The sequence below is a fragment of the Phoenix dactylifera genome, unplaced genomic scaffold (genome assembly GCF_009389715.1).
Source record: "Phoenix dactylifera cultivar Barhee BC4 unplaced genomic scaffold, palm_55x_up_171113_PBpolish2nd_filt_p 000469F, whole genome shotgun sequence".
NCBI classification, from domain to species: domain Eukaryota; kingdom Viridiplantae; phylum Streptophyta; class Magnoliopsida; order Arecales; family Arecaceae; genus Phoenix; species Phoenix dactylifera.
The window spans coordinates 251,752-323,840 of record NW_024067892.1 but is presented as its reverse complement, the minus strand read 5'-3'; the positions used below and the strand labels follow the sequence as shown (position 1 = coordinate 323,840).

Genomic DNA, 72,089 nt, shown 5'->3' with positions numbered 1-72,089 from the left:
GATTTTCGGCTTTTAGATCATTAAGTTCTTTAGTAAGATCCTTATCTAAGGTTTGTTTATATTTTTTAAGTTCTGAAAATTCCTTAGTTAGTTTTTCATTTTCTTTAGTTAAGGTGTTGGTCTTTTGAGTTAAAAGTTGGTTGCTTGTTTTAAGTTCTATATTTTCTTTGGTGATTAAATCCTTATCCTTAACTAATTTATCGTATTTATGTAGGTATGATTGATTAGTTATTTTCAGTTCTTTATTCTTAAGATTTATAGCCTTATATTCTACCATTAATTCATTAAATGCATCATAAAGTTCATCAAAAGAAAAATCAGGATGCGTGTCGGAAGTTACCTCGTTTTCGTTGGCCATGAAACAGAAATTGGCCTTCTCTTCTTGTTCATCATCTGATGAGGAGGATGATGAGTCGGAGTCCGATAGGGTAGTGACAAGTGCCTTTTTCTTCTTGTACTTACTCCCCTTCTTCAGTAAGGGGCACTCCGCTCTTATGTGACCCGGCTTCTTGCACTCGTAACAACCAATCCCCTCATTTTTCCTTTCCTTACCTTTGTCTTTGCGGTAGGAATTTGAGGGGCCTCTCCTTTGATGATAGGACTTCTTGTGGTTGATGAATTTCTTGAACTTGCGCACAAAAAGAGCCTCACTACCATCTTCCTCATCTTCTTCTTCTTCACTGCTGCTGCTGCAAGACAAGTCCTTGTTAGAAGAAGTAGATTTAAGGGCTATTACCTTTTTCTTATGGGAGGACTCTTCCTCGTTGTATTGTTTCATGGTGAGCTCGTGCGTCATGAGGGATCCAAGAAGCTCCTCAAGTGGTAGCTTGTTCAAGTCCTTGGCTTCTTGGATTGCTGTCACTTTAGCTTCCCACGACCTCGGTAGACACCGAAGGATTTTCCTGACAAGCTCACTGTTAGTATAGTTCTTGCCAAGGCTTTTTAGACCATTGACAATATCAGTAAACCTAGTGAACATGGATGTGATTGTTTCATTTGAATCCATTTTAAATAGTTCATATTTATGAACCAAGATGTTTATTTTGGATTCCTTGACTTGATTCGTGCCCTCATGGGTCACTTCAAGTCTGTCCCAAATTTCTTTTGCTGAATTACAAGTTGAAATCCTATTGAATTCATTACGGTCTAAGGCACAATAGAACACATTCATTGCTTTAGAGTTTAGTTGTGCCTTCCTCATGTCATGCTCATCCCAATCCATTTCTAGCTTAGGTACCTTAACACCATCTACATATATGGATGGGATGTATGGCCCATTTACTACAATGGACCACATCTCATAGTCTTGGGCTTGGATGAATATTCTCATCCTAGCCTTCCAGTATGAGTAGTCAGATCCATTGAAGAAAGGGGGTCTTTGGGTGGACTGACCCTCAATGTGAGAAGATCCAAATGGGGTTGTCATTTTGATCTTTTAACTCTTGAGTAGAAGAGTTTTTTTTTTTGGCTCTGATACCACTTGTTGCCCAGATAGACAACCCAAGAGGGGGGGTGAATTGGGTTTTTAAAATAATTTGGCTAATTAAACCTTTGTGGGTGGTTAATTAAAAACTACAACACGTTATTTAATTAAAGCTAAGTGCTGTGAGTAGTGTGCGGGGAAGAAGATGAGAGACAATGCAATACAAACACAAAGTTTTATAGTGGTTCGGAGCTAACCCTTGCTCCTACGTCCACTCCCCAAGTCTCACTTGGGAATTTCACTATAACCCCCTTGGATTACAGCCGGTTGTTTTGCAAGCTCACAACCAAACTTGTTGTTTTACGAGCTCACAACGAACTCGGTCGATTTTCCCAGGCTCACCGACTAGAACCAACCCCGATTGTTTTCCCGGGCTCACAATCAAACCCTTACACACGTTGGTTTTAACTTGGCTCACCAACCAACCTTAATCCCCTTGATTCAATCCCCCGATTGAACCAAGTAATACAAATGTGTAGAAAGAAAAACAGAAGAACAAGCTTCTCTTAAGCAGATTTAAAGCAATATAAACAAGAAGGAGTTTAGAAGCCCTCAAACGCTTTTAAGCTGGTGAAGAGGCAAGGCTTCTTGAACTCCGGTCTCCTCTTGAAAGAGTGGTCGACTTGAATGCAGGAGGAGGAAGCTTTTAATGCTGGAAAGATGTTGTTGGAGCAGTAAATGCAGATCTTCCCTTTTTCGTTGAAGAGCACTTGGAGAGCTTGAAAGCTTGAATGCTTGGAGTGGAATGTGTGTTCCTTGCCTTGCTACAGTCTTCTGTGGCTATTTAAGCCAACCCCCATGGAAACTAGCCGTTACACTGCTTTTTCTGCCCGTTCTGCACACTCTGCGCAGCCTGACAATATGACCGTTGGTGGGTTGGAGTCGACTCGCGCGATCAGGAGTCGACTCGGCTGTAGCGGGAGTCGACTCAAGCTTTTCCGGAGTCGACTCGGCAACTGTTCCAAATTTGAATTAAAGTTGCCGTCACGACTGGGAGTCGACTCGTCTTGACTCGGAGTCGACTCGCCAACTTCTGGAGCTGACCTGGCAATTTTGGAGTCGGCTCATCCACTGAAGTCCGTGGATCCAATTTTGAATTTTGTCCACTCGAGTCGACTCGACTGTCCTTGGAGTCGACTCGAATCTCAGAGCCCGAACTCCCGATTCTCTGTCTTTTGGCTCATCCAGTCTTGGAGTCGACTTGAACCTCCTTGGAGTCGACTCGGCTCTCAGTTTTCGAAAGTTGGTCTTCTGCCTTTTGACGTGAAGCTTGTCTCGGAGTCGACTCGAGCTGTCTGTGAGTCGACTCGAATCTCAGAGGCAGTAACATGGTTTTCTGTCTGTCGATGGTCGCTCAGTCTCGGAGTCGACTCGCGTATTGCGGGAGTCGACTCGAATCTCAGAGTCCGAAAATCGTTCTCTGACTTTTCTGCCTGTGACTGCTTGGAGTCGACTCTTACTTTTCTGGAGTCGACTCGGTGAACATTGGAGTCGACTCGCGCACTTCAGGAGTCGACTCGTTGACAGGTTCTGAGATGAAGCTTTCTGTCCTTCTGTCTGTTCTCAGTCGGAGTCGACTCGTACTGATCTGGAGTCGACTCGAGCTCGTGCCAGTGAACTTGATACGCTTGGAGTCGACTCGTGATACTCGGGAGTCGACTCGAGTCTCAGACTTTGGTTCAGCAGACTTCTTAACTTATCCAAAATACTATGAACCAAATCTAGATACACTTGGACAGGATTTTCACTGAAACACTCAATTGAATTCATTAGTAATCACAAGATATACTCAAATGCTTTGAGCTCATCAAAATCAAATGGGGTTTTAATCAATCACTCCACATATTGGAAAGCTAGGATGAGGATATTCATTCAAGCTTTAGACTATGAATTATGGTACATCATTACTAGAGGGCCTCACACACCCACACTTAATATAGAGGGCATTATCATACCCAAACCAGAAATGGATTGGAATGAAAGTGATAGAAGATTGGCACAGTTAAATGCAAAAGCTATAAATGTACTTTATTGCTCATTAGATGTAAGTGAATTTAATAGAATATCTACTTGCATCTCTGCTAAAGAAATTTGGGACAAACTTGAGGTCACTCATGAAGGGACCAATCAAGTTAAGGAGACAAAAGTAAACATATTAGTACACAAGTATGAATTGTTTAAAATGGAATCTACTGAGTCCATAACTGATATGTTTACTCGTTTTACTGAAATTACAAATGGGCTTAAGAGTTTAGGAAAGTCTTACACTAACTCTGAATTGGTGCAAAAAATTCTCAGGTCTCTACCAAGAATTTGGGAGGCCAAGGTAACCACAATTCAAGAAGCTAAGGACCTCAACACACTGCAATTAGAGGAGCTTTTAGAATCACTCATGATCCATGAGTTGACAATGAGGCAAAATTCGGAAGATGAGGTTAAGAGAAGAAAGCCCATTGCCCTAAAGACTACCACCCCTAAACAACAAACTGAATCGGAAGATTCAGATGATGATGATGAATTTGATGAAGAAGGGATGGCTATGCTTGGAAGAAAATTCAAAAAATTTATGAGAGGTAAGAATAGATTTTATAGAAAGAAACCCTTCCTCAAAGGTAGCTCAAGCAAAGAAAAGGGTAAGGACAAAGAAAAGGAAAAAGAAACTCCTATTTGCTATGAGTGTAACAAACCCGGGCATTATAAGATAGATTGCCCAGATTTGAAATGGATGGCAAGAAAACTGAAAAAGAAGAACTTCATGGCTGAATGGAGTGAAAGTGAGGGGTCAAGTTCGGAAGAGAAAGATCATCAAGAGACGGCCCAAATGTGTCATATGGCCAATGACGATGAGGTAGATTCTGAACTTGACTGTGATTTTACTGTTGATGAATTGCATGATGCATTCTTAGAACTCATGGAAGAACATAAGAAACTAATCAATAAAAATAAAATTCTAAAAGAAGAAAATCAATCTCTTATCCAAGATAAGTTAAAACTGTCTCATAACTATGAAACATTAAGTAGAAAACTTACAAATGAAACCAAGAATCTAATTGCTGAAAACATCAAGTTAAAAGAAGATGCTGAAAAATATAAATTCTTGGTAGATAAATTTACACTTAGCTCTACCAAATTAAATATGATTCTTGATAGTCAAAAAGCTATATATGATAAGGCTGGATTAGGATATAAGACAAATAGGAAATAAAAATTCTTAAAGAACATTTTTGTAAAAGCTAAAAGTGAAAATATTACTTGTCATTGCTGCAATAAATTAGGACATAGAGCATATGAATGTAACTATAGAAAATCCAGTCATAACAAATTAAGTAATAATCAAAAGATTAAATTCAAGAAAGTTTGGGTTCCAAAAGGAACATCAAGTACTAACCCTAAAGGACCCAACATAGTTTGGGTACCTAAAGCTCTTTCTTGATCTTGATTGCGGGGGTGTCTTGCAGCTGATAAAGTGGAAAAATGATGGTATCTAGATAGCGGCTGTTCAAGACACATGACCGGTGACGTAGATCAATTTGTCACCTTGGAATCAAAGAAGGGTGGAGTAGTAACCTATGGAGACAATGGTAAAGGGCATATCATTAGAAAGGGTAAAATTTTCATTACTCCATCTATTTTTATAGAAAATGTCTTATTAGTTAAGGGGTTGAAAAATAATCTGCTTAGCATAAGTCAATTTTGTGATAAAGGGTTTAAAGTCACATTTGAAGCATCTGTATGCATAATCACAAATCCTAAAGATAATAGCATTGTACTTGTAGACAAAGGCAAAGAAATATTTATTTGGTAGATCTTCATGATTTAGGCAAGAAAAATGGATTATGCTTAATTACTAATGAAGAAAAGAGAAATGAAACAAGTTGGCTTTGGCATCGTAGACTAGGACATGCTAGTATGAAATTAATCTCAAAACTAGTCAAGAAGGAATTAATAAAGGATGTGCCAAAATTGATTTTTGAAAAGGACAAAATCTGTGGACCATGTTCATTGGGAAAACAAACTAAATCATCTTTCAAATCAAAGAATATAGTATCAACAACTAGGCCTTTTGAACTCATACACATGGATTTATTTGGACCCACTAGAACTGCGAGTCTAGGAGGGAAGAAGTATGGACTAGTTATTGTTGATGATTTTTCAAGATATACATGGGTTTCATTTTTGGCACATAAGAATGAAGCATTTTCAGAATTCTTGAAACTATATAATAATATCATAAATAAAAAGAAACTCACCTTAGTAGCAATTCGAAGTGATCATGGTACTGAATTTGAAAATCAACACTTTGAAGAATTTTGTACTAAAAATGGTATTTCACATCAATTTTCAGCACCTAGAACGCCTCAACAAAATGGGGTTGTTGAAAGGAAAAAATAGGACATTGGCAGAAATGGCACGCACGATGTTGTGTGAGTCAAATCTTCCAAAGTACTTTTGGGCTGAAGCTATAAGCACTGCTTGCCATATTCTAAATCGAGTTTTAATACGACCAATAACCAAGAAAACTCCTTATGAACTTTGGAAGAATAAGAAACCAACTGCTAAATATCTTAAAGTATTTGGATGTAGATGTTTCATCTTAAACAATGGCAAGGAGGATCTAAGTAAATTTGATGCCAAGTCAGATGAAGGTATCTTCTTAGGATACTCCACATCTAGTAGGGCATACAGAGTATTCAATAAAAGAACTCTAGTAGTGGAAGAGTCAGTCAATATTATATTTGATGAGTCTGATAGTGAGTCTGCTAGAAAAGAAAATATTGTTGATGATGATACAGGAATTATCGACTTTGAAAAGTTGAATATTAATGACGTGCCAATTCAAGATAAGGGAGATGATTGCGTGCCACCACAATCCCAAAGCTTGCCAAAGGAATGGAGGTATGCATATGGACACCCTAAAGACTTGATCATTGGTGATCCATCTCAAGGGGTAAGAACTCGATCATCTCTTAGAAACTTAAATGATTATCTTGCTTTTGTTTCACAATTAGAACCTAAGACTTATGAAGAAGCTGAAAAAGATACTAATTGGATAAATGCCATGCAAGATGAATTAAATCAATTCAAAAGAAGTAATGTATGGACATTAACTGAAAAACCAAAGCATAACTCAGTAATTGGAACAAAATGGATATTTGAAATAAATTAGATGAAAATGGGTTAGTTATAAAAAATAAGGCTAGACTTGTAGCTAAGGGATACAATCAAGAAGAAGGAATAGATTTTGATGAAATATTTGCTCCTGTAGCTAGATTAGAGGCCATTAGACTACTTCTAGCATTTGCATGTTTTATGGATTTCAAATTATATCAAATGGATGTAAAAAGTGCATTCTTAAATGGTTTTATTGAGGAAGAAGTATATATAGAGCAACCTCCTGGTTTTGAGAATCATGAATTGCCAAATCATGTGTTTAGACTACATAAGGCATTATATGGATTAAAGCAAGCACCTAGGGCTTGGTATGATCGATTAAGCAAATTTCTGCTTAATAATGACTTTAGTAGAGGAAATATAGATAAAACACTATTTCTCAAAAGAAAGGACAAAAATCTATTAGTGGTACAAATATATGTAGATGACATAATCTGTGGTGCCACAAATGATACTCTTTGCAAAGAATTTGCTGATTTAATGCATAGAGAATTCGAAATGAGCTTGATGGGAGAACTAAGTTTCTTTCTAGGATTACAAATCAAACAAACTAAAGAAGGCATTTTCATTCATCAAACTAAGTATACAAAGAAAATACTAAAGAAGTTTGGGAATGAAAATCATAAGGGAGTAGGTACTCCAATGAATCCTACTAGTAAGCTAGACAAAGATGAAAAAGGAAAGAGTATTGATATTAAGCTTTATAGAGGACTAATTGGATCCTTGCTCTACCTTACTGCTAGTAGACCAGACATCGTATTTAGTGTAGGAATATGTGCTAGATACCAATCAGATCCTAAGGAGTCATATTTAAGTGCTGTTAAAAGAATCCTTAGATATTTAAGAGGAACTACAAATATTGGATTATGGTACTCTAGAGACTCTTGTCTAGATTTGCTTGCATATTCAGATGCTGATTTTGCCGGATGCAAATTAGATAGAAAGAGCACAAGTGGCACATGTCAATTCTTAGGAAACAACTTAGTATCATGGTTTAGCAAAAAGCAGAATTCAGTGGCACTGTCAACAGCTGAAGCTGAATATATAGCTGCTGGTAGCTGTTGTGCTCAAGTACTATGGCTTAAGCAACAACTAGAGGACTATGGAGTTAAGCTAGATAATATTCCTATTAAGTGTGATAATACTAGTGCCATCAATCTTACTAAAAATCCGGTTCAGCATTCTAAAGCCAAACACATAGAAATACGATATCATTTTATTAGGGATCATGTGCAAAATGGAAACATATGTATTGAGCATATATGTACTGAGAAACAATTAGCCAACATATTCACAAAACCATTGAGTGAAGATAGATTCTGCACGCTAAGGAGGGAATTAGGCATATGTGATCCTTTTTATTGAAGAAATATAAAAGGGAGCAAGTAGTCTCATGATACATTCCTCCAATTTCTAAAAATCCATGAAACATGAGTCAAACTTGTCATCTATAGATTCCTTACTCATGTATCATTGTCCCAGAAAGAATTTATAAGGATTGGAAGCAAGAAAAATTTTTAGAAGCAAAAAAAAAGAGAAAAGAAAAATTCTGCACTTGGGTCGACCCAACCCAGAATAGGGTCGACCCAACGTTGAGTCGACCCAAAAAATTTCTTGAGTCGACCCAACGTCGGGACCCACTGTTAAAAGGGGGACCCGAGAGCTCTATTAGGGCACTGTTTGCCCTTGTCCTCTTCTGAATACTCTATTCCCCACTCTCCAAACTCCTCCAAACATCTCCAAACAGTAGATTACCTTAAGATCTTGGAGAAATGGGACTCAAAAGAGCCGTAGCCAAGAGATCCGGAAGAGTCTCACGGATCCAACGTGAGGAAAGACAAGCTACGGAGCCATCTACAGTGTCTCCACAACGTGAGGCACGTGCCGAGCCACCTCCTCCTCCTTCCCCCTCAGTTATACTTGCAAGATTTGCGGGGAGACCGGTTACAATGGGGAGAAGGATCCATTCCGAGTTCTTTGATCAAGAAGGGTTTAGGTTGAGGGAATGGATCCAAAGGTAAGGTTGGGAGTATCTTTGCTCCCTAGATGTGATGATCTACCCCGAATTAGTTCGGGAGTTCTATGCCTTCCTTAAAACTGGAATGGGAGGGCTTGTTTCGGAAGTTCGAGGAGTTAGGGTTCGAGTTTCCGAGGAAAGTTTGAGTGAGCTACTTCATCTACCCTGCGAAGGAGCCACTCCGGAAAAACCAGAAAATAAGATGAGAGCTCTGCAGTTGATTATGGAAAATGAGGGCTTTGACTTCTCAGAAAAGGTAATAGCAAGCTCTTTATCTGCTGAAATGAGATTATTGCTTAGTATCATAAATAGAATTTTATTTCCAAAGAGCGGGAGATTCGATCGCATCACAGAGCGAGATTTAGTAGTGATGGAGTATATTATTCAGGGTATTCCCCTGAATCTCCCGGCCATGATACTGAAGCAGATGAGGAAAGTGATCTGCAACTCCAGAGTATCCCTACCTTATGGTATGATACTCACTTTGGTTTTTCGACAGCACGGCATATCTGTCGAGGGGGAGGTATCCAGGCATCTGCTACATACTGACACATACACTGCACGGACACTTATACGTATGGGTTATGAGAAAGTGAACGGGCAGTGGATTCATACTGGAGCAGGGATTCAGGGTGAGGCACCAGAGGGTGAGGCAGAGGATGATGCACCAGATATTGGAGACCCTATCCCTGAGGATGAGGAGCATATGGATCATCCTACTGTACCTTCCGAGGCTGGACCATCGTCATCTGCTCCTCCGAGAGATACAGATGAGTTCTGGAGTAGGATGACTGAGATTATGACAGCTCAGGCCAGGACCATCACTGACGGGCTGACGAGCAGATTGGATATTATGTCAGCTCAGGCGAGGACTGTCACTGATGGGTTGACGAGCCGACTGGACATCATGACTGCGGAGATCAGTGATCTGAGGCAGCAGGTAGGAGCACTCCGGAGAGAGAGAGAGACCCATGGACCTTCTGTGCCACAGGCTGCTGAGTCAGAGATATCGGCACAGAGTCATCCAGCTCGTCGTGCAACACGCCAGACACAGTCTCACCAGGCTCGACCTCCCCTCGCCACGTACACTAGGAGGATGAGGACTAGATCCCAGCCATTAGATACTCCCTAGGCTGATATTAGCATTTCTGGTTAGAGCCTAGGCTAGATATCTAGTTCTCATATGTATTTTGCTTTTATCATATATGTTTAAACTTTGATTAAGGAACATTGTATCTGTTTTTGTTTTTGGGCATGAATGTACTAAAATGTTCCTATTTTGATCAATGAAGTTTGAATACTTGTTATTTATTGTGTCTTTTCCCATGCATCTATTTGATGATAACAAAAAGGGGGAGAAGTAAAGAAAGAGTAATGTAATAGGGGGAGAAGTAAAGACAGAGTGATAAGAGAAGTAAAGAAAGAAGGAGAAATAACGAAATAACTTGTAAAACAACTTGAAAATCATATAGGAAAGCATATGCATCCAAGGGGGAGCAATTTGCAACAATGAAAATGATCAAGTCAAAAATTTCTATCAAATTTCAGAATTTGGCACATAGAATTTCAGAATTTGGCACGCACCTTTCACACCTCGATACATAACCTGAAACTCATGTTTTATCTCAAATTTTTGGAGTTTCATCTTTAATGAATTATAAATGAAAGGGGGAGCAATTCAAAAAGTCAAATTGGCAACATTTGAATGATATAGGGGGAGACTTCACTCTTATATATGAAAAGCTGAAATTCAGCAAGTTAAGCCCTTTCAAAAACTGATTTTAAAATAAGTATCAAAAGGTTCATACTCTTTATTTTGTAATCATCAAAAAGGGGAGATTGAGGATGATAGTGTTATTTTGATGATTAACAAGCAATTATCTAGAGTATGTTATAAGTTAAATCGATACTTCATTTATAAGTCTATTACTCTCAGTATATTTAGATAAATTGATATAGATACATTTCATTGTTTATTTGAATGAATCTAACCTTGAGATGCAGCAAAGTATGGATTGAGTCGACCCAAAGGATGATTGGGTCGACCCCGGCACATCAAGAAAGCATTTGGCACACTTCTGCAAAAATGGCACAAATGAACAGTGAGTTGGGTCGACCCAAGGAAAGCATGAGTCGACCCAAACATCAAGATCCTCAAACAGAAGACAGAAAATGGTTCTCTGGATTTACTGAGAGGGTCGACCCAAGACATAGTTGAGTCGACTCAAGCTTGAGTCGACCCAAACCCTGAGAGGGTCGACCCAAAGGCAAGACAGAACAGAAGACAGAAAAGGTTCTCTGGAAACCCTGTTAGGGTCGACCCAAGAAGAAGTCGAGTCGACCCAACTGAACCTTGAGTCGACCCAAAGAAAGGTTGGGTCGACCCAAGTGAAGGAAGGCTGAATTTCAAGTTTCTGTGGATTCTGAGAGGGTCGACCCAAGGAATGTTTGAGTCGACCCAAGTGAAGTTGGGTCGACCCAAGGACAGGTTGAGCCGACCCAAACACGGACAGAAGCATAACGGCTAGTTCTGCAGATGTACTTTTTGTCCTTCCAACAGTGAGTAACGGCTAGTTTTTGAATTCTAACCATTGGGGCTTGTCCAATGGAGGTAGGAAACTATTTAAAGGGGCACTATTCATCAGATAGGATATCCTTTCCAAAAGAATATCAAAGAGTACACAAGAAAGAGAAAGTGCCCTAATCTTCTTCATCCAAGTGCTTCATTCAGGAATCAAAGAAAGGGGTTGAGCAGATTCAAAGAGTCATCAAGAGCTCCATCCTCCCTTGAAGAGTGAAGCATCCTTGACAAAGAAGAGAGAAGTCACTACAAGCGATAAATACTTTCTAAACTCTTCTTTGTAGATTATATTGTTTTATTTGCTCATCTAGGAGTTTAAATCTTCTTTCTTTATTTGTTAAACTACTTGTAAAGGTTGGTTGGTTAGCCCGCAAAACCAACGGAATAGGTTGATTGGTGAACCCGGAAAACCAATTGTAAAGGTTCGTTGGTGAGCCCGTAAAACCAACAAAGGTTCGTTGGTGAGCCCGTAAAACCAACATAGGTTTTTGGTGAGCCCGGAAAACCAAAGTGTAAAGGTTTTTGGATTGTGAGCCCGGAAAACAATCCAACTGTAATCCGCGGGATTATAGTGAATTTCCAAGGGATCGCTTGGGGAGTGGACATAGGTGCTAAGGAGAGCACCGAACCACTATACTTCTTGTTGTTTGCATTGTGATTTGTTTAAGTTCACTAACACATCATTTAACACAAGTAAGATAGTTAAAATTAAAAAAAACCAATTCATCCCCCCCCCCCCTCTTGGCTTGTCACCTTGGGCAACACAGTGTGATGACCCAAAGATTGATTCATAGATTGATTTTGATGATCACAAAACCTTGAAGTATAGATACTAATGTTTATGTTGCAAGGAGAAAGATATTTATTTTGCAAGGAACATAGCAAGTTGGAAGAACACAAGAAGGCCTCCAAAGCTCTCAAGTTGGAAGAAAGCTACAATTTATTGGCCCAAGCTTAAAGTTCAAAGGATTCAATTTGGAAGAGTAAAATCAAAGGAAAAATTCAAAAGAATAGTCTTCGAGTCGACTCCTGAGGATTTCGAGTCGACTCCAATGTTTACCGAGTCGACTCCGGAGAAGTTTGAGTCGACTCCTAGGAGTTACAGGCAGAAAAGTCAGAGAGCAGTTTTCGGGTCTGAGATTCGAGTCGACTCCAGTGGAACGCGAGTCGACTCCGATGGTTGGTAGGTCGACTCCAAAGAAAGCAAGAGTCGACTCTCAGCGGAACACAAAGAAAAAGTCAGAGAGCATTTTTGGGACTCTGAGATTCGAGTCGACTCCCGCATTGCACGAGTCGACTCCGAGACTCCGCGACCATCAACAGACAGAAAACCAAGTTACTGCCTCTGAGATTCGAGTCGACTCCCAGACAGCTCGAGTCGACTCCAAGACAGCTTCACATCAAAAAGGCAGAAGACCAAGTTTCGCAAACTGAGAGCCGAGTCGACTCCAAGGAAGTTCGAGTCGACTCCAAGACTGGACGAGCCAAAAGACAGAGGATCGGGAGTTCGGGCTCTGAGATTCGAGTCGACTCCCAGGACAGTCGAGTCGACTCGAGAGGATAAAATTCAAAATTGGATCCACGGACTTCAGTGGATGAGCCGACTCCGAAATTGCCAAGTTAGCTCCAGAAGTTGGCGAGTCGACTCCGGGTTAAGACGAGTCGACTCCCAGTCGAGGATGCACCATAATTCAAATTTGGAACAGTGGCCGAGTCGTCTCCAGTAAAGCACGAGTCGACTCCTGCAACAGGCGAGTCGACTCCTGATCGCGCGAGTCGACTCCGATCCCAACGGTAATATTGTCAGGAAGTGCAGACTGTGTCCAACGGCTCTATTTTTGTCTCTAACGGCTATATTCTTGTTTCCACGCCATCTAAAGCTATAAAAACAAGAAGAGAGCTAGGGGAGAACTTATGGAAGTGGGAGAGATCATCTAGGAAAGAGATCTCAAAGAGATTGCAAAGGAAATCTCCCACAAGCACAAAAGGGCCATCCAAAACGAAATAGAGAGAAGAAGAGCATCCAAGTGAATCCGAAAGCTTCCTCTCCATCCGTGTGCTGCCTCGGGGATCCTCTACTTCATGCCAAATCAGAGGAGGATCAAGTAAAGAAGAAGCCGAGCTCCTCCATCTTCAAAACTCGTTTGAGGGCTTCTCTTTACTCTATTTGTTTATATTGTCATATCTGCTTGTTTAATAAGCTTTGATTTGTTTTTATTCTTTGTTTTAATATCTTGTAACTTGATTCAATCAAGAGATTGAATCAAGGGGTTAAAGGTTTGTTGGTGAGCCAAAGGGAAAACCAACGGGATTAAGGTTTGTTGGTGAGCCAAAGGGAAAACCAACGGGGTTTAGGTTTGTTGGTGAGCCGAGGGTAAAACCAACGTGTAAGGGTTTGATTGTGAGCCCGGGAAAACAATCGGAGTGGTTCTAGTCGGTGAGCCTGGGAAAACCGACCGAGTTCGTTGTGCGCTCGTAAAACAACAAGTTGGGTTGTGAGCTTGTAAAACAACCGGCTGTAATCGGTAGGATTATAGTGAAATTCCCAAGAGGTCTTGGGGAGTGGATGTAGGTGCTGGGGTGCACCGAACCACTATATGTCCTTTGTGTTTGTAATGCCTCTAGTTATTGTCTAACTAACACACTTACTTACTTAGATAAATTGCTTGCTTAATTCTTATCCGCACATCTTTTAGTTGCAAGCATATTTAATCAAGTCGAAGTCTATACATCAAAACCTTGCTAAGTTTAACTTTCACTGTGTATCTATACAACTTAGCATAGTTAATCAAAAAGTCTTAGAAGTAGCATAAAAGTTTTAAAAGACCCAATTCACCCCCCCTCTTGGGTTGTATCTACTGGGCAACACAGTGGAATCTCAAGGCCTCTCGAGAGGTATTATTGTCACTTGGGCTCAGAGCAAATGCAGAGTTGACAATTTCAATGTTTGTACTCAAGAGGTGATTATGGTAATCTCGGAGGGTAGCGGCAATCCATGGGTCCTTGCAGCTGTGTATGCTAGTACCGAGTTTAGGGAGAGGAGGATTTTGTGAGAGGAGGCTTCTCAACTGATCAGGCAGGGTCAACCTATATTGATGGCAGGTGATTTTGTTGCCCAGATAGACAACCCAAGAGGGGGGGTGAATTGGGTTTTAAAATAATTATTACAATTAAAATGTTTGTGAGTAACTAATTAATACTTTTTGCAAGTGGATTAATTAGGTGCTATGTGCAGTGAATGAAATGAAAGGGAGAGACAACAAAGCAATCACAAACACAAGAAAATTTATAGTGGTTCGGAGCTGACCCTTGCTCCTACATCCACTCCCCAAGCCTCACTTGGGAATTCACTATAACCCCTCGGATTACAGCCGGTTGTTTTACAAGCTCACAACCTAACTTGTTGTTTTACGAGATCACAATGAACTCGGTCGGTTTTCCCAGGCTCACCGACTAGAACCACCTGATTGTTTTCTCGGAATCATAATCAAACCCTTACACGTTGGTTTCAACCTAGGCTCACCAACAAACCTTTACACCCTTGATTCAATCCCCTGATTGAATCAAGTAAGGAACAAACGGTTTGAACAAAGACAAATAGAAAAATAAAGCTTCTTAACAAGCAGATATTCAGCGATATAAATAAGAGAGAAGTTAAGAGCCCTCTAACAAATTTATGAAGATGTAGAGGAGGGCTTCTCGAACTCGGGGTCTCCTCTTGAGTGTCTCGAAGACTTGATGACTGAAGGAGACTTCTTTTATGCTGGGAAGAGTTGGTTGGTTGGAGTTTAATGCCCCTCTTCCTTCTTTCACTTGTATTTGCTTGAAATCCTTTGGTAGGTGGAGATTACTTGTTTTCTTTGAATAGAATATCACTTCTCTACCTTGCTACAGTTCTCTGTGGCTATTTAAGCCATTTCCCACGGAAACTAGCCGTTAGACACAATCTCCTAGCCGTTCTGCACATTCTGCACATCCTGACAATATTTCCGTTGGGATCGGAGTCGACTCGCGCGATCTGGAGTCGACTCGACTGCTGCAAGAGTCGACTCGTGCTTTTCTGGAGACGGCTCGGCAACTGTTCCGGATTTGAATTAAAGTGCTGTCTCGACTGGGAGTCGACTCGACTTAACCCGGAGTCGACTTCCCAAAGTCTGGAGCTGACCTGGCACTTTTGGAGTCGACTCATTCCAAGGAATCCATAGATGTATTCTTCAACTTTGCTCACTCGAGTCAACTCAGAAATTCTGGGAGTCGACTCGGCGCTCAGAGTCCGAACTTCCGATCTTCTGTCTTTTGACTCGTGCCGTCCTGGAGTCGACTCGAACTGTTTCGGAGTCGACTCGGCTCTCAGTATCCGAAAAACAGTCTTCTGTCTTTTTGGGATAGCGCTGTCTTGGAGTCGACTCGGACTTTGCGGGAGTCGACTCGGCTCTCAGTGTTCGAAAGTTGCTCTCTGACTTTTGCCTTGTATCACACTGGGAGTTGACTCTCGCTTCCTTTGGAGTCGACCTCCCAACCATCGGAGTCGACTCGAGTTCCTCAAGAGTCGACTCGGTTCTCAGGGTCCAAAATAACTTCTCTGTCTTTCTGTCTGTAACTCCCTGGAGTCGACTCGTACTACCCTGAAGTCGACTCGGCAGTATCGGAGTCGACTCGCGCTCTTCAGGAGTCGACTCGTTGACAGGTTTTGAGTTGGATCTTTCTGTCTGTCTGTCTGTTCTCAGTCGGAGTCGACTCGTAATGTACAGGAGTCGACTCGAGCCTGTGCCAGTGCTTCTGATACGCTTGGAGTCGACTCGTAATCTCCCGGAGTCGACTCGAGTCTCAGACTTTGGTTCAAATTGACTTCTTAACTTATCCAAAATGTCTTGAACCAAATCTAGAGACACTTAACCATAAATTTACAAGAATTTCACTGAAACACTAGATTGAATTCATTAGTAAACATAAGATATACTCAAATGCTTTGAGCTCATCAAAATCAAATAGGGTTATAATCAATCACTCCACAATCTCCCCCTTTTTGATGATGACAAAACATTGAGTATATGTAAAGTGAATTGCTCAACCAAAAAGAAAATTTATAGTAAAATTTCAAAATGGATTCAAGTGTCTAGTTATTTAATTTATCCAAAACTGAAAGGTGTGAAACAGTAAATTTTGAAGTTAAAGCTCCCCCTTTCATTTGGAATTATATAAGCCTTCATGTCATGCAATCAATTGTTTGGCTTATATATATTTAATGAGTTTGCTTTCTTAAAATTTCAGATTTTTCCCCTCAACACATGCATTCAACTTTGTTTTGATTCTCTGAATTTTCTTTTAGTGTATTGAAGCTTTTGAACTTAAATTTTTGGTTTTTAGAGGAAAAATCTGCCAATTTATTCTTGAGTATGATTCAACTAATCTCCGAATATCCTTTGAATAGATTCTGGAGATTACTCCGTTAGGAGCCCCAACAGAGAGATAATGAGCCTCGAGGTATCGAATCCACTAAGAACAAATTATTGTGTGTTTTAAAAGTTTGCTTTTTATTGATTTTCATTGATTCCCTTTACATGTCTATTCAATATATTTTCTCCCCCTTTTTGTCGTCATTGCAAAAAGGAAGAAAGCACATCACACAAGCAATTAGAGATTAAATTTGCACAGTATTGAAGAAAATTGTCTACTCATTGTATTGATTGTATATGTAGGTACACTTGTAGATACAAAGAGTAAAGCATTAAGTACATGTCAACATGAAAAAGCAAGCTAGGGTTTCTTCGAGGAGGATGTGGCTTCCTTGCTCAGTCTTGATTGTTCCATAAGTAGACTGACCCCATCTGTGACGTTCCCTAGCTGCGTGATGATCGCCGAGGTGGCCCTACTGTGGATCGAGGAGAGCTCAGTCAGACTCTCCTGAAGGGTATCCAACTTGGAGATCAACACATTCGCCAGACGCTCGGCCCCCTGACTCTGGCTGCCCAAGTCGTGTCGGATGTCATCTCGCATCTTTCTTATGTTGCTTGTGACATCACTCATATTTGAGAACTGGGCTTGTATAAGGCTCCTGACGTTGTAAATCTCTTCCCTCAGATGAGCCGTCATCTCGGTCACGGCTGACAATGAGGGAACCAATGCAGAAGAGGGGGCAGTGGCTGGACCTCGGAGCTCCCTCAGTAGGTCGTCCCGAAGATCCCGTACGATCTCCTGCCGCAACTCTCGGAGCTGCTCAGGAGAGATCCGGACCTCTATCGGCTGAGTGGGTGGTGCTGAAGAGGAGGGTCCGGCTGAGGTGGATGGTGCTGAGGTGGAGGGATAGGTGGGAAGGTCAGAATCATGATCAGGACTGGGGGAGTGTCGAGTGGTAGGTGTGGAAGAGGATGATTTCCTGACCCATACTCCCTCTACCTTATCAAATCCCATCCTGTGAAGGGTTCCCTCACCCATGCGATCTGTGTATCGCAGTGCGCGAGAGGGTTCCCCCTCAGGAATGGGGACCTCTGACTCCCTAAAGATCAGGGTATATAACATCCCATAGGGAAGGGTGAGCCTAGGTTTGTCTAGTGGCTCACATAGGTATTTGTAGATCAGCTTAGGAAAGTTAATTGGGGTACCTTGGAGAATATAGTACATTAGGGCTAGGTCCCTCTCGGATACAAAGTCAAAGCGGCCGGTCTTAGGAAAGAGGGTCCTAGATATAATACTCAAGAGGAGCCGCATTTCAACCGATAGCTGACTAGCGGACACCTCATCTAGTGGGGACTGGGGTGGACTCCCTAATATGGCCGTAAGAGCCTCAGTCCTATCGATCGGGTGAGAGGGAACTACCCCTACTTGGGGAAGATGAAGGATTTGTGCAATAAAATCCTCTGAAATAAATAGAGGGACACCCGCTACGGTTCCCTGTATCCCACCGTGACACCTAGAAACTGTCCCGTAAAACTCTCTAACTAGCCCTGGGTAAGTAGGGAGATCTAGGGAGCAAAACAACTCTAATCCTTGGACCCTCAACCTATGCCCTATTGTGAAGCCTTCCCGGGAGAGATAGTCGAAGTTGACATATCTCCCGGTGGAGACCGCCTTCCCGGCATACGGACGCGAGGGAACCGGCCTCGGTGGGGAAGGAACCGGAGGTTGTGGCCTCACGGGATCATTCCGAGCCTTTGACCGTCGCTCGGTGCCGCTCGCGGATTGGGGCCTCTTCCGGCTTGGGACAACCATCTTACGAGGCATGCTTGACCTAGAGATGGGGAAAAACCCTAATGGTCCGAAGAAGCTCGACGGAAAAACCCTAATGGAGGTCGGAGACGAGGTCGGAGACGGCTCTAGGGTTTGTGAACAGTGGAGGCGGTGAATAGAAGTGTTGATTAAATGCTTCGATTAGGGTTAAAACATCGGATTCCCGACCGCGAGTCGACTCCAGTAAGTCGCGAGTCGACTCGACCTCGAGTCGACTCCAAAATATGCGCGAGTCGACTCTCCCTATGTTGCCATCGACCTCGAGTCGACTCCCATCTGTGTGCGAGTCGACTCCCCCTCATGAGCCGACTCTGAAACTTATCCGAGTCGACTCGAACTCTGGCATTCACCTAAAAATCATGTTATTGTCATGCCAAACAAGGGATAATCACTAAGTTTATGATCTGATTTGATGATCATAGATGATAAACTCTATCTTTAACACAAGCTAATCATCAAAATAAATGAACTAGAGGAGAACATCACTAGGATGGATCAATCACTCCTAATCCTCTCCTAAGCACATAAAATCGCTCTTCACTCAAGGGTTTTGTGAAGATGTCAGCTAGTTGATCATCAGTGCAAATAAATTGAAGTGTAACATCACCATTCAGTACATGATCTCTTATGAAGTGATGTCTTATTTCAATGTGTTTGGTTCTTGAGTGCTGAATTGGATTCTTAGTTAAGTTAATAGCACTAGTATTGTCACAATTAATGGGAATTTTATCTTGTTTAATTCCATAATCTTCAAGTTGTTGTTTGATCCACATGATTTGAGCACAACAACTTCCAGTAGCAACATATTCGGCTTCAGCAGTAGATAATGCAACCGAGTTTTGTTTCTTGCTAAACCATGAGATTAGATTTTCTCCTAAGAATTGACATGACCCGCTGGTGCTTTTTCTATCAAGTTTACAACCAGCAAAGTCTGAATCTGTGTATCCTATTAAGTTCAGGCTAGATTCTTTAAAATACCATAAACCTATATTTTTTGTTCCTATTAGATATTTAAAGATTCTCTTGACTGCAATTAGATGAGATTCCTTAGGATTAGACTGATATCTAGCACACATGCATACACTAAACATGATATCAGGTCTACTTGCAGTGAGATACAATAAAGATCCTATCATACCTCATACATCTTTTGATCTACAGATTTACCTGATTCATCTTGGTCTAGTTTGCATGATGAGCTCATGGGTGTGCTGATTGACTTGTTTCCCTCCATATCAAACTTCTTAAGCATCTCCTTGATGTATTTAGCTTGATTGATGAAGATTCCTTCTTCAGATTGTTTGATTTGAAGCCCGAGAAATAGTTCAGCTCTCCCATCATGCTCATTTCAAACTCACTCTGCATCAAGTCAGCAAATTCTTCGCAGGGGCGATTGTTAGTAGCACCGAAAATAATATCATCAACATAAATCTGCACTACTAACATTTCTTTGTTTTTCTTCTTTAAAAACAGTGTTGTATCTACATTTTCTCTAGAGAACTCATGATCTAGTAGAAATTTGCTAAGTCTTTCATACCATGCTCTGGGTACTTGTTTCAAACCATAAAGTGCTTTATTCAATTTATACACATGATTAGGGTATTGATGATTTTCAAAACCAGAAGATTGTTCTACATACACCTCCTCATTAATGTACCCATTCAAAAATGCACTATTTACATCCATTTGAAATAATTTGAAATCTTTAGAGCATGCAAATGCTAGTAACAATCTAATTGCCTCAAGTCTAGCTACAGGAGCAAAGGTTTCATCAAAGTCTATACCTTATTCTTGATTATAGCCCTTTGCTACTAGTCTAGCTTTGTTCCTTATTACAATTCCATTTTCATCAAGTTTATTTTTATATATCCATTTGGTACCTATTATTGAATATTCAGAGGGTCGTTCAACAAGGTTCCATACCTTGTTTCTAGTAAATTGGTTTAGTTTCTTCTTGCATTGCATTTATCCAATTTACATCCTTTTCAGCTTCTTCTATGTGTTTAGGTTCAAAATGTGAGATAAAAGCTAGATGATTATTCAAGTTTCTAAGAGATGCTCTAGTCCTAACAGGTTGAGATGGATCATCTAAAATTAATTCCTTAGGATGCCCATGAGCATACCTCCAAGCCTTAGTCAGCCCATGATCCACAATTGCCTCTTGGCTTGATGATGCATTTCTAATTAGTTTTTGTTCATCTTCTTGTAATGTCATCTCATCAATCTTTTCTTCAAGAATTTCAGCATCATCATCAAGATCAACTCTCTTGCTAGAAGAGATATCACTAGTATCATCAAAAACAACATGTATAGACTCTTCAATAACAAGGGTTCTTCTATTAAAAACTCTATAGGTTTTACTTGTTGTAGAATACCCCAAAAATATACCCTCATCAGATTTAGAATCAAATTTACCTAGGTTATCCTTCCCATTATTATGAACGAAACACCTACATCCAAAAACATGAAAATAGTTTACTTTGGGCTTTCTATTTTTCCAAAGTTCATAAGGTGTTTTCTTTATAACAGGTCTCAATAAAACTCTATTTAATATATGACATTAGGTATTAATGGCTTCTCCCCAAAAATACTTAGGGAGGTTACTTTCACATAACATGGTCCTAGCCATTTTCTCTAAGGTTCTATTCTTTCTTTCCACAACTTCATTTTGTTGTGGTGTCCTAGGTACAGAAAAATTATGAGTTATCCCTTTATACCACAAAATTCATCAAATAGATGATTTTCAAATTCCGTTCCATGTCACTTCTAATAGCTATGACTGCAGTATCTCTAGCATTTGTTACTTCCTTATGAAATTTTTTAAAAACTGAAAATGCTTGATCTTTATGAGCTAAGACATGACCCAAGTATATCTAGAAAAGTCATCTACAATAACTAGACCATATTTATTTCCTCCTAGACTTGTGGTTCTAGTTGGTCCGAATAGATCCATGTGTAGTAGTTCTAGAGGTCTAGAGGTAGAGACACAATTTATGGATTTAAAGGAGTTCCTTGATTGTTTGCCATATTGACAAGCTTCACATATTTTATTCTTTTCAAACTTTAGTTTTGGCAAACCTATCACGGAATCTCTTTTAACTAGTTTTGATATTGTGTCCATACTTGCATGACCTAACTTACAGTGCCATAACCAACTAGCATCATTATCCTTAGTTTCATTAACAACTAAACATGGGTTATGTTTGGCAAGATCCTCAAGGTCTACTACATACACATTCCCGACGTTTTATTCCTTTAAAAAACTAACTATTGTCATTTGAGTTGGTTATGATGCATAAGGATGGTTTGAACAAAACATCAAAACCTCTATCACACAATTAACTAATGCTAAGTAGATTATGCTTAAGACCATCAATATATCGAACATTATCAATAAAGATTGAAGGGGTGATTTGTACTTTACCTATACCAATGATGGGGACCTTGGTTATTGTCTCCAAATGTCATAGCACCTCCCTTCTTAGGCTCAAGGGTGAAGAATTGGTCTTTGTCACCCGTCATGTGTCTTGAGCAGCCACTATCCAAGTACCAACAATTTTTGTCGACCTTAGCTGCAAGACACTCCTACACAAGCAAATCATACAATTTTAGGTACCCCAAGTTTTTCTTGGATGCTTCATGGTTAGTAATGTTGGTTCCTTTTGGAACCCAAACCCTTTTAATTTTTTTCTTAGTTTTTTCTTTTCTATAATCACACACATTTGCTTTATGTCCTAATGTTCCACAGCAAAAACATGTTAATTTCTTAGTTTTGCTTTTTCCTGCTTTAACAAAGAAATTACTAAGGAGCTTTTGCTTATTTTTAGGTTTATACCCTAAACCAGCTCTATTGAACACAGCTCCGTTGACTATTAAGTATCATTTCTAATTTTTCTGAGCTATATGTAAATTTTTCTACAAAAGGCTTGTACTTTTCAAGTTCTAGTGCCAATTTTTGTTTTTCTGTTTTTAGTCCATTTAAATCTTTTGTGAGACTCTCTTTTAAGATTTGTTTATTGTTTTTAAGTTCTAATATTTCTTTGGTCAGCCTTTCGTTATCTTTAATTAAGGTATTAGTCTTTTTGAGTTAAGATTTGGTTGCTTGTCTTAAGTTCTGAATTTTCTTTAATGATAACATCTTATCCTTAACTAATGTATCATACCTACGGAGGTGAGTTTGGTTAGTTAGTTTCAATTCTTTGTTTTTAAGGTTTATTGTCTTATACTCGTCCATTAATTCATTGAAAGCATCATACAATTCATCAAAGGTAAAGTCTAAATGTGTTTCGGATGTTACCTCATTGTCGTTAGCCATAAAACATAGGTTGGCCTTTTCTCTTGTTCCTCATCCGATGATGATGATGATGTGTCGGAGTCCGATAGAGTGGAGACGAGGACTTTCTTTTCTTGTACTTGCTTTCCTTCTTCAGCAAAGGACACTCAGCTCTGAAGTGCCCCGGCTTCTTACACTCATAACATCCGATCCCCTCATTTTCCCTTTCGTTACCTTTATCCTTGTGATAGGAACTTGAGGGGCCTCTCCTTTGATGTGAGGACTTCTTCCGGTTAATGAATCTATGAAATTTTCTTACAAGGAGAGCCTCATCATCATCTCCCTCATTGTCTTCCTCTTCACTGCTACTGCTGCAAGACAAATCTTTGTTAGTAGAAACAGATTTAAGTGGCTAGTACGCTTTTTCTTGTGAGAGGACTCTTCTTCATTGTGTTGTTTCATCGTTAGCTTATGCGTCAATGAGGGATCCAAGTAGCTCCTCTAGTGGCAACTTGTTTAAATCCTTGGCTTCTTGGATGCCGTCACCCTTGGCTTCCCATGACCTTGGTAGACAACGAAGAATCTTCCTGACAAGCTCACTGTTAGTATAATTTTTGGCCAAGGCTTTTTAGGCCATTGACAATGTCAGGTAAATCTAGTGACATGCCAAGTGATTGTTTCATTAGAATCCATCTTAAATAATGTCATTACTTATGAACTAATATATTTATTTTGATTCTTTTACTTGATTTGTGCCCTCGTGGGTCACTTCAAGTCTATCCCAAATCTCTTTTGCAGAAATGCAAGTAGAGACTCTATTGAATTCATTTCCTATCTAATGCACAATAAAGCACATTCATTGCTTTGGCATTTAGTTGGCCTTCCTTATGTCATTGTCATCCCAATCCTTTTCAAGCTTGGGTATAGTGACACCCTCTACAAAAATGGATGGGATGTATGGTCCATTTAGAATGGTGGTCCACATCTCATAGTCTTGGGCTTGGATAAATATTCTCATCCTAGCCTTGCCAATATGAGTAGTCGGATCCATTAAAGAATGGAGGTCTATGTGTGGACTGGCCCTCAATGTGAGAAGATCCAAATGGGGTTGTCATTTTGATCTTTTACTCTTTGGGGTAATAGAGTTCCGGCTCTGATACCGGCTTGTTGCCCAGATAGACAATCCAAGAGGGGGTGAATTGGGTTTTTAAAATAATTATTACAATTAAAATGTTGTGAGTAACTAATTAATACTTTTTGCAAGTGGATTAATTAGGTGCTATGTGCAGTGAATGAAATGAAAGGGAGAGACAACAAAGCAATCACAAACACAAGGAAATTTATAGTGGTTCGGAGCTGACTCTTGCTCCAACGTCCACTCCCCAAGCCTCACTTGAGAATTCACTATAACCCCTCGGATTATAGCCGGTTGTTTTACAAGCTCACAACCTAACTTGTTGTTTTACGAGATCACAACGAACTCGGTCGGTTTTTCCAGGGCTCACCGACTAGAACCACCCGATTGTTTTTCGGGGATCACAATCAAACCCTTACACGTTGGTTTCAACCTAGGCTCACCAACAAACCTTTACACCCTTGATTCAATTCCCTGATTGAATCAAGTAAGGAACAAACGGTTTGAACAAAGACAAACAGAAAAATAAAGCTTCTTAACAAGCAGATATTCAGCGATATAAATAAGAGAGAAATTAAGAGCCCTTAACAAATTTATGAAGATGTAGAGGAGGGCTTCTCGAACTCGGGGGTCTCCTCTTGAGTGTCTCGAAGACTTGATGACTGAAGGAGACTTCTTTTATGCTGGAAAGAGTTGGTTGGTTGGTTGGAGTTTAATGCCCCTCTTCCTTCTTTCACTTGTATTTGCTTGAAATCCTTTGGTAGGTGGAGATTACTTGTTTTCTTTGAATGGAATATCACTTCTCTACCTTGCTACAGTTCTCTGTGGCTATTTAAGCCATTCCCCACGGAAACTAGCCGTTAGACACAATCTCCTAGCCGTTCTGCACATTCTGCACATCCTGACAATAATTCCGTTGGGATCGGAGTCGACTCGCGCGATCTGGAGTCAACTCGGCTGCTGCAAGAGTCGACTCGTGCTTTTCTGGAGACGGCTCGGCAACTATTCCGGATTTGAATTAAAGTGCTGTCTCGACTGGGAGTCGACTCGACTTAACCCGGAGTCGACTCCCCAAAGTCTGGAGCTGACCTGGCACTTTTGGAGTCGACTCATTCCAAGGAATCCATAGATGTATTCTTCAACTTTGCTCACTCGAGTCGACTCGGAAATTCTGGGAGTCGACTCGGCTCTCAGAGTCCGAACTCCCGATCTTCTGTCTTTTGACTCGTGCCGTCCTGGAGTCGACTCGAACTATTTCGGAGTCGACTCGGCTCTCAGTATCCGAAAAAATAGTCTTCTGTCTTTTTGGGTAGCGCTGTTTGGAGTCGACTCGGACTTTGCGGAGTCGACTCGGCTTTCAGTGTCCGAAAGTTGCTCTCTGACTTTTGCCTTGTATCACACTGGAGTTGACTCTCGTTCCTTTGGAGTCGACTCCCAACCATCGGAGTCGACTCGAGTTCCTCAGGAGTCGACTCGGCTCTCAGGGTCCAAAATAACTTCTCTGTCTTTCTGTCTGTAACTCCCTGGAGTCGACTCGTACTACCCTGGAGTCGACTCGGCAGTATCGAGTCGACTCGCGCTCTTCAGGAGTTGACTCGTTGATAGATTTTGAGTTGGATCTTTCTGTCTGTCTGTCTGTTCTCAATCGGGAGTCGACTCGTAATGTACAGGAGTCGCTCGAGCCCTGTGCCAGTGCTTCTGAGTACGCTTGGAGGTCGACGTCGTATCTCCCTGGAAGTCCGACTCGAGTCTCAGACTTGAGTTCAATATGCGAATTGATTCCTTAAACTCTATCCAAAATGTCTTGAACCAAATCTTAAGAGACACTCCTAAACGCCATAAATTTGATAAATTCACGTGAAACCTAGATTGAATTCATAGTAACATAGATATACTCAAATGCTTTGAGCTCATCAAATCAAATAGGGATATTTACTATCAATCACTCACAGATTTTACTGCCATTGGTCAGTGCCGCAGGATGAAGCATGGGAGGAATCCCTTCACTTACAAAGGAAAATAAGGATCTTCAAGATTTCTCTCGACTCGAATGGATTCGGGTTGATCTAGGCTTTTCGGAAGCCCCGCGGTTCACTTGGTGCAATAATTCAGGCAGGGATGTGCCGAGTATGGGGAAAGTGTATAGGATCAACTTCTAAAGACACGCAATAGCATGTATCTGGTAGGATAGTGATTACGGATATCCGATCCACAGGGATTGGGGTACAGTTATTTGTTAAAAAATATTTAAAAAAAATTGTGAAGACTATTAAACTAAGCAATTTACTAAGAAATGCAATTAAAATGATATCAGTTTGGGATAACCTAGGGCAAGGAAATTTACCACTAACATCGGAACAAGGGTTATTTATATTTTAATTTATTCTTGGATTAACATGCAAATTGGCTATAAGCCTAATAAACATTTAAATAGAAATTCACAAAAGTAATTTGGAAATAATACATCTTCAGTTGGCATGAATGTCTATCCTAAACTAATTGGCAGGACAACTGCATCTTCCTAAGCATGGACTACTTATATTTACTTAGTGATCATGAAGAATAGTTGTATAACTTTATATTTAAAATCACAGAAATTAAATATGAAAATAAAAGAAGATATTCATTAAAAACAATAAGTTTCATACAACTCCAAGAATATAAAAATAAATATAAAATCCGTGTCCCTTGTTAGGGCTGCATCCAGCCCTGAAGAAGAGATCAGCCTTGCATATAGTTGTGGACGATAGCAGTAGCGCAGAGATCCGACTCCCATCACGGCTACCTCCTTCTCCCGTCTTCTCCCCCCTTCTGACTTCCTTGAATATGTGAAGAAAGGAAATAATTTGATGAAGTGCAGTGTGGGTTTAAGCATCATTCCATTGGATTTGACCTGACCCTGCATACAAGGGTCAATCAATAAATAAATAAACTCGAATTACCTTTAATATTTATTAAAATGCAAGATGAAGGTAAACATTTTTTAGTTGAATTTACAAAATATGTGAATTAAAATAATGATAATGCTATGAATAAGATATTAATTTCTGCATTATTTAGCACTTATCAGAGAGACTGGACATAGTTGTGCAACTGGTGGGTGGGTTCAGTGCTTCCCAGAGCATCATGTAGACATTTGCCGAGGAATAGCATCGGACCACTGTCATTATTGGTGATACTGAGGCATTTATTCCTGTATGTTCTCCTTTAGATTTGAGAAGCTTTGCTTTGCTATCCGATTGGGAGATGGTCAGGGAGGCATGGAGTGTACGATCAGGGGGATGCTATGTACCGGATGTCCCGGAGACTGGAACTGACAAGAAGACAATTGAGGAGGTGGAACCGCGAGGAGGTGGGTAATATTTCAGGGGGATTGAGGATTCAAGAGGAGGCCATTACCAGACTTCAGTCCTAGGAGCCAGAGTGGAAGGTTTATCGGCAGGAGGAGATGGGGGAGCTCAGATCACATTTGCGTTGCATGACTCTCTTCTCAGACAGCAGGAGATACTCTGAAGACAAAAGTCGAGGTACAGTGGATTTTGGAGGAGGATCGGAATACCAGATTTCCATCAGGCGACATTGATCAGGAGGAATCAGAACAGGATTAGGGCCATCAGAGGTGAGGATGGGCAGTTGTCGGAGGATCCGGATATGATACCGAGGATTTTGGAGAGCTTCTTCAGGGCTAGGTGGACCGAGGAGACAGAGGGTGTGGGCCCAGTAGATATCTGATGCCTCTGGTAGGGGTGACGGTGTTGGGTTTTCCAGTGCCCTAGGGCGCAGCGGAAGATACGGAATATAAAATTTTCTTATAAAACCCATTATATGAACCCTATAGCCAAGATCACCTTATTAGTATAACCAATAATGTAGAAAATATAATCTTGGTATAGAAGAATACCTATCTCGCTATATCCAATATGTCTGAAGATGTCCTAAGGTGCCCAAATATTCACCTCCAATGTTGATCCACACAGAAATGGGTTCAAGACTCTAGCTCCACCAAAATTTGATTCTAGTTGTTCAAGCCTTCTAAAGGATTTAATTGGCTGATTTTCTTCACTTCCTTCTTCCTTTCTACCTCTAAAACATTCACTAGCCTTTTGTCCTAAAGAAGACCCTCTTGTCTTGGGATAGGACAAAAGAGAAAGGCTTGTAAGAAGAAGGGATAAGGAAGAGAGAAGGAGAGGCTTTTTCTTGGATGATCTTTAGAACCCCAGGGCACCTCCTTATTTATAGAGATGGGAGATGCATCATAAAGGGATGCATCCCAATCCACACACCTCATCATGATGAGGCATGTGCGAAGAGGGGCATCCCATCATGATGGGGTGCTAAGGAGAAGGGTGTATCAACTTCTTTCTCACGTCTCCCTCTTAAATCTTGATGATCCAAGGGCCCAATGCAGTGAACCAAAGCTAATGGTCCAGATCTAGGCGCCATCTAATGGTCCAGATCAAGGCATCATCATCCAGGATGCCATCCAATGGTCCAGAAGTAAGATGCCATCACCGATGGTCCAGATTCAGGCGCTGAGCAACAGTCCAGATCTTTCATCCAGAGAGCCATCCAGTGATTCAGATTCAGGCGCTGACCAATGGTCCAGATCTTTCATCCAGAGAGCCATCCAGTGGTCCAGATTTAGGCGTTGACCAATGGTCCGGATCTTTCATCTAGAGAGCCATCCAGTGGTCCAGATTCAGGCGCTGACCAATGGGTCCAGATCTTTCATCCAGAGAGCCATCCAGTGGTCCAGAATAAGGCGCCAACCAGTGGACCAGATCCTTCATCGAGGAAGCCATCCAATGGTCCAGATGAAGGCGCCAACCAGTGGACCAAATCCTTCATCCAGGGAGCGATCCAATGGTCCAGAAGTGAAGGCCCTATCAAACCCAATCCCAATTGGGTTTAACCAACTTAAAGAAAACATTAAACCTAATCAAATCATGTCTAATTAAAGTCAAATGGGTTCCAACTCTTGGCTAACCCATATTAGTCATGATCTAATCATATTAGATCAACCTAATCTAAGAATCAGATTCCGAGTTTAATTTGAATCAGGAGCTAGGGTTTGCAACACGTGGTAGCATGTTCATCTTGCAAACATGATCTAATCCAATTAGACCCTTGATCCAATTCCCTTGTGTGTGACCCATTGGATTCCTTCTCTACCAGCAGTAGGTGCAGGTGCAAATTGACCTAACCTGATTAGAATAACTCTAATCCAATTTAGGTTCAATTTAGTGCTAAACCTGACTTAGCAATCAGAACCTTTCTGATGCTTTGATCTAATCAAACTCTTTGATCCGATCAACCCACAAGACAAGATTGACGTCTAGCAACGTATCATGTCTATCCGAAAGATGAGAAATGTATTGGACAACTCCAAACATACCCTTCAGTGGTAAGTTACCATGTAATTCAATCCCTCAGTCATACTACATCCTGAATAAGTGCATGAGAATGGATCAATATCAAACTCAATCACTTATTCATGTCTCTCTCAATCTTTTATATGATAATTCAAACAATGAAACATTAGAAACTCTTTTTAATATTCATTTTGCTTTGATCAAAGGCTTCTTGAATCATCATAAGATTAGAGTAAGTAGGATGTTACCTTCTCTTACTAGAAGTGACTAATTTCTTATTGACCTACTCACAACCTTCGTACAAAATCTACCATATCCAGAATACCCCATACACAATGCAATGTCGTGAATGAGGGTGAACCAAAATATAGGTTCAAGTGCACAAGGTACTATGGTGATCTCAAGTCTAAGGATCACTTGCACAACTCCCACTATGAGAACCATCTTTTGACAATTAAGTAAGAATCCATAAGATGTTCTCATGGCTGGTCATTTCAGTGAACCCATTCCTCTAATGAGCACCCACATCTTTATATTAGTGTCTCACACAAGTGATTGTGAGATCAATCACCCTCTACATCGAGCATACATAAGATGTGCCAGTCTTTCCAGTAATATTGATCCCCGACTCAATATACCAATTGGACTGGAAATATTCCAAATTAGGATTTTAGAATTTTAGGTCTCACTGGTATGATCTCATCATAACCCTAAAACCAATGTCCTAATTTATGGGGTTCATCATCCAATAATAAAACAGATAAGCAGCAAATGATGAAACACAATGCCTTTATTGATATATATCAAGTGTCAAAGTACATGATTTGGAGGATTACAAAGAGAAACCTATCAAATGATTGGCTTATAGGGCATCTACTCTTTCAGACGGAGGAGGAGATTGCAGCATTGATCAGGCCAGTATCGGAGAAAGAGATTAGGGAGACGGTCTGGTCCCTTGAGGGGGACAAGGCTCCAGGGCCAGATGGCTTCCCTCCGTTGTTCTTTCGGAGATATTGGTTGATTGTGGGACAGGACATGACGGCAGCCATACAACAGTTTTTCAGCACAGCTACATTGTCTGCTGACTGGCAGAGGACGTTCATCACATTGATACCGAAGCGGCAGGATGCTACCGAGCCGGGGCACTTTCGCCCGATTAGCCTGTGCATGACCATGTACAAGGCTACATCGAAGATACTTGCCGTTAGGTTGAGGAACATTCTCCCGAGGCTGATTAGTCCAGAGCAGGGGGCTTTTGTGGGAGGGCGGAGTATCACTGACAACGTGCTTATTGCACAGGAGTTTATGTTTGATCTTCGTAGGGCCCCGAGGAGGAGGAGCTTGATGGGGATCAAGCTTGATATGGAGAGAGCCTACAGGATGAGATGGGATTTTGTGGAGCAATCCTTGCAGGGGTTTGGTTTTCCTGTGAGATGGATTAGCTGGTTATGGGATGTGTTCAGGGCCCCTCTTTTGCTATTTTGGTGAATGGCATGCCGTCCCGTTTCTTTGAGTCATCTAGAGGATTGCGACAGGGTTGTCCTCTCTCCCCCCTGCTTTTCATCATCTGTGCAGATGCACTCTCGAGAGCTATGAGATTTGCTGTGTCTATGAGTGAGTTAGAGGTCTATAGGCCAGTGGAGGGGGCTACTCCAATCTCTCACATGCTATTCGCTGATGATTGCTTATTGCTAGCCCGGTCGTCTCGACAGGCCGCAGGAGTCATCAGTAGGATCCTTCGGGTCTATTGTGTAGTGTCGGGTCAGAGTATCAATTTATCAAAATTAGCTATCTGCTTCAACCCGAAGACTACATTGGCAGTGAAGAATTCTATTTTGGAGATTTTGGGGGTAGGTGAGCAGGATGATACTTTGAGATATTTGGGGATTCCTCTCTTAGGTCAGCGACTACACAACAGAGACTGCTCCTCTCTGGAGCTTAGTATCAGACATAGATTGGAGGGATGGCAGATGCATACATTATCGATGATGGGGAGGATTACTTTGGTTCGGTCAGTCCTTACTTCAATCCCTACTTACTTTCTATCCAACTCTCTCATTCCAATGACATTTCTGAGGACTCTTGAGCAGCTCTTTAGGAACTTCATCTGGGGGAGGAGTAGGGGTAGAGGTGGGATTCACTTATTGGCATGGGAGGTTGTGTGTCAGCCAACCAGATTGGGAGGTTTGGGGGTGTAGTCATTGGTGGTGAGGCGGGAGGTTTTAGCGGCACGGCATGTAGCTAGATTTATGCTGGAGCCCGACAGCATGTGGTCCTCGTTGATGAGGGCCAAGTATGGTCCTTTGTTGCCTGGGATACGAGCTGGCCGTCACCACTCACCGGTTTGAAGGGAGATGTGTGCTAGAGCCATGTTGGTGCTTCCGGAGATCAGATGGGCCATCGAGGACGGACGATCTATCGATGTTTTGGAGGCTAGCTGGGTGACTGAGCAGCCGATCAGCCGGCTGCCGATCATGGTGGATTCAACGAGGTTGAGTGGATACAGAGTATGTGACTTGATGGACCTTGCTGGGGGTCGATGGAGGACTGGGCCTGATTCGGAAGGTGTTTGGGGGAGCAGCTGGCAGAGTTGGTTCTGGCTCTTCCAGTACCAGCCCGGGAGAAGCCTGACAGGTTAGTATGGAGGTCATCAGGCCGGATGCAGGTACGAGCTAGGGATCTCCACGCTTTGTACAGTAGGGAGCTGGCTCGGCAGATTGAGGGAGGATGGATTTGGAGGATGCGGATTTACCCGCGTGTGGCGCTTTTCATCTGGAAGGTGGCATGGGGATGCCTACCAACCAGAAGCTTGCTAGTTCGGCGAGGAGTGCGGGTCACCCAGTTCTGTGGGGTGTGTACGGAGACCGAGAAGACTATTGATCATGCTCTTTTGCAGTGTCCTAGGGCGAGAGAGATATGGAGTAGATCACCTGCTCCCTTATCCCAGGTAGTGGAGTCGGTACAGGATATGATTCATTTGCTGAGTATTTCTATGCAGAGTCCTAGACTTTGGGAGGAGGGATCCTCAGAGCATACCTGGCCTACCACATCTGGTTGGACAGGAATGCTGGCATATTTGAGGGCAGGCGTTGCCTCCGAGGCTGGTGGTGGAGAGAACTGTATTGCAGGCAAGGGAGGTCACCGCAGCTACCACGTTGTTCTCTTCTGAGATGGCCAAGGACATCTGGGGCACTCTTCCACTGTTATAGCGCCCAGGTTTGCCCTTGTTTCTTGGGTGCCCCCACCCCTTGGTCATCTCAAAGTGAATTTCAATGGTGGTATGTCGGTGGATGGTGTATCTGGAGGTATCGGATTTGTGATCAGAGATTCTTTTAGCAGACTAGTAGCAGCCGGAGGCCGGCTCACTCCTGGGATTACTGTTGTAGGGGCAGAGCTTCGGGCTGCATGGGAGGGGCTGACATATGCGAGGAGGACCCTTGGAGCCGAGAGGGTGTATCTCGAGGGGGACTCTTCTGTGGTGATTGACTGGATCCAAGGTGTGGATAGATATGGGGATGGCCATCCTCTTATTAGAGAGACTCGCAGGCTGGTTCAGGAGATGGGTGGGCTGCAGGCAGTACATGTGTTTCGGGAGGCGAATAGGGCAGCAGACTGGGTCGCCTCCTTCGTCGCTCGGCATTTCGGAGATTTTCTATGGACAGCTATAGGAGATATTCCCTCTCCTTTGTACTTTTTACTTTCTCGTGACTGGGCATGATGTACTCAAGTTAGAGCTATATAAATACCGCATTTAACAAAAAAAAAGGGAATAAAATATGCCTTTTGGAACACTCCAAGGTCCTCTAGATTTAGGGTACACTACTCAGCATTTGGGCATATCGGATGCTCAGCAGCCTAATCCAAGGAGGCTAGCCGAGCAGAAAGGCCGAACCTAGTAGGGAAGGCCTTGCCAAGGGTGGTAATATCCTTAAAAGAGGAAAATAAGAAAGGTTTAGGGAAAACCTAAAGGAGCTAAGCAGAAAAGGAGCGGAAGGATGACAGGAAAATGGCCCCATTATATGGCTACGCCAATGGCGCAGATCGCTCTGAGGAGCCACGACTAATTGTCTTCTCAACAATGCATGCCATTTTTTTATTAGTAAGTTCGACGACCACACGGATCGAGTGCTGCTTTTTTTTTGGTCAAAATCGAGTGCTTCTTCGAATTTTGAGAAAGTATACTTGGAAAGCTTGTCATACCTGTACAGATAGCTTATCAAACTCGTCCAAGATACAATCCAAATAAGTGCAGCCTGAACCAGATCAAGCCCAGTTTAACTGAACTTTCTTCACCCGAGCTACACTAAAATGGAAAAGAGAGAAAGGTAAAGAGAGACGGCTCCGAAGGGGGGGGGGGTTAGATGTTGAATACTTATACCAAATCAAGAAATCCAAATAATACCTTTCGGCTAATCTTTTTAAGTGAGGCTATGAGTTGTTACAAATAGTATTAAAGCATAAGTAGATAAATTTTAAGACAAGAAAATTTGACATCGAATGAGTATAGGTGGGTAGACACTACAGATATTGAGACGAAAATCTATGTCGATTACATTGTACGCTACTTTAAAGATTTTCTGTTAAGCCTTTGTAATTATATATAAAAAAGTTACCAGAAAATTATGATAAAATTTAATTAAAGGTTTGATACATGATAGAAGATTGGGCAATCTAGGAATCAAGTTATAATTAGTTAGATTTGGATCTAAATTAAGTGCAAGAGGATTGACTATGGAATATTATCATACATTATGATTATTTGTTATTTAACGAACATGAAAACTCAAAAATTAATATGGAGATATATTTTGATATTTCTTAATTTTGAATTTATTTTTTTATGGCAAGTTAGAATTTATTCATAAAAAGTTATTTAAGATTTGGGACTATGAAAGATTTTTATAGTACCTAATTGGAATATTTTTCGAGGTTTGAACCTGTACGTGGATTATAAATAAAATTAGCATGTAGAAAAACAAAATGCTTGGTGATATTATAAAAAGGTTTATTTACTTATTGAAGAATTGATTTTATTTTGAAATCATAAAGTATTCATCTTGGTGGAATTATTAATAATTTTTATCACCATCTTTGGATCTAAATAATAGATCTTATTTATGTCTATCGGAGACTATGTGGTGTGTAATAAACTTTAATTCAAAGTTTGGGTTTATAAGTTGATCTAGGGATCTTTTGTCAATATTGTTGAGGTTGCTAATGAAATTTAATTTTGCTTGAAGAATTTAAATTTTTGAGGTTTACATGATTATCATAGATGATTTTTGATCTTGATGAAGAAAACTTTAGGAGAGATGATTGAGTTAGTTTTACTCAATTGTATTGGTTTAAAACCTTCTTTCTTGGTGGAGCATTAAAAGAAATTCTTCTAGTTGCTTTTACTTGTTAATGTTTGACTTGGAATTCTTTAGTGAATTGACAAAAGAATTAAGATTTAACACATGTGTAAATTATAATAAGTAGCCCATATGATGGTTTTGAATGATATCAATTGACTCGAGGATTAATCTAGATGGACGTGCTTGAGGTAAATTAAGGGACAAGAATCAAAAGTTTCTTTTTGGGCTTCACCTGAAAATTAAAATTTTGGATCTTTTTAGTTCATAATACAAAGTAGCATTTTGATCAAAAGTTATTAGTGAATCTAAAGAATTTTGGTTGTTTGAATCAGAGTGCACAATAAAAATGTAATGGTCTTTATTATTTTTCTAAATTGGTCAGAAGTATTATCTCTTTGATTCAGCAAGTTTTAATAACAAGAGAGTTGATCTATTTCTTTGTATAGTAGGATTTTCTTGATAAACAAAAGAAAATATTATGATTCTTGGATATCAGTATGCTATCTTAGGTTCTCTAATTATATATTGTACTAAGAAAATTCTTAGCATCTTGAGACTAGAATTAATGGATCATCAATTTTCGATCTTGGATCTGGAATAGTTTGGTGTATATCTCTTTTCTCCTAAATCCGAAGCTCGTACTTCTTCAATTAATATCAACCCTCTATTTAATTGAAAGAGATTGAGATTATCTATGGACCTTAAGAAATATTCTACTAAGGAGAATTGGAGTTGTTTACAATCTAATCTTGTAATAGATCAGGTAATCAAATGCAGTTGATATAAAATTAAAATTCTGAAGCGTTTATAAGAATTAATACTCCTATCAATCCTTATACTACTAAGTTGGTAATTTTGGAAAACCTAGACTTGGCACGAGTATGTTGTAGGTTAGGATTAGAGTTGCACAGTAGAGGCATGATGAAATGAATTATTTTGAAACTGGTCAGATAAATTAATTTTTATTTGAGAAGTATCATGACTTGATTTGAAAAAAATATCTTTTATTTCATGAACTATAGGTAAAAAAATTTCAGGGATGAAATTTTTTTAGGGAGGGAGAATATGATACCATACCCTTTTAGAGCCTAATTATGTATTGGGCAAGGTCTATTTGACCAGCCCAGAAGCATACTTTGACCCAAAAAAAGAGAGAAAGCTGCGCACATGCGAAGGAAGGAAGAGGACACCCGATTGGAGTCTTCTTCCTTCCGAGTTCGTCAGACAGAATCTAACTCCAAGTCGAAGTCCGGTCATGGCCAAGCTCAATTTAGAGCTCCTCCTATCCTCCCCATCCTCCCCCACCGGAGTGTCAGCACCAATCAGAGTTTAATTGCCGGATTCTTCTCCAATTTCTTCTGCGATCATCGATCAGTATCGGCACCATTGCCATGACCAAGCATTACCAAAGGCCAGGTGAGAGCCAGAATCCTTTGATTAATCCTTCCTCCACTTCTTTTCGAGTTCATGGATCAAGGATTCCGGCTAGTGATCGCTAGATTTTGGGTGGGAAAAGGTGATGCCCTATTTCCCCTATTTCAATAAGCCGACCCTTGCTTCACTTGTTTCTGGCTGGTTCCGTCACTGGCGTTTGTCGTCGGGTCCTTCCTCCAGTTCCTCACAATGGTTAGAAGCCATGGTCGGAGTCCCTGTCATCGGGATGCCTCTGTTCCATGGGTTAGGAAGAGCTCGAAACGCAGTTTTTGATAGTTTTAGGCATTGTCGGCCGCCAGTCGCTGTAGACCACCCCTGCCTATTGGCCGACTGTGGGTCTCTGACCTCGGGCGCCACTTGTAGCCACTTTCTTCCCTTCCTCTTCCTCGATTAGTTCCTCTCTCATCTCTCGATCTAGCATGGCACCTCTCTTCATGATTCTGGATCTAAACTGGTGAATGGCCCTAAATCATGGCTGGCTGGCAACGCGTCAGCCTCCGCCTTAGCCCTTCCCAAATATTGTTAGAATTGGTCACCTTGACCTCTACTGAAACCCTTATATCCTAGTGCAAGAATGATCAGTTAAATTCTACTTTGATTGGACCCCATATGTATGACTCTTGATGATTTCTAGATGACCTAGGTGAAGGTTCCTGATTTAGAGTCGTCGGGCGACGTGTCAACCCCCACTCTAGCCCCTATCACACACTGTTAGATTTGATCGTCCCAATCTTTATTAAACCATCTATGCCCTAGTCCGAGCATGATTCAATAAATTCACTTTGATCGGACTGACCGAGCTGTCAGATATTCCTGCTTCATCAGCCTTATAAGGATGTTGAAATTTAAAATCTTTATTTTAAAAATAATTATGATAAAATTTTAATAAAAATATAATTTTTGATATTAGGCTCTAAAAAAAATTTGAAATTAATTAGATCTGTTCATTAGATTGTGTTCGCAAGGTAAATAATGTTTCACTTTTTCTAAATTTATCGCAATTATTATATTCATGACTTTTAAGTGGTATTATTCATGATGCATGAATTTGATAAATAGTATATTATTATGGATATGATTGATTGATTTTGACTCCGCATAATTTTAAAACTAAAATTTAAAATTTAAAACTATTTAAATTTCGACCTAGCTATGATGAGGATTCCGCAAATAAGTATAAATGCATTGGCACATGCTTTGTCCTGAAGATTGTGTTCAAGATGAATAGCAACATACCGCCAGGAGATTAACAATCCTGATAAACTTTACTACAATATGATGCGCAGCTTATCGCAAGAAGATTAATCGGTGTTATAACCCTGTCACAGGATAATGTGGTTATAAATCAAAATTGATAAGATAAATTAAATATTTGTAAAAATTTGAATTTATGAACAAAATTTGATATTTAAAAAAAATGATTCGCATATTAGTACTACATATATGCTAAAAATTATTATCTATTTGACTGTTTGATTTTGTTTAATTAAAATAAACATCAATTACTGTGTTGTCTAACTCATTATATAATTTTTTATTATTTTTTTTACAAATTGAGAGAACTAGACTGATTGAAATTTTCAATATGAAAGAGTGACTGGTAAAACATTGGCGCAAGTTATTTTAAAGTACAATTTATTTAAATTGATGGCGCTACCCTAAAATATTATTAGAATCACGAAACATTTAAATGTTGAGCTAATTATTGAAATAAAATTTGCATATTATTATTTAAATTGTTCTGCTATATATTTATGAAATCATGCTTGTGGAAAGGGCTCCCTATGAGGATGCAGCGATTGTCACGACTTCCGATTCGTGAACTCGGATAAGGGGTGTAACAGTGTATTCAAGCAAAATAAACCTGAAGGCACATATACTTTAAATGCTCAAGAGAAATGCAATGAAAAAAAAAAAAAAAACTAGGTGGGCCATGAAACAGATTATATAAATAAAACTAATAATATTTGAGAAGACTGCTCTTCGCTATAAATGGCGACCTTGTTGGAGTTGGATCTTTTCCAAAGTTCTAAAAATTTACCATATTTCAGCAAGATTTATTGTACCACTGGTTTATAGCATGGCATTGTGACTAATAGCAATTCAAACCTACCATTCTCAAGATCCTTTTCCCTATTCACAGCAATTTCAAATCGGAAAGGACTATTTTTACCATGTTGTAGTATTACTTTAATCAAAATCAACCAAATACGATATAAATTGTGCTTTCTTCGATCGTCATTGCCTCCATTTTTCACAGTATTCTTTCTCGTTTCCCATATGTTGTTATACTCGAACTTTTTGGATGAGAACTGCTCAGCAGAGTAGAATGACTTATACTTTCCTCATTATAGCACCTTTGGACATTTTCGGCAGTAATGTTCCCGAATAAAATCTCAGCAGCTCTGTTCTTTACAAGGAGTGGAATTTTCCCAGTTTGATCCCATGCATACAACTGCATCAACAGCAAAGATACCAGACGGTGGCTGTCATGACGGTGTCAAGTACAATTTAATGGCATACACAATAAATTGAAGGCATCTAAGGAAAATGTGGTGTCTGATGTAAGATTACAATTTGAACCATAAGTCTCAATTGAAATTGAAAGACTGGTGTACAAATATAATCCTTAAAAATCTGGATCCATTTAAATTGCAAATATAGTTCAACTGCAAATGTAAGTCAAAAATAATTATGTAATTTAAGTTCCAGGAGAAAAATGAAGTATTATATGCTAAGAATTAATTGTGCACCATCTTGCCAGATAGAAAGACATGGTGAATAATGATTCAAGATTATTATACATTGGTCTTCTCAATTCTAATGGAAGAGTAACTTAAACTGTCTAAAAGTAAACTTATTTCTTGTTCATTCATTTTCTCCATACAAAATTTCTCCCTTCATCAAAATCTATAGATATAATCAACCTTGGTCTGTAAGTTTTGATAATTACATCCCTCATCCCCAACAAAAAGGCATATTATTAAAAATTCTAGAGTTTGAGGCTAAGAGAAGAAAGAGGATAGGCTTGAATTCATGAGAAAAGGATTTCTGAAAGTGTTTTATTGTGGCGACTAACAGTGGACAGCTGGACCCTAGCTCTTTGTTATTTTTTTTCACTTCAAAATTGGTGTGATGACAAAATTTGAGCATTAGCCTTTATCCCCTTGCTTGTTGCTAACAGCAAAAAGAAATGGGTACCACATGTACCAAGTGAATGGCCATCAAACTCTCTCATATTTACTTTGGTTTTGTTTCTCTTCTTCTTCTTCTCTTGATCCTGTTGCTTTATCTTATGAAATAACATGGAATTGGACGAAGCATGCGACAATATTCTTAACATTTCAGTCTCCTCACTTTTCTCTCCTCTTTTTTATTCCGCACGAAGATGATACCAGGTGGCATTCCGTATTTGTTAATACAATTATAAAATCATCATGACTAAGTGTACCATGCCAACTGTGATCTCTGTTCATCGAGGAATTAGATACCATGAGGTGGGGACGGGGCGGGGGGTGGAGGGAGAGCACTCTTGAAGCATTAGATAAAAGAGATAGATCACTAATATGCAAAGTCAAGAATGCCAGATACATTATAAAACTGTAACTTCCAATGCAGCTCGCCTTGACTATTTCAAAATATGGAATATGAATAATAAAACTTGCCAATAGAAGATTCTCACCATGAATGGTCTGTAAATCAGGCATACATTGTGAACATGGTTGGAGCTTTTCAAGCAGTAGAGTGGAAAGTTTTTTGGTCCAACAGAGGCCTGCCAAAATCAACCAACCAGAAAATATAATTGGCTCCAGTATTCAAAACTTTCATTTCAAAACAAGGAAATTCCTGTCTCAACAAACCTGGAAATTGTTGAAGAGCCACAAAGGTTGCAACCTGTACAAATTAAATCTTCTGCAATTTTATCATTTACAAACTTAAGTACTCTCTTGCTGACAAACCATTGTTCATTTTCTACTTCATCAGTTCTCCAGTTAGATGGAAAAAGATTTCGCCAATGTAGGCATAAAATTTTGCATTACATGAGTTGGTAAGGCATAATACTTCTGAAACTGATAAACAGTGCTTTGACTTCATTTCTTCACGTGCCTTCCAGTTCTTCAACTTTTTCTGCCATAATCCATTTCAAATTCTCATGTGTGCCAATCTAATTTCATTAAAACTTAATATATAACTTGAAAATTGAACAGATAATCATTATCAATGTCCTATAACTTAATATATACCATCTGTTCCTGCTGGAAATTTTTATTGTTATCCTTATCTTAAAAATAAATAACAGAAAGAAAATGGAACAATTGATAATCCAATACTTGACGATCACAATATGCAGCAGTAATTGAATTAAAGGCAACTGAAGGTCAGGTCAATAAAAGGATAACTTAATAGAGAAATAAAAATGGTGGGCCCTAAGAGACTCTGTAAAGGAAAAAAATGAAACAGATGAGTGGTCAATCTTTTTCAATTGGCATAATGTTTTCAATTTTGGGAAATAAAGAAAACTAAGAAGCAACTGTAAACATATAAGAAGAGAAAAATTTATAACTACATGATATTATGATTTAATGTTCATCTTATCCAGATAAAAATCGAATAAACAAATATTTATGTCATACTCTTCCTTTGAAGGGACAAGAAAGAATTTTATAGTATGACAGTAAGTACAACAATTTTATAATGAAAAAACCAAATGGCTCATCTGTAAAGTTAAGCTTTCACCTACCTATCATGTTCTTATAGTTGATGTTAAAGGTCAAATATATTTTGGTAGAAGAAAGCACAACCTCCACCTCAAAGCTAACCAAGTGCCATTTAGGCCCTATTTGGGACTGTTATTGGTAGTAGAGCTTTGGAAAGTAGAACTTTTGAAAGTAGAGCTTTATAATATAACACAGTATTGTGATATAATGCAATATAATATTATAATATAATATAATATTATTATAATATAATATAATGTAATATAATATTATGTAGTATAGTATAATAGTATAATAAGAAATGATATTGTTATGCATTATTATATTATTCCAATAATAGGATGTAATACAATAATGTAAAAATATAATATAATACAATGCAATATGTTAGTATGGGTATTTTAGTCACTATGAAAATTTTATTAAATCAGAAACAGCTTTCCGATATCAGCCAAGCAAAGCTTTTGGGGAAAAGCTAAAAAATGGAGCTTCTTCTGAGTCAAAATTTTTCAGCTTTTTGGAGAACCAGAAAGCACTTACAATTGACTTACTAAGCACCACGATATAGCTCAAAAATACTTTTGGAGGGCCAAAAAATACTTTCTAACTCTCCAAAAGCATTTCCAAATGAGGCCATGGTAGCATGTAAAATTTTTCAGATTTCTAGAAGCCTAAACAAATTCCCTCCAAAAAACATTGGGGGGATAGACTTGAACAAAGAAGGCCTTGATATATATGTTGGACTCTAACTCAACCTAAAAGCTTAAGCCATAAAGTTTTAAGCTCAATCATGTATATAAATCCTTTTCTCTTTGACTATTTATTTCATATCAGTTTTAAACCTCACAAATGTTCTTCAACAATCAAGTCCCCCTTCAAGTCTTATCAAGTCCCTCGCCCAATTACTCTTTCGAGTGCACCAGTCTTTACTACAACCCAAGATACCTCCATGCTTCACCATGAGTTACCACTTCATTCTAGGAGTTCACTATTTTAAGAGCCACATCCATCTGTTATCGCTCTAACCTAAGAGCATGCTGCTCTCCAAGGGCCACACTTCACTGTAGTCTTACAAGAGTCTACTCTTCCAAAAAATGTGCCCTAGTCCACACTCTGAACCAGCACAATGCTCCACAAGAGTCCACATGCTACATTGCAGCCACCATGATTCCACTGTGCCAACCTTCATGTTATTGCTCTTCACTAGAACGACCAATTACCATTGTGCCTTTACAGCTTTGACTGTTGCTTGGGATCTTTTGCCCTTGCCGCTGTTACCAGATGTTGCAGCCAATAGTAGATCAATCATCTACATTGCCACAACAAGCACCAGATGCAAACAGCGAAGTCAAGAACACCATAAAAGGGGGAAAATAGAGGAAAAACAAGTGTTATACATGCTCGGGCAATGTTGCCACATCAACGAGGAGAGGAGAACAAACCCACTATCCAAAATAATGTACAAAGCAACCATATATCCCAAAACAATAGGCCATATCATGATGTCTACGCCTTTCTCTTATTACAGAAAATGCTTCGACAAACCTCATACCAACAACCTCTCATTGAAAAACCTAAGGAAGCGAAGGTATATAATCCTAAGCAAACACCTATGGTGAAAGATTTGACATCAGCCATTCAAGAATCGATTGGCAAAAAAGTAGATGTATAGCTTGAACACCGATTGGGTCTGTGGCATCAACACTCATTTTTTCTAATTTTCCAATTCATGACGGAAATGGGTTAAAGAATCTTCATGAGAGTACATGGAATTCCACTCTATCACACTCTTTTCTAACATTAAATACATAGGCCCACATAACTTAAAGAGTTGAAAGAGGATCCCAGCCCTCTTTTTCTTATTAGCACCAACTACCATAAAGTCTAAACACGGATAGAAACATGGCCTCGCTTCACATGTGATCCAACACCGACTATAATTTACAAGTTTGCCCTTTTGGGTCATTACTCATTGAAGTCTTGGAGATTAGCCAAATCTAGGTAATGCCTAAGCTTGTCCATTTTTACTACTTAGTCATCATATCCGTCACATTATCCTTCATAGGCTTTTTCCAACTAAACCTCGCTCTCATCCTCATCAATGAACTCTCTCACTTTGGAATACCATAATACCGAATGTCGATGTGCTCCACCGTTACATGATACACTAATTGAATGCAACATAAAAAGCACCCGATTATCACAATAAATGTTCACCTTCTCTTGTATGATTCTATGTGCGCCAACTAAGCCCTTCAACTAAACTATTTTAGCTGCTTCAGTGCCCATGGACTCCACTTCTATACTTGACAAAGCTATAGTGCACTGCAATACGGATTTCCGACCGAACAGACCACCACCCAAATAGACAAATAGCATGTCATCTCAGATCACTTCCATAGTCAAAATCCACAGAACCCTTCACCTCCATGACCATACAACGATCCTCCTCAAATATCATATGATCCTCCTCACTGCCTCCAATATATTTCCTGGATTTGCTATATACTTGTTACAACATCAACTACATGTGAACTATTTGACCTCCTAGAAATCACAACATACATTCAACAACTAACTACAGGTGGAATATCTTACCTCATTCTTACCATAAGAGACATCAAAAAGCCAACTTCATAAGCATACAAAACCTTAAGCATGTAATCTTGCTCCTCCTTGGTCTTTGGACACAACTCCAAGGACAATTATAGTTTTGAGCCAATGGTTATTTCATGGCCTTAGCCTCCAACAACAGAAATTGCTCCAAAATCTCATGAATGTATATCAAGCGCACTAGGTTTTACCAACAACAGAAATTGCTCCAAAATCTCATGAAGGTATATCAAGTGCACTAGGTTTTACCACTAGCCCAAGGCTCTACTCTCCAAGTGCCATGATTCACCATGTGTTATTGCCCTCGAAGAGATATGTTTCACCACACTTTTAAAATAGTTTGCTTTTCCAAGAACCATGCTTGAGCCCACTCTCTAACTTGGCACATACAAGTCCTACCATGACCACACACTTGCAACCTGTACGTTCCCGTTCTTCACAAGGTACACCAAAACCAGCACTTTCATCACTTGGAGTGTTGCGCAGGATCTTCACACCTTTGGCTTTCATACAACTTATTGGAGGGACTAGGAGTTGAATGCAGAAGGCCTTGATATACATGTTGGAACCCAATTCAATCTAAAAGCTTAAGCCACTGAATTTTGAACCCAACCATGGGATATCAATCCTTTTCCTTTCCCCTATTCCTAACATGTAGGACTACACCTCACCCATGATCCTCAACAAATAGTTGGGACAAGGCTTGATCGTTATGGTTATTGTTAACACAATTGTGCAAGTTTTAATATTGTGCAAGTTGAATAATAATAATCGGGTAGAATAGCAAACCCAAATCAATTAAATAATTGAATATGGAGGATACTACAAATTTTTATCATGAAGTGATTGTTTCTAATTAATCATGTAAAGTCTTCTTTAAATATTTTACTTCAATCACAATTTCATGTTTCCTTCTGTAATTCTTTCTGGAAAGAATGCCCATTAACTCACAACATAGCATAAAGATTAACTTGTTGTGAGTGGCTATGGTTCCGGTAATGCTTAATTTTTTTAGGAACAAATACTATCAGTATTCTATTGCCCTGCCAAGTATCCCAAACCAGGGGCAGTAGTTTAGATTTTTTTAATATGAAATTAGAATTTTCTTTGGAACACAACTTTTAAGAGTTAAAAATTATCAAAAATTTAGTAAAATAATCAAATAACAGATAGTAGTTGGTATAATTCGGCCTGAATGAAAGACAAAGAAAACCTATTGTATCATAAGGTTTCAGCTGAAGGCATGCAATTTTACTTTTCAAAATTAAATAAGAAATGTGGATCAGAGTCATCTGAAAAAGCTGCAAAGAGTACTTGATGAGGATCCACTTGTTGAACATGCTGAAATGCAGATTCAGTTCGCTGCACCCACAGTATTACCCTCCTAAATTTTTCTCTCGTTGTTTCGCCCAATTTACAATGTATTAAAAAGTCACTGCTTCCTGCACAAGTAAAATGGCAAGGGTTGTAACAGATCCAACCAGTCAAGTGGAAGATATATGCACAAATCTACTTTCAGGATGTAATTCTTTTATGAGACATTTTCCCAAAAATGTATGTCAATAAACTAGTTAAGAAAAAAAATGTCTGCAAAGTAGAGTCTTATTCATGAGGATTCTAGAATTTGGTATACAATATGCTGTAGATTCAACCAGATTATGTTTGAGATTAAATCATAGGCTTTCCCTTCAAGCACACACCACACAAGAAACATATGTCAGGAGAAAGAGGATAAATTGTCAATTTTACAAGCATCAAACAAGATGAGCGGAGTTATAATTCAGCTTAGTGGAATATATCAGATGATACTTCAGATAGTGTTATATTCGACCATTGAAAATCATATCACATAATAATTGGCATTCCTAGCATGACATAATTACAAGCAAATAATCTCTTAAAGAAACTTAAATTGCATGTAACTTTCATGGCCTACATTGAAAGCTATATCCTATTATCTTATTATACCTTTGAAAATTTTGTCCTCTAATTAAAGCTTGCAAAATGCTAGCTTCCATGCTATATGATGAGAGCACAAAAGTGCGATCTACACGCAGCTTAAATTAATATTATTGCTAATAAATAATGATAAAAGTGTTGCATTAATATTATATTTTGTGGGGTGCAGGTGATCGTAAATCAAGAAAAAAATACGCATTAGGTCCAAAAAGATGCATCACCACGGATGACCAGGCCAACCGTATGAGTCAACCCAGCTGCACACTAGAAAGAGGCTAGGTTCAGTCGTCCAGTTCACTGCAACCAAATCCCAGCAGCCAGCAGCCTGTGCATCTCATCCCGATAGAGCCCTCATGCAACCCATTCTCTTCTCCCGTGTGTGGATTTTCCAAATCTCACTCATCCCAAATCTCAGCACCATTCGTGCATCTTCCTCACATTCCACGTGTTTCATCACCTCCCGGATCCACAATCTCCCAGCAACCCGTCTGCCTCCTCTCCATCCGCCCGCGATCAACGCCATTTGCCTCCACAGCGTCCGCCCGAGCCAGCGATCAGCACCTCCTCCCAGCAGTCCACCTCTTCCGTGATTTCAACCCGCGATCAGCCTCCTGCGAGTGATCCATGGCGTCCGTCCGCTTCTCCCACGTTCCGAGCCGCCCGCAAAGCAAGCCTTCCGCGATCCCATCCCTTCTTCCAGAGTCCGCGTCTCAGCCTTCCTCTCAGCCGAGCCCAACGCCCATTCATCCGCCTCTTCCAGATTTGCAAGCAATCAGCCGTCCGCGCATCATCCGCACGAGCATCAGCCCAGCCATCCGCAAAGCACGATCCATGGCGTCCGCTCCTCTCCACGCGCGATCAGGGGAATCATCAATTCCATGGGCTCTGGGGATCTATATGAGGAGAGTTCTTTCAGCTGGAAAGGGGGCTGGGGGGATTGGGAAGAGGAAAATAGAGCAGCCGGCCTCTTGGTTTCAAACAAAAAAAAAAAGAGAAAGGGAAACAGGGGATGCCCTGTTTCCGAAAAGAAAAAGAAAAAAAAAGAGTGAGAAAGGGAGAGATGTTGATGTTTGTAATGGCTTGCTAATTCCTTTGGCAAAGGGTGATGGATGAACCCTTGTCATGTTGCTTTCATCAAGTACACTCTAAACTTTAATTCTAATTGTTTTATATCCATTGGTATATTTTGGATTCTTGCGTATTTATTTATTAGATAGATCTTGTATGGTTTATATTTATTGATGCATGGATTGTTTCGATTTTTGATTTGTCGTAGACATAACCGGCACGATAAATACTTGAATGTTGAATTCATGTTTTCAAAGTATATATTCCATGCTTAGAACTATTCTATCTAATTAATCCTTAATCAAGAATCGCAAAATTTAATTGTTGAAAATAACATTGTCAAGGGAAAATCCAGATCCCTAGCCTTCTCTATATTCTTGAACTTTGTTTAGTTACCTATTAATCCTCTGCTTTTAATTTTTGAAAATCAACTGAAAATTACATCTAAAAATTACGCTAATAATCTATAGATCGTTCCCTGAGGAATCGACTTCGGACTTCCGAGTTATATTACTTGTGTGATTCTCCTGCACTTGGGATAGCAGTTTTATTTTTGCATCACTATACTCATATAACGCACAAGTTAGGGATAAAAAACATCGGATGAAATCTGATCCAATCCAATTCCATATCCGAATCAGGTTGGACACCAATATACAAATATATATCGAGTCTAGGTTTTGGATACGAATTCAGATAAATAGTCGCAAAAGATTCCTGACACAGATTTTATATCTTTCTTCAGATTTAGATTCAAATATCCGCTTAGAAAATTAAAATGAAAAACCAAAACCCCTCATCGCCCAGTGCCAGCCCCAATGCTCTTGGTCAGGGCTCCTTCCCCTCTCTTCTCTATTCCCAACCTTGTTCTAGTTTTCCCTTTGCCCTATTCACAACCATTCACTTGCCATCTTTAAAGCCCAAAGCACCGACTGCTGCCACCATCGACCACAAGCCTGCGAACCTAAGTATAACCAGTTCTTTATTCTCCTTGCCTTAAACTTTTAAGCCACCAGCTCCAACAATGGGCTTGGCAGAGAACGGCCCGAAGGATTCATAACCGAAGAAGGTAAGGGAAGAAGAAAGAAAATTTAGTAAGCTTAGCATTAATAAAAAGCAATGGAAAAATGTCAAATCCAAAGCAAGGAGCTGTTTGATCTAAGGGCACAAACTGAGAGGTCAAGTGCCAACAAGCAAAGAGAAGGAAAAGAAAGAGCCCCCAAACCAAGGTTTGCAATACCAGTTTCAGTGTCTGCACAGTACCCAACTAGTGCAATGTCGGTACGATGCTGTTCTTCGGATACCAACATTTAGTATAGGGGTGTACCGAATATTGATTCACTATCCATATGATAAAGTAATGCCCAGTGCAGAATTGTATTGCAAACCATGCCCCAGCCCATGGCTACAAGACACTTCGACAGAGGGGTGCCGGGCCTTGGGCATTGTGAATTAGAATCATGGGAAGAGGAGAAATGGGAAGCAAGCTGTATTTTTCTTTCTTTTAGTAGCAGGCATTATTGTGAGCTCCTTAATTCATGATCTTCCTCCAGCTCAAATGAACATGGTCATGATAGCTAGTTTCCTCATTCCTTAATATTTACTATTCATAAGAGCAGTCTTATGTTCTGGTCCCTTGAGAATGTTACAATTCCAGTTTTCTAGGCTTTCGTTTTGCATCATATCACATTCTATATCGACAAACCATGTTTTGCATACATTCCAACTAGCTTGTTGAAATGAAGATAGCTGGGATCTCCACACGCACATAGAAACAAGGCATAAGTAAAGCCACTTGGTTCATGACAAGGGACATTTCTTTAATTTCTCATATCTTAGTCTTTCTTTGAAAAATAGGCTGAGATATGGTTATATGACAGTCGCAAGCAAGCATAACTATATTTTATATAGTAAAGCATAACTTATGTTATATAGTAATCAGTTCATCTTACGAATGATGATCGAATCAGAATACCAATTTTTATACCCATTAAATATTTGTATTTGTATTTGTATCTGCTGATTAAATATGGGTACTAATGTGGAATACCAATGTTATCTTGCATCTGATCCGTTTTCAACTACATGTACTGAAAATCTAATGACAATTGATAAACTCTAAACAAGTTCATATGATAAACATCATTAAAGTCGTAACAAAATAGAATATGTACCTATATAACAAAGTATAGCAAGCCTTATCTATAAAGAAAGAATTTGTACCTTATTCATGCTTCTTATTTGCCATGTTGCCTTTTATAACTTCTCTTTATTTATGTTGTTTGATAGTGATTTGTAACTATCTATAATTAGCATGACTGTGTAATTTGAGCCATGTCTATCTTCACATCGTAATAAGACCACAATATATAAAGACTGGTGATGAGAAGAGAACGATATCAATATCTTCTCTTATAGATCATTTCCTATATCTTTTCCTGCCACCTTTCTTCTTCCTTCCCCTCCATCTCCTCTCATCTCAACATTTATTCTTCTTTTCTTCTCCCTCTTTTACTCAAAGTCTCCAAGCTGATCATATTCTAACCAAGGTGAGAGCAAAGATAATGATATAAAAGTGGCTTTTGATTTGATCAACCTTCGCACTATGTGACAGTGTTTCTATGTTGTTTGTTAGAGCAGATTGGATTTGCTATGCTGCTGATAAAGTTGTGAAAATAGAAGATTGGATCCGGTCAGATCATGTGATGAGAAGATTCAAAACAGATATGAAAGTGATGGTATGTTTCTACTTGACCATAATTATTATTTATGCTGCTGATTTCTTAATATTACATTTATTCTTGAGATGGGAGACTCTATAAGGTGGCCTTAGGATTAGTAAGCAGTCACATTGACCACCAAATTTGATGATTACCATGATATAGTTGAATGAAAATAATTATTTGGAAAAAGCATAATCTTTTATGACCTTTATCAACAACTATGAAGTTGGATTACACCAGAGGGTCTATTAAGAAGCCACAATCAGGTAATACATTTCATAATGATTGGGAAAACGAAAAAGTGACCATGATGTGTTGGTTGTTACATTCAATGGAGCCTTATATTAGTAGAAATTTTCTTTTTTCTCGACTGCAAAAGAATATACTGATAATGTTAAAAAAGTGCTGTAAATCTCATTAGGACAGGAGGCATCTTGCAAGTCTTGGCCCATTCCCTTGAGAAATCGGTATCTAGGTTGGGCGCAGGACCTCGATCCCTTGAGGGACCTCCCATCTCGCCAGTCCCATGCATGTCCTGCCTAGAAAACATCGAGATCACAAGCAAGACAACAAATCTACCCCCTATCCTGCTTATCTCTCCCCATAAGGGATCCTGATCACCCAACAACATCTCTAAATCCAATGTTGTCAATACCCAAGATCTAGCAAGGGTGGCTTCTTCAGGAATAATACTTTGTCAATTCAAGCAAATATATGATGTCATATGTGATGTACATTTCATAGACTCGAGCTTTTAGAAAGGGCTCCCACAGTTTTGGTGAAAAAGCAGCAGTGGCAAGCAAAGACAATACGAATCCAGATATTTTTGGACGCCAACTCTAACTAGTCCATTATTTTATGATAAATAGTGTCTAACGCAAAGTCCGCTGAACCAGTACTAGGACCTTAAACCGGTACCGTACTGACACACGGTATGCAGAGGCATGCCAGTTCAGTACCCAAATCGATACCGTACCGACATATGGTATGCCGAGGCGTGCTGGTTCCAAACCAGCACGTCATTTTTTTTAATATTTTTAGGGTTTGATTTATTGGTAATCAATTTTTTTCAACTTTCTCAATAATTCTTAAATATAATTTGACGTTTTTTGACGTTTCTATTGTTCCAACACATCCTAAATGATACCTCTTGATGTTTAGAGTGATGCAAAATATAAAATGATTAGTGAGATGTTGCAAGCTATAAAAAGCATGCATGAAATATCCTAAAATCAATTAATGAGATACAAAATATAAAATGATACAGTCAACTATACATATATTTAAAGTACAACATACATAACTGTAAGACTCTGAAATTGGACCCAGTCCACTTGACTGGCCCAGCCCCAAGTTTTCGGCCTAAAGATGACGGAGCCCCTGTTTATAGGGCTTCTTCTCCTTCTCCTTTGAGGCCACTGAGGTAGAGCCGCCACACCCAAGTCTGGTTGAAGAAGGGGGGGTTCTTCGTGTGTGCCGCCCAAGAGAGAGGGAGAGAACCGTTAAAGCCAGTAGCTTGGGTGGTCCTCTTCTACCATTGCCGCCGGAGAGGAAGAGAGTTGTCGGACCTTCGCCGGAGTTAAGGTAAGAGTTCTTTGGCCTTTCCTCTCCTCCTCTTCAAATGTTTAGCCATGATTTATTTGTGGTTTTTGAGCCGGCCAATCGCTGAAAATTGGGTCCCAAAAATTGGGAGCTCTGTTCGGGCCCAAGAACACTTGTCGCCGGCCATGTTCGCCGCCACCAGCCACCGGAGGTGGTCGGGTTTGCTTCCGCCACCTCCTGCCGCCGTCAGGGCTGGCCACCGCGGCCGCCCTTGGGCTCCACCGTGGAGGGAAGAAGAAGAAGAAGGGGGGTCACGGGCCCCCTATTTTGCCAAAGGAGAAGAGAGGAGTCAGGAAGAGGAAGGAAAAAAGAAAAAGAAAAGAAGGAAAAAAGAAAAAGAAAAGAAAAAAAATAAAAAAATAAAGAAGAGGGGGTGGTTTACGGGTATGAACCCGAACTCGGCGGTGCTAGGCCACTTCTACAGAGTCGGCCATGGAGAGGATGTTAAAATTTAAGTTTTAATATATATATGTGTGGTGTGCTGGCAGGCGTGTGTTGTGATGAAATTTCAAAAGAAGAATATGAGTTTGGATATTAGGTTTTTGCGAGTGATTTGCATAATTAATTGGATTTATTGTGGTCTTGTTCGGCGAGGTAAGTAATGTAACCTTTTTCTAGATTTATCAGCAAGTTATAAATATTTTCTCGAGTCGAGTTATTCTTAATTTACAAATTCGATGCATGGTGTTATATGTCTATTTTTAGAATATTGTTATAGTTCCGATTGAACGTATTTGCTTTCAACTTGGATTATGTTTGATTGATTCGATATCTATTTTCAGTTTAGAACATTGAACGTAATGCAAGAAAAGATACATAATAACTCGTATAGATTCTGACTTGCAGTCGGCAATGTCGAGGATCCTGCCAATTGGGGGCTAATACACTGATACTGCAAGAAGATTAGCCGGTGATATGACCCTGCCACAGGAAAACATATATCATAGTTCCTGGCTGTTGAGTTGGATTCCGATAAATTGAAAGAAATCAAGTTAGACGATATTGGTTTTGACACTGCATGATTTTCTAACTGAAATATGAAACAGAGAACTAATTGAATTTCGACCTGGCTATGTTGAGGACCCTGCCAAATGGGGGCAGATACGTTGGCAATTGATTGTCCTGAAGGACTCACCGCAAGAAGATTAGTCGGTGTATGATCCTGCCACAGGAAAACATGTGGTCATAGTCCAGAATCGACAAGATGAATTGAATATTTGAAAGAATTCAAATCCCGTAGAAAAAATTCTAAGAACTTAAGAAAAATGTGGATTTCTATATTTAGTACTGCATATGCACTTATTTTTCTGCATATTATTGTCTGATTTATCTAGCTAGAGTGTTCATTACTTACTGGATTGCTAGCTCATTATACAGCTTTTATTGTTGTTTTACAGATTTTCAGAGAACTAGTCTATTGAGGTCCAAAATGGGGAGAGCGACTAAGAAAGATTGTGGCGCAAGCTATCTTAGATTAGGGTTATTTCAAGTTGAACTATTATCTAGGACATTTATTATGATTGCTGGACATTGCAAGATTTTGTTATTTTAAGAACTAAGTTTTGCATATTGGTAATTGTTCCGCTGCGTATTTAGAACTGTGAGACTTTATGACTTGAGTTAGTCAATGGAATAAGATTGTATTTATTTAGTTGAATTATTTTAGCTTTATATAATTGAGATGTTTGGTTAAGATGCCTTGCATGCTCGTGGGGAGAGTTTCCTACGGATGTGCGGCGGTTGGCGCGACCCCCGGCTCATGATATCGGGGCGGAGGCTTGGCAATAACGATATCTAAAATCTTGCCTAAGTGGCGATGTCTTTCGTAGATATCCGGATCATTTGCATAATTAGGAGGAACATCAGCCCACCCCTCTAACTAAGCGGCGTTTAGTCCTATACGGTCATCTCATGAGGAATGCGCTTTGGGTTATAATCAGTCTGGAATCTCTCATTTAAGTTCTAGCTCTAAGAGGTGTCCTCTAGCTAATAGTTCGGCTGTGGAGAGGCCCATCCGAATATACCAGTACGCCAAATCCAATCTGTAAGATGCTCCAAGCAGCGTAGGATAGTAGCCATCGGAAAATGATACCTCAGACGCATCATATCCATATCCGTATCCGTATGGATTATAAGATGTTTGTGGCTGCAGGTAATAGGATCCAACATAAAACTCAAAACCTGATACGTCTATGGATCCTACTCCACGTATATGGAGCTGCATCATATTTTTTGAATGACCTTAAAGAGCCTATCTCCTATATGCAATCGTATCCTTGTAGGCTCTACCAGATCGTGCACTGTGGTTTCTATCCTGTATAGCATATGTAAACCAAAACTCACCGGTGAATCGAAAACCACCCTACATTTGTCTCCCTTTATTTTGAAAATTTCTTGGTATTCTTCGGCTTGAAAAAAAAAGGAGAAAATAAGATAGGAGAGAAAAAGCATACCTCATTTTGAGTTGAATCCTCCTTGAATCATCAAAATTAGCGGTGCAAACCGGGCGGTTTCAAACAGAACCCTTCCCACCACATAAAAACATAGGGAAAGGGGGAACTAGTCTCGTAACCATCCAGTTTGGGGCCGGTTTCGAGTCCCGCCGCCGAACCGACTCAGTCCCACGTCGGGTCGGCTCGATCGGCCCGAATCGGGCAATTTGGCCCAATTCGGCAGACCTTGGTCTAATATCTAATGTACTTGCCGCATTTGCAGTTGAATGAGGGGTTTTATTTTAGGTTGTCGTCTAAAACCTCAAGAGGTTAGCAATTTAGGTCCTCTCATAGATAGTCTCATCTAGTGGTTGTGAGTGCAACCGGTCAATGTTCTCTTTAATACATAGTAAACATAGAAGCCGCCTAACACAAAAGAGACTACATAATTTGATATACATGTACTATAATCTATGGCCTAGCATCCATGAGGTTGAGCTAAAGTATGACAACCCACTACATAATAACTTTGCACGTGACGATGATGATCACATGATTGGTTGGCTTGAGGCCTAGCAACAACCAAAGCCTGATGAGCTAAGATCGCCTCCTCCACAAGCTAGTTTCACAGCAAAGGAGATTGGGAAGAATGCAACGCAATAGGCAAAGAGACACATGCCACACTCACAATCAGCTCATATCGAGCAAGAAGAGCAACCATGAAGGTCAGGAGGGAGACGATTGAGATTGCAAGGCTCTATGTTTGGGATATCCTCCTAAAGATATGATAGAGAGATGCCAAGGAGAAGCCACCAAGCACCCAATCCATTCAGGGAGATAGGGCCAACCAAGGTGGTGGGCCTAGTTGAGCCACCCAATAAAACCAATCATATAGGGACGGCCAAGGAAAGAAAGCAATTTCTCAGAGTAGCAAGAAAGAAAAAGGAAAGAAAGCTATAGATCCATTGGAGGGATTGATAAGAAGCAATTCATTCAGATTCTAAACCACTGAGCCCTCGAACAATCGTTGCTCAAATCATCTTGCAACATGAGAGATAATGCTAATGAATATTCGAGTGGTGATACATCTGGTAACTAAAAAGGTAGCATTGGGCATGGCAAGGGTGCATAAAACTCAGCCACCTGGAGTGAGTCGATTCATGAGTGCGTTGCATTTCACTCATGCCACGTAGGATGTTGACCATGGTGTATATCATAAAGCCCATGAGGATATAATAGCTTACAGGAGATGGACCTCATAAGGGGTTCAGGGCGCAGCATTGCTAATTTGCTATAAATGACGACATAGAACAAAATGTCCCTAGTATCTCTAGTTCCTCATCATTCACCGGATCGTATTCTACATAGCTAAGGTATGACCTAGAGGCATATCCTTCATTTAAGACATCGCATTCGAGCGGCTACTATAATCAACAACCTCAACCAAATTATCGGTTAGATTTTGTTTATAAGGGTCCAGTGACTCCAGTCCATTGACCGGCCAAAAAATTGCTAGGCCCAACATTTCCCCGCGCGAATATTAAGGCAAGGCGGAAAAATTTTAAATTACACATCATGAGAGATGGAAGAAGCAAACTCTTGGAAGGAGTTTGTCTTCTTCCCTGACTCCGTCGGGCACATGAAGTCTAGGGCTCGTCGGAGTCCTAGATTAGCCTATAAAATGCCCTTTCCCCCTTCTAGGCACCTTCCATCGCTGAATCATTCCCAACCATCATCGATTTCCATGGTGAAATCCCGTAGCTTTTGTTGAGATTCATCATCGATCCGGCCCAAGACCTCGCCAGAGATGAGGTAATGGTCACTAAACCTTCTTCTCCATTTTCCAGTCCCTAGACTACCGTCGCCTACCCGATTGAAGCCAGCAAATCACCGAATTTAGCCACGGGAGTCCCTTATTCTCTTTGGCTTTTCTTCATTATTTTGCCTCCTTTTGTCATTGGCCACTACGGTCGTCACCCATTGTGGCCTTCACGGAAGGTTGAGCTCTCTCGAGTGGTTCCCTATAGCCACCCAAAATAACCAGGTCACCGGTGAGAGAACCGAGCTTCTAATCCTCTATTTTTTCCTTATTCTTCTGCATTGCCACCAGTTGTCGCCATTGCCTTACCACTGGACGCTGCTGAGTCCACACCCACCAACCACCACAACATCTCCTTCTTCGTTGCTATGTTTTGAGAAAGAGAGAGAGGGAGCTTTCCTTTGTTTAGAGGAATCTCTTCTTTCTCTTTCTCTCTCCTCGCTCTTTCCTTTTCTTCTCCTCTTTCTCTTTTTCTCTCTCTAACCAATCTAGGGGGATCTACTGGGTGGTCCCGAGTCTCTACTCAAAGGTGGGCCCCCAGTGGACCCATTGGAAGGTTTCAAGTTGTTGGCTATCATTTGATGATTTTTTATGTTTGGACTTGGTTCTATAGGGGAACAACCTTCTGAACAAGAGAACATTGAGTAGGGTTCTCAAACTCCCAATACGTAGATCCAAGTGTGGGCGGATACTTAGTGTGCAAGTTGTCACCAACAGAAGAAAGAATTCTTATAAATAATCACCTATATGGATAATATGTATTTTGTTGCATGTGTCAATAATTCTAGGTTTTGCATCATTTGCTGCATGATTGCTGATTAAGTTTTGATATGAATGTATATAAACATATGTTTCTTTGTTGAATAGACGTATCAAACATCAATGATTTTAGCTACTCGGATTACAAATTGGTTGTTTGAAACATGATGTTGGTTATTTTGGCATTTGGCAAGAAATATAATGTAAAATTATATTTTCTCTAACATGGAAGAAATTGAATAATTTGATTACTAAATGAAAGGATTTGAACTGGACATGTCATGGATTGCCAATCACGAGACACATTGGTTTGTCACTGCAAGCCAAAGTGCAAATATTTTGGTTTGCCACCACAAGCCGAAACACGGATACTTTGGTTTGCCACCATAGGCTAAAGCGCGGATACTTTGGTTTGCCACTGCAGGCCGAAGCGCAGATATTTTTTTTTGGTTTGCCACCATAGGTCGAAGCATAGAATTATGGTTTGCCAGTCACAGACCAAAGCATAATTGTGGATAGTCCAAATCATAAAGATAATTATTGATCAAAAATTTAGGTAATAACAGAAGATAATATATATAAAACTTTTGTTGAATAAGAGTTTTAGACTGATCATAAATCTAATCTAATTTATATGATTGATGATGTAAAGTTATGTGTGCATATTTATATGAATTTATTTGAGCTATGTAAGTAATCATTATGAGGTTTTATGTTAATCTTTATTTTAAATTTATTATATCTATATTGTTGCGAGTGTAAAGGATTCTTATTAGACTATAAAGCTCACACCACCTCATTCCTTTTCCCTTTTAGAGCTACTGGATGTATAGTCTCAATTGGGTCAGGCATGAAGTTCGAGCAACGGAATCATTAGTGAGTTTATTTTGTGATACCAAAGAACATTTGAAAATTTTGTAATTAAACAAGTTTGATGATTTGATTGTAAAGGGCTTTTAGTTGGATTTTTTGGCTATTATCTGTTGATTTTAATTTCCAAAGTTATTGAAAATTTGTTCAGCTTAGATCTTGCATGATCTTTAGGGCACCGCTCGAGGGTTCATGTGGCCATGTCACGTGGTCAATCCAACTGACGGGTTCGGGCCATGAGAAGTGGTATCAAAGCTTAAGGTTTAGGATCCTATAGTTTAAGTTCAAGGAGAGTGTATGCGGGTAGAACTCTAAGTTGGGGAAAATTAAAATCCTCGCTATGAGTAGGAGGCATGTTTATGATGTTAAGGTCATTTAGATTAAAGTAATTTATGGATGCCGATAATGACGTATTTTGGTTGATATGGTGCGGGGAGTGGACGTGGGTGTACTAGGAGGCCTACACGATTTGCTAATGGCTCTAATGCTTGGGAGCCTGTGATCAGCAAGAGGACATCTCACCCTCACCGGCCAATGGTACTCATCAGCAAGAGCGCCCTGGTGACCCCAGTGGTAATACCCCAAATTTGGAACTCCGGGTGAACTTGAAGTTCAGCCCGATGAGCAAGTTGGTGCCTCCCAGCTGATGTAAGTACTAAATGCAATAGCAAAATGTTGCAAGAATAGATATGATAAGGATGATAGAGATCATGGTATGCCATACCGGCCCGTACCGGCCGGTACGGGCCGGTACGTACCGGTCCGGTCTAAGACCGGTACCGAAAACAGAAGAAACCCGATTTTTTTCGGGTTTTTGTGCGAATCGGCCGGTACGGAGCCCGTACCGGTCGGTACCGGCCTCATACCGGTGCGAACCGGCCGGTTCGCACCGGTACGGTTTTTTTTTTTGTTTTTGGAACCACAGCGCCTCGCGCTGTGGTTTTTGAAACCACCGCGTGGCGCGTGGTTTCAAAAACCACGCGCCGCGCATGGTTTTAAGGAAGAAGTGGCCCACGGTTTTAAGGAAGAAGTGGCCCACGGGCCACTTCTTTCAAACAAAAAAAAAAGCTGTGGCCTGTCGGCCACGGCTTTTTTTGTTGATGGGAAAGGGAGTGGCCTCCAGCCACTCCTTCCCATCTAAAAAAACAGAAGTGGCCGAGAGGCCACTTCTGTTCTGTCTAATCAAAAAAAGAAGTGGCCGAGAGGCCACTTCTTTTTCGTTAGTTTTGTTTTATAAAAAAGAAGTGGCTGAGAGGCCACTTCTTTTTTTGATTAGACATGCACGAAAATCGAAGTGGCCTCTCGGCCACTTCTTCCTTGCTCGTTCGGTTATAAAAACCGAACGAGAGGCTCTGTCCAGACTCCAGATTAACTAAAATCCAGGAGTGAGCCTCTGAAGAGTAATCAGAGATGGGAAGATTTGAGAGATAGCCCACAAATTGAGGAGGAGGTCCTGCCCAAAAATCCAGCGGAGACTATTTAAGATGCGGTTTTTTTGTCTAATGTTATTTCATTAATTTTGTTAATAAGTAACCTAAAAAAAAGTTTATAAATTACTTAAATAATAAGATAATGCAAAAATTTACTTTATTAGCTTAATTTTTTGATAAGTTGTACATTTATGATAGAAATGGAGCCATCAAGAAAAACGAACCCTGCAAAGCGTGATATTGGCTGGTCTTATGGGCGAAGACTTGGAAGTGAGGGGCAACGACACCAGTTTCAATGCAAGTTTTGCGACAAGGTTTTCAAGGGAGGGGTAACCAGGTTGAAGCAACACTTAACCGAAAATTCCGGTGAGGTTGCTACGTGCCCAAAATGTCTTAGCGAGATTCGTGTGCTGATGAGGCAGAATCTCGCTGAGGTCAAAGAAGCGAAGAAGATGGCTTCCAAGAAAAGGGCGGAGGTCGATCGCCGAGCGGCAGAGCCACCTTCCTATCACTTTAGGGAGCCAAAGGAGGTCGAGGATCTAGATGAGGAGGAGGCAGATATTCAGGCGGCCATGCATGCAAGCCTGGATGATCAGTGGCAGCAGGAGGAGGTGGCCAGACAAGATCCAGAGTTCTTAAGGACAACTTCAGTCAGGGAGGGCGTCGGCAAAGAACGTGGCCGGATTGCATCTATGCTGGGTAGTTTTGGTAGCCGAAAGAAGTCATCTAGAGGAATTCCACAAGGAGCGACAATTCATGATGTAGATCCGCATGCTCTCCCCAGTAGAGATTCAAGGCAGCAGAGGGCTAACAACAATGTGGATTGAAGGATAAAGAAAACTATTGGGCGAGCTATTGATCCTGGTTTCACTTCAGCCACATTCCAGCGAATGTGGCAGACAATACATATACAGGTCTGCCATTGCTGCTATACAACTGCCGGTCCCGTGTAGTTCCTCAGGCCCGAAGGACATATCGGTGAGCTTCTTGACAACAATAAGGAGCTGAAAAATTGGATTGACTCCTACAAGAGAAGTGCCCATATATGACTAACCATCATGCGCATGGTGGACCGTCCGACCAGGGAGCATCAACTTTCTGACATACTGTTATGCTAAAGACCTTCTTCCACAAGTCGTTAATGCTTCGGCTTATGAGACAATATCTACATGCTGAAACTATGGAGGATGTGATTGATCTGGTAGAGAGGAGAATGTCGTGCAAGTCGTCACTGATAATGGGCCGCAAATATAAGGCTGCCAGGCAGCATTGATGGACGCGACCACAGATTTTCGAACCCCATGTGCTGCACATTGTATCGATCTCATGTTGATGAGCATTGGAAAGATCCGTGGTGCAACAAACGTGAAGACAGCCCAACGCATTACCAGGTTAATTTAAACCATAACTGGGTCCTTCACTAGATGAAAGTATGCAGGGAGAGATGCTGAGACCAGAGTCACACGTTTCTACCAACTTTATCACACTTGATAGCATACTCGAGAAGAGAGGATCCCTACGTCAGTTTCCATTCCGAGGTATGATAGTAATATTCTTATCCGCACTGAAGGGAGCAAGATAGAAGACTTTGGACGAGACATCCATTCTCAACGGGCTACTACAATAGTCAAGGCAATCAAACCATTATATGAATGCTGCGGGCCGTAGATCCGAGATCTACCCTCAGAAGGGGTTTTTGTATCACATGATGGTCAAGGCAAAGGATCAGATTATGGAGGCAGATCCAGCACATGGCCGGTCACATCAACATCATTGAGCAACGGGAGCGCAAATGGGTACGGAATTGCATCTAGCAAGTAAGCTAAGATATAATTATAGTGATAATTATAGTGATGGATGTAATTAATAATTATGCTAAGATAGTCTCGTATATGTGCAGCATACTACCTAAACCTCCGATTTCAGTACAGCATAGATGGAATTATGGATGAAACACTTCTGGATGCTTTGAGTAATGTGATTTACAAGATGGAGTATGATCCAGAAAAAGCGCCCTATGTCTTGAAGAGGTAATTATGATTTAGTAATACGCATGTACAAGTATATCGGCATCTTCAATTATTAACATGGTTTTCTAATGCTTATTTTTTACAAAGCAAATTATTTAGAGAGGGCAGCTACAGTTTTGGCCAACGAGCGGCTGTCGTCAGCAAACACAATATGAATCCAGGTACGTGACACATCAGGAAAACATTCACCTGGTGTTAATTAGTTACTATTATGGAACTATCATATATGTAATTTTCATAATATTTTTGCAGCTGAATGTGGGTGCATTTTGGCGGGTCCGCGAGAAATCTAAAGCGGATAGCTATCCGGATCCTCTCCCAAACAGTTTCCTCTAGTGGCTGTGAGCGCAATTGGTCCACCTTCGCCCTTATCCACAGCAAACAAAGAAACCGTTTGACGCAAAAGCGCCTCAACGACCTTGTTTATGTGCATTACAATTTGCGATTGAGGCTAAAGTGCATCCAGGAGGAAGCAGAGCTCAAGTATACAGATCCGATTTACGGACCTTCACCGCTGATGACGATGATCCACTACTCGGCTGGCTTGTAGGCCAGCAGCAGGAGCCCGAGCTTGACGAGCCAGGATCACCTCCACGACCAGCTAGCTTCATAGCCACCGAAGCTAGGGTCGATCCAGAGCAATGGGCTGAGCGCAATATTCCACGCACTCCCAGAGCTGATCAGCCGCAGGCACAGAGAAGCCAGTCACCACATGATTGGTTAGAGACACCCTCCGAGAGAGCTGATCGAGAGATGCTCATCAGACAAGGGTGACATAGCCAGACAGAGAGGACCAAGAAAGAAAAACAAAGGATCCCAATGGAGAGTGTCGAGGAGACTTGGACTAGCAGCGATGAAGATTCTGGTGGTGATGGATCTTCTAGCCATGGAGAGAACGGAGGACAGTATGGTACTCATGAGACACACCGGAGGGTGGTCTTTATTTCACCGGTGAGTCCCAATTTATGGGTGCTATACAGGATACGAACCACGGTCGACCACCTGATAGATCTCGTGGATATAGAAGACGAGCTCCTCGAGGTCGTTCAGGAAGATAGGATACGACAGCAGATTCGACAGCATACGGATACGGATTCTATTATCCACAGCCTCAGCCTGATGAATATGGATATGGTGCATCAGATTTTGCTTCCGTTATATTTGGATGGGCCCCTACACAATCAGAGGACACCTCTCAGAGCCAGAGCGTGAGCGAGAGATCCGACAGTTCTTATAACCTGACGCACGTTTCTTCTGATTGGGTTGATTTGCCTCCTCCTGATTATACTTATGATCCGGATATCTACGAGAGCCATCGGCACTCGTCCGATTTTAGATATCCAAGAGTGCTTTAAATGTATGTAAATGATTGTATCTTAATTTGAAGATATTTTATGTGTATCATTTTATCATTTGGAACGGAGGAAAACATAACATGCATCATCTATGTTTCAAATTTCAACCCTAAATTTAAACATAAAACATCAAACATCATGTAAAATGCAATTAAAAAACATCAATCTTCACTTAATAGACAACATTTAAAAGAAAAAAAAATCCTGGCTCGCGGTACCGGCAAGTACGGTACCGGTACCGGCCGGTACAGACCGGACCGGACCGGTACCGTACCGGTCCGGCCGGCCACCGGTACGCCGACCGGTATCGGTACGGCGGACCTTGATAGAGATATAGTAAAACAACAGCAATAATTCATGTAGCAACAACAACAATTTATGCAATAGTAGTAGCAATTCATGCAGCAGCAGCTGCAGCAATAGCAGATACTATTTGAATAGCAACTACAACAATAGCAATAGGGTACTGGATCCAGCAGGAGCTTCGAGTCAATTTGACAGATTTCAAAACGTATGCACCACAAGCATTCAAGGGTACTCCTTATCCTAGGAGGCTGAAAGCTGGCTAAAAGAGATAGAGAAAGTTTTCCAAGCCATGAGGTGTCCTATTAAGGAGGTCGCTTTTTCCACTTTCATGCTACAGAGGAAAGCAGCTGATTGGTGGAAAATGGAGAAAGGAGAGCTAGGGCCGGATGATGCACCCTTCACTTGGGAAGTATTTAGAGAGGTCTTTATGAGAAATATTTTCTCAAGAACATCCGTTACTAGAAATTCTGGAAGTTCGACTAATTAGAGAAAGACAGTATGATCATTGCCCAATATATAGCAAAGTTCGAAGAAATATCCAGATATGCTCCAACATTAATAGCAGCGGAAAGCGACTGGGCTAGAAAATTTGAGAATAGACTTAGAGGTTGGATCTAGCAACCAGTGACCACATTTGAGCTACCCACCAATAAGAAGGTTGTTAAAAAAGCCCTGGTGATCGAGAAAGACTTAGTGATGCCCAAGCTAAAAAAAATCTGAAGAAAAATGCTTGGTCAAATGATTCTCAAGGTAAACATAACAACGGCACTGAATTAATGATGAAGAGGTCTACCACTATTGGTACAATTTCTAAAGCTTAGCCTTTAGGTGAAATCAAATGTTATAGATGGTGGACCCCATTATGTGGCCTGGAGGAGCCTGTTACACATGTGGTTCGCAAGGCCATGAAGCTATAGTTTGAGCTCGTGGAAAGGAGCTATAGGAGTGTCGAGCCCCTCAGTCTACTCAAGGAGACCCAGCAAACCGAGCACCCCAAGATGCACAGCAGAAGTGTTTGACCTAAAGGCGGGTATACGCACTTACCGAACAAGATACTAAGGCTTCAACCCAATGGTGGCAGATACTAAATTCTCCTTATATTCTTCCTTGCTAATGATTGCTTGTGAAATTTTCCTCTTTTTAAGCTTACCTTTTTGATCATGACAAAAAGGGAAGAAGTACAAAGTTAAAAACCAAGAAAAGTGCAAAGTTAAATACCAAGAGAAGTACAAAGTTAAATACCAAAAGAAAAATAGAAGCAAGAATGAAATTAAGTAAAAAGAAAGAGTAATAAAAAAGATTCAACTTGTACATCAAAAAAGGGGAGAACTGCTTGTGGCAGCATATAAAACTATGTGATAGTCTTTCAAAGAAATTTTGCTCCATTCCAATTCTACTCAATCAAGAGTAAAAGCTAATTCAATCAAAAATTAAAGTGAATTTCTTTATAAATATTAAGTTTCAAAAGATGTTATCCTTGTGTATACTATTCTCTTTTGGAACTCAAAGGTTTTGTCATCAACAAAAAAAGGTGAGATTGCTAACCCAAAAGTAAACGATTTTAATGATGCAAAAACATTTGAGTAAAATGTTCACAAATCAGTTGCTTAGAGTATACTAAAATGTTTGCAGAAAGCCAAAAAGAAATTTTTCAATAAATCTCTACATGAGAAGAAATGAATCTTTTATTCAAAACTCTACACAAAGAGATTCGACTCCAAAAATACCTTGAAGTGTCCCTTGAATGCTCATATGCAATAACGGTGAATTTCAACTTAGGCTATCTCAAGAGTCGACCCCTCGATTACAATAAGTCGACCTCGCACACTGATGCAGTCTGACATGCATTCACGAGTCGACCCTAGAATAGTCTCAGACAACAAACAAGAGAACAATAAAATTCAGCTCACTAGCGAGTCAACCCATGAATATCACAAGCCTGAATCCAGACAGACAAGAGTCGACCCATAAAGATCACGAAAAAAAAAGATCACGAGCCGACTCCAGACAGACAAGAGTCCACCCCAGAAGCAAACGAGTCGACCCCTAAATGGCCGACAAAAGATAGAGCTATAAACTTCACCATATTGGCAAGTCGACCCATGAAGATCATGAGCCGACCAGAAAAGAATCAACCCTAAAAGCAAACGAGTCAACTCCTGAATTTTTACATATAAAAGACAGAGCTGTAAAATTCACCATATTGGCGAGTCCACCCATGAAGATCACAAGCCGACTCTAGTCAAATAAGAGTCGACCCCAGAAGCAAACAAGTCGACCCCTAAATGACCACAGATAAAAGACAGTAGTAAAATCCAGTATGTTGGAGAGTCGATCCATGAAGAAAACGAGATGACCCCAATCAATGGACGAGTCAACCCTATAATGGTCACAGGAGAAAGAAAGAGAGCAACAAAAATAATAGATAGTTCGAGTCGACCCCTGAAAACGACGAGTCAACCCGTCTGTGTCTGACAACAGTAAGAGAGTTTTTCTGTAAATCAGAATGGTCGTTTTTGTCTCACAACGGCTCTTTCAACCTGTCTAACGGCTAGAAGTATCTTCAAACCATTCTTCAGTGGTATACATGCATGGAAATGTCAAAAGAAAGATAAGAGATGGAAAAGAGATGAATTGAATAGCCAACGAAAAGAAAAGAGTTTCCAAAAAAAAATATTCAAATGCATTCATTAAGAGCTGAAAGATCATCCTCCACTATTGGGAGAGTTGGTGGAGAGCATTCAAGTCTAATCAAGAGAAACTAACTAATTCAGAGCTCTATTTATTTTTGTGTACTTAAATTTTAGGAGATGTGATTCATTACTCTGTATTTTCTCTAATACTCTGCTGAGATAAGTTTTAGAATTTGAAACTTAAAAAAAGGTCCATCCAAACCTTGAATTAGATTGTATTAAGCCTAGAAAAAAGCTCGAGTGTGGTTTTGATTGATTGCTAGTGAAAATCAACTAGGTTGATGGTGAGCCCGACTAAAACAATCGGACTGTAAGCTTGAAAAGGTTATAGTAGAAATTTTTAAGAAGGGTGTTTTGGGAGTGGACATTGGTGCAGGATTGGCACCAAACCACTATAAATTTGTTGTGTTTGTGGTGCATGACTTGTGTGCTTTGACCTCTTGCATATTTACTTTTGTTATTTACTCGTTACAACTAACATGCATTCATCAAATTTTATTCTGCTGCATTTTACTTAAAGTTTTTGAAAAACCCCACTCACCTCCCTCTTGGGCTGCATAGTTGGGCAACATCCTCCATCAATTTTAGAAAGTTCAATGCGTCGTGTACCTTATTAAATCATCAATTGACTTGTGGAAGGTCTTCATGTTATAGTCTATAAGTCCCCCACTTGCTTTGATATGAAGCTAACCAGCTCATCAAAAAGTTTACGATGCTTCAATCAAAAAGTTTACGATGCTTCATCTATTAGGACCCGTCCACTCATCACATCACTGTCAGTCTATAAGTCCCCCACTTGCTTTGATATGAAGCTAACCAGTTCTCAAGCTCCTTGCTTTCAAGGAGCTCACCATCAATATCTCTCAGCCCTAGATGATTCACACCCTATCCTACTCTCTATATCGAGGCAATAACAAACTGGTAGTCTATGTTGCCTATCACGTTTGCTAGAATATGGCTGAAGTAGAACCAAAATGTGATAGCTCTCCACATATCTTTCTTCTCATCCTTTACTAGCACTGTTGCTTTGCATCCCTACTAGGAAAGGCATGTGGATCAAGATCATTGATAGTGGCACCTTGTGGTATCTCTTTGGAGGACTTCTTGCTACCGAATGCTCCTGTGTAATTGATATGCCCCTCCCACCTCTGTGATAGCCTCCCTGACTGAGAAGGCTCCTTAAACTCTGGCTCTAACCTAACAACCCTCGAACCAGTAAACGACTCATACTGTGAGGGCCCAAACTAAACCTTATATCGGGCCATCTCCTCCTACTGCCACTAATCATCCAAACTTGCTTAGATAGCAGCCTCAATCTATGCCTCCTCATTATCTAGAATAGACCCTCTCCTAACATCCTAGAAATGGTAGGAAGGTGGCATTATTGCTCGACAATCCACCTCTACCCTCTTCTAGGTAGTGCTCTCCTTCACTGCTTTGAAATTAGCGAAGTTCTTCATCAACTATTAGACCTTCTGAGGGCATTTCTGGCATACTGACACATCGGGGTAACTGTCAGCAAGATGCTTCTTCAACTTGGTTACCCCTCCCATTCTGAACTCAGTGTCACACCACTTGCACTTCGGTGCCCCCATGATCCTAGCCATTTCAAGCTCCGACTCCCTCCTAATAGATCCATTCGTGCAAGCAACCCAAATACATGTCAAACATTTTTATTTTAATTCAGAAAATGCAGAACCACAATAAGGATGCTGCATTTATATTATCTCATCTTATCGTTATTTTATTATTCTTTTGAAAAATAATAAAATTTCAATATGCTATGCAAATATGTTTTCTATTTCGAAAAATACTTCTGATTTACCTACATGTAGTACTATTTTTATTTTTGTATCATTTTTATGTTTATTAATTTTTTATTTTAAAATTAATTATTAAATATATATTATTTTAAAAATTATTTTGAGCTTACATCCATGTAGCATCCCATCCCAAATGCTACATATTTTTTTTCGGCCCAAGGGCATGCATGGAAAGTCACTTATTTTCAATTTTATTCAAATTTGGGCCTATATCACTATTTACATGTTCATAACCTAACTTGAATAAAATAATACAAAATTTTCAAGAATAGTGGCATTCATATCCCTAAACATATTTTTCATTTTATGGTGATTTTTAAAATTTATTTTTTTAATTTTTTTAACCAAAAATATTTTTAAATTTAAAAAATTATAGATTGAATAAAAATTTAAGATCTTGGTGTCATCATGTAGATCTTTTCTAAACCTATAATATATGATGAAATGGCACCAAAACATAAAAATTTGACATTATTTCCTCTGTTTTTCAAACTATGGCTAATTTTCGACCCCAAAATTAAAAAAATAACAGAAATGAAGGAGCAAACGTGAGGCTGGGGTGGTGATCACGCCTCACGCGCACCACATGCGACGGGCGTTGGGACGCACGTGATGCGCGCAGGACATGCACAAGGCACAAGTCATGTGCACAGTATCGGCCGCAAGCTGGCTAGGCACTAGGCACCAGCGGGCTGGGCTCTCCGCATGAGCAGTTGGGCTGACCACAATGGCAAATAGGCTTGATCCCAAGCCCAAACCGGTGGGACTGTCTGGTTCGCATCGGTACCACTCCGAACAGCCGTCCCGAGTGGTTCACTCAGTTTTCCGATTTCGAGGGTTGGCCATATCCAGATTTTGGATGGTTGTATGGTACACCCCCATACTGCCTAGTTCAGGACAGTACGGAGTACCTTGACCACGAAAGTCTTTGCCTGAACATTCTAAACCTTGATTGTGTTTAGCCCTATCAAAGCAAAGCTTTATGACAATGAAAAAAGGAGTCTACCTAGCTATCAAAAAGAATTCTCAGTATGCAAGTTATGAAACTTATAGGTTAAAAGCAAAAGGAGATTATACACAACTAAACATATAGAACACAGGTGAAAAATAAAAGGAGATTATACACACGACTAAACATATAGAGATACATTGTGGCTGTCACATAAGTAGGTTCCTCATCCTCATAACTTTGAAATCACATGTACCAAACCTTTAACATTTAGTTATCACAAGTATTACCTAAAAATGTATTTCAAATTCACATTAGACCTTATCCGTCTCATCAAGCAAATGAAACTGATATAAACTTCATAGACATCAATAAAAAGGAACAAAATGTTTAAAATTACAAATGCCATTTTTGGTTTTGTTAGGCACAAGCATTAACACATAAAGCATGGCTCCAATAAGCAGAGGCCATTCAGTAAAATTTCTTCTCATTGCGCTCTTCAAAGATAATCATAAATTCTATAACTTGGTCGTGAAAACTTGATATAGCAAGAAGGAACATTTCCAAGTTTCTTCATCATTTACCATTTTGTATAACAATGATAAAGAATGAAAGTATTGATGGTGCTGACTGCAGAAACTTATTGCAGATTTACCAAACTAGAACAGAAACTGCCAACAAGAATTAAAGAACATAAAACAACTTCAACAAAGTTAATAAAAATATATACCTTTAGAGGCAATGAAATTGTAAGAATGTATCAGAACTATTAGTGAAGATATCTGACAGTCGTTCCTTCCAACACATTTCTCAATTTCACTATTTTAACATCTGGAGCAAGGAGAAAGGATACTTAGCTTCCAAGAAAAGGAGAACTTAGAAATTAAATGCTAACAATGCAGTACACAAAAGATATTTTAACTTGACCACTTAATAGCACATAGCAAATATCTATGACACAACAGTAAATCAAATACACAATCAAGCAGAATCAGCAAAATAGCAGATACCATATGGAGTTAGAAGTTTTCATATGCTATATCATAACCATGACAAGACAGAGAAAAAGTGATAGAGGATGGATGGAAATTTGAGACAACAGATAAATCTTGGAAGCAACCTAAGGAGCAAGTTTTGGATGCAAGAAATAATAACATGAATCCATTATGGATGCAATAACATAGTATATACATGTAAACCATAGTCCAACTTAGTATTTGCTTTAAAACTCTTATGCATTTTCACAGACATGGAGTTTACCTTTTAGCTAATGAAAGTGAAAGGCGGTAGAAAATTTTCTGGTTGCTCAATAGACTGGTCATAGGCAAATGAAAGAGTTCAGATAGAAGCACAAATGACAGTTGATCTCAGCATGCTTCAACTATTCATGAATAACAAAAATAATAGCTAGCACATGTCAAGATTATGTTCTAGATATTAAAATAGAGCAGTAGGTCACATGGATTGATTTCAGTACAGACTTCGTAATAGGTGTCCTTATTTATTTAACTTCATTTCCTATTTGAGTGACCTATGGGCATCTTTGTCACTTTGACAGCCAAAAAGAGGGAAGCACCAACTTGAGCAAGAAAGATGTCGACCAAGTTTAAGAAGCTATTATAGAATCCAAGCAGAAATTTTGAGGACTTGTAAGCTTAATCAGGGCTATGGAGCAAAAATAGGATATTGGGAAGAAAAGATTTCAAGAGATAAAAAAAGGAAAGGTTAGGACAAGGAGAAGAAAAAGACAAATAAAAAGGAGAATAAAATAGAGGAAACATATATGGAAGAACAAGGTTTGCATTCTCGGACTGCATCACCGGTAAGGGATGTACCATACCATACAGTAGGGTGAAGAGACTCCATATGCCCTTTTGTTCGAGTGTCAATACCAAGATATGTACAATACCAACGCTTGGTATGAGGTGTACCAAGTGGGCAATGATACAGGGTCTGATATTGAGATTACAAACCTCAGAAAGAACCGAAGAAGGTAATAGGTATAGAGAAGAATTGCTCGTCTCATTATAGGGCTTTACAAGGTTAGTGTTTACACCCCATCTCAACAACTTAGCTGGAGGCTGTGGGTAATCGCCACGGGGACAAAGATGAAGCAGATGAAATCATGTGATCCTTGTTGAGCTAGATAGGGTTCAGGCACAAAAAGTCCCCCTGTGGAGGTGAAAGCCGAAGAGGTAGAATTCGTCTACCATGCGAAGGAGTAGGTCGACAAGATCAAGACTTTACCATAATCAATCACAATATAAGGCAAATAAAGTTAGATGGCCAGTAGTACTAGACCGACATGACTGAATCAATTTCTAAAATATTCTAAATGCCAAAGACCACATTATAGGCCAAAGAAGGAGAGGCTAGCATATTAGATAAGCTAAGATAGATAAAATATTATTATCTTTAGTATAAATAAGTGAAATTGTACTTTGTAAAAAAGTCCTTCGACAATCCAACATATTAATGCATTTTATCTTAACTTAGCTTACTAGTAGCTTTCAACCTTAGTAGCATTAACTTAGATCTCTACTACCGTAGTCTAGGCTGCACCCTTATTGCTACCTGAATCCATCTCCTTCAAATGTGGTATGATAATGGCAAAGGTTCTTAAAGTTCAATGCTCCTGGACCCACACTACTCTTATATCCTCCCATTGATCACCATCTTTCTAGCTTCTCTAACGTGGGAAGCACGCCTGCATACCTATCTATCCTGCCATCATACTTTATGCCAACAAGTTTGTAGCACGCTTGTCCCCTTAGTGTGGGAGAAACTTTGCGCAAACAAGTTTTGTGGCATGTCCAGTGACCTGCTCAAGGAGTGCTTCTAGAGTTTTTCTATGTGACATGTACTCCAAGTTCATATGCTGAGAGGAAGGATCACAACGCAAGAATGGATCTAGTTCAGTACCCAGTGGTACATCTAATTAAAAACCCTCAGATTATGGATAGTATAGATCTCAGTGCTATACAAAAAAACAGCTGGAAGATCAAAGAAATGATAAATTCGGTCTAAAAGCTGAATAAATAATATTATATTATCTCATAAGAAGGAATTCCACTAAAGTCTCAACAAAGAGGCTGATACAAATAATAATGCCTTCCTATGATAGATTTCTATTCTACAAGCCTTTCACAGCCTTTTTAGTCTCTTCCACTCCCCTCGGAGAGCTCTGGACGTCGGCTTAGAGGCTATTCTTGTTCTTCATCCAGGTGGTGTACTCCTCAACGGACATCAATCCGCTTCTTTAAGAGACTCAATCTAGTTCTTCTGGGATGGCCAATAAATGGTGAATATCAAAAATTTTGGCCAGCCTGCGTTGAAATCACTAGCCTAATCTACCAAGATGTAGGCCGAATGCTGAGGAATATTGACAGCCGAGCCATTAATAGGAGAATCTAAAGAAATATTATCTTACATTGTGAGAGGCACATGACAAAAACATAAAATTAAAAGGTCATGCTATTATATTGCTTTTGACTAATATAGTTACATATGTATGAATACACGACCTATTAAACTAATGCTTTCAAGGTGCTCACTTCGCTTCTAACCTAAGGCTAACAAATCCTTCACTATCGTTGGCCAGCTAGAGTTTCAGGATGATCCATTATTCTGCCCACCGGCACTTCATCGCCAATTACAACAGAGGTAGAATGAGTGTAGCGGACTTAGAGCTTAGGTGCGAACACAATTGATAGGAGCAGAAATGTGAAAGAGTCCACTTAAACCAACCCCAAAAAAGTAAGGGTACAAGAATTACCGAAGACATGTTAAAAATGTCGACTTGCCAATTTGGAAGCCCTCAACAAAATAGCAAGCTGGTGGTGACAATATTTCAATTCAGTAATGAAATCCACTTGTAATGATACCCCGATATGTGATGGTATTCCGATTTGGCAATCAATTGATCAAAACAAATGGATTGCTCCGGCTAATACTCAATCTCACCACGATAAGTAAAAGGAGATTAGGGGGAGGCATGAGGATAGTCCGGAGGAAGAAGGATGAGCACTGAACAGAAGGATGCAAGGCTTTCAAGGATTTATTATGCAAAGAAGTATATTATGATGGAGACGGTCTCAAATTATCCTTATTGGGACTCACTGTTGAATTATACAAAAGTTGATGCTCCTTAATTACGACCATAAAACAAAAACTGTAAACTTGCAATTTCCCATTGCGTAGAGGAAGCCAAAGAACATATGAATGATGTTCCATGCTAAAGCTAAAGGATTCCATTTTTCTCTGTAGAACACCAAAGAATAAAAACTAACTAGAGCAAATAAGACTAAATTAGCAAGTCTCTGTCAAGCTCAATACAAGACCTAAAAGAGAGGTCTATAAAGAGGGTGCTACATTTGTGATGGATTTCTATGGTAATCAAAGCAGCTAGTGGTCAATGAATGTTTCTAGAAGACCTAACATGTAGCCTATGGTTGGTATGAAAGAGATCTACCTTGAAGCATGAACAATATGGTTAAGCCAAGACAGCCTGCAACACTTTTTCTAATCACTAGTAGTTCATGAAGGAAATCAACAACCAAGCAATGTTAATACTATTTCATCTTCCAAGAAAAGGAAACAACTTAGGCTAGATAACATTATAAGGAAGAGTCTGGATCAAGTTTTAATATCGTCAAACAGTTGTCCCGATTTTTCCATGCAAGCAGACACCCCACATATCGATGCTCATGACTATGGATGTCCTATCCCATCTCGATCCATTTTCGACTCGTTTCTTACCAACACTCAAAATGGTTCCTTGTCCTAACAGTAGGGATGGTGGGATTCCCCAACTTCCCATTGGCATTTAAAACCATGGTTTGAGTTAATTAAGGATGCAAATGAGCTGAGTGATCACGAGATGCTTGAGC

At 40.0% G+C, this 72,089-nt stretch overlaps 1 protein-coding gene across 1 annotated transcript; it reads right to left on the bottom strand.

The window, feature by feature from the left end:
- Positions 1 to 37,978: 37,978 nt before the first annotated feature.
- LOC103697260 lies at positions 37,979 to 68,024 on the bottom strand (the record flags this gene model as incomplete). The annotated part of the gene is given in 7 exon segments (XM_039119007.1): positions 37,979 to 38,291; positions 38,294 to 38,506; positions 39,734 to 39,823; positions 39,912 to 39,963; positions 40,028 to 40,179; positions 44,697 to 44,824; positions 67,931 to 68,024. Coding segments are annotated over 7 exon segments (912 nt in total), but the record flags the coding sequence as incomplete, so codon positions are not given.
- Positions 68,025 to 72,089: the final 4,065 nt, after the last annotated feature.